Here is a 72089-nt window from a genome sequence, read left to right as displayed (position 1 = left end):
TTTGATCCTTCCATGAGAAATTTGGATGATTTCTCCATGATGAGTTATAGGTGTTTCCATAAGGTTCACCTAAGTAATTTACCTCTGCTATTGCAGGGTTCTCAGGATCATAAGCTTCTTCTTCATAAGAAGCCTCTTGAGTACTGTTGGATGCAGCTTGCATTCCATGCAGACTCTGAGAGATCATATTGACTTGCTGAGTCAATATTTTATTCTGAGCCAATATGGCATTCAGAGTATCAACTTCAAGAACTCCCTTCTTCATAGGCGTCCCATTACTCACCGGATTCCTTTCAGAAGTGTACATGAACTGGTTATTTGCAACCATGTCAATGAGTTCTTGAGCTTCTGCAGGCGTTTTCTTTAGGTGAATGGATCCACCTGCAGAAGTGTCCAGTGACATCTTTGATAGCTCAGATAAACCATCATAGAATATATCCAGGATGGTCCATTCTGAAAGCATGTCAGAAGGACACTTTTTGGTCAACTGTTTGTATCTTTCCCAAGCTTCATAGAGGGATTCACTTTCTTTCTGTCTGAAGGTTTGAACATCCACTCTAAGCTTGCTCAGCTTTTGAGGAGGAAAGAACTTGGCTAAGAAAGTCGTGACCAGCTTATCCCAAGAGTTCAGGCTGTCTTTGGGTTGAGAATCCAACCATATTCTAGCTCTGTCTCTTACAGCAAAAGGGAAAAGCATGAGCCTGTAGACTTCAGGATCTACTCCATTAGTCTTAACAGTATCACATATCTGCAAGAATTCAGTTAAGAACTGAAAAGGATCTTCAGATGGAAGTCCATGAAACTTGCAGTTCTACTGCATCAGAGAAACTAATTGAGGTTTCAGCTCAAAGTTGTTTGCTCCAATGGCAGGAATGGAGATGCTTCTTCCATGTAAATTGGAATTAGATGCAGTAAAGTCACCAAGCATTCTTCTTGCATTATTATTATTTTCGGCTGCCATCTCCTCTTCCTGTTCGAAAATTTCTGAAAGGTTATCTCTGGATTGTTGTAATTTAGCTTCTCTTAATTTTCTCTTCAGAGTCCTTTCAAGTTCTGGATCTGCTTCAACAAGAGTATTCTTGTCCTTGCTCCTGCTCATATGACAAAGAAGAGGGCACAAAAAAAAATAATAATAATATGGATCCTTTATACCACAGTATAGGTATCCCTTTGTGAGTAGAAGAAAAGAGGGAGACAAAGAATGTAATGTAATGGAAGAAACACAACTGTGAGGAGGGTAGAGATGTGAGATGAGATGTTAGTAGATGAATAAATAAATAGAATAAGATGGGAAAGGGAGAATTTTCGAAAATAATTTTTAAAAAAGAGTTAGTGATTTTCGAAAATGGTTTTTAAAAATTATTAGTATTTTTTCGAAATTTTTTTTTTAAATTAAAAATAAAAATAAGAATAATTAGTTAATTAAAAAGAAATTTTTGAAAAAGAGGGAAGATATTTTTGAAAATTAGAGAGAGAGAGTTAGTTAGGTAGTTTTGAAAAAGTTAAGAAACAAACAAAAAGTTAGTTAGTTAGTTGAAACAAATTTTGAAAAGATAAGAAGTTAGGAAGTTAGAAAAGATATTTTGAAAAGATATTTTTGAAAAAGATAAGATAAGAAGATATTTTTGAAAAGATATGATTGAAATTAGTTTTGAAAAAGATTTGATTTTTAAAATCTCAATTAATGACTTGATTCATAAGAAATCACAAGATATGATTCTAGAACTTAAAGTTTGAATCTTTCTTAACAAGCAAGTAACAAACTTCAAATTTTTGAATCAAAACATTAATTGATTATGTTATTTTCGAAAATTTGGTATAAAAATAAGAAAAAGATTTTTGAAAAATATTTTTGGAATTTTCGAAAATAACTAAGAGTTTTGAAAAAGATTTGATTTTTGAAAAAGATTTTGAAAAAGATAAGATTTTCAAATTGAAAACTTGATTTGACTCATGAGAAACAATTTGATTTTAAAATTTTTTGAAAAAGTCAATCCAATTTTCGAATTTGATGAGAGAAAAAGGAAAAGATATTTTTTTGATTTTTCAAATTTTTATGAAAAACATGAAAATTATGCAATGCATGAAATTTTTAGATCAAAACAATGAATGCATGCATGAATGATATGAATGTCAAGATGAACACCAAGAACACTTTGAATGTCAAGATGAACATCAAGAACATATTTTTGAAAAATTTTTAATGCAAAGAAAACATGCAAGACACCAAACTTAGAATTCTTTAATGCTTAGACACTAAGAATTTAAGAATGCATATGATAAACATGAAAAGACACAAAACAAAAAATCATCAAGATCAAACAAGAAGACTTACCAAGAACAACTTGAAGATCATGAAAAACACCATGAATGCATGAGAATTTTCGAAAAATGCAAGATGCACATGCAATTGACACCAAACTTATGATATGACTCAAGACTCAAACAAGAAACACAAAAAAATGTTTTTGATTTTTATGATTTTCTAATTTTTTTGGATTTTTTTCGAAAACAGATGAGAAATTTTTGAAATATTTTTTGAAAAATTTTTGAAAAGAAAACAAAAAGAAAATTACCTAATCTGAGCAACAAGATGAACCGTCAGTTGTTCAAACTCAAACAATCCCCGGCAACGGCGCCAAAAACTTGGTGCACAAAATTGTGATGTCCAGGCTCGAACAATCCTTGGCAACGTGAGCAACTTGGTACGCGTAATCGTGATTACACTTTAATTATGTAAAATTCATGGCTCTTTCTTTCCCTGGCAATGGCGCCAAGAACATGGTGCCAATACCATGGTTCACAACTTCGATACAACTAACCAGCAAGTGCACTGGGTCGTCCAAGTAATACCTTACGTGAGTAAGGGTCGAATCCCACGGAGATTGTTGGTATGAAGCAAGCTATGGTCACCTTGCAAATCTCAGTTAGGCAGATATAAATTGATAATGGTGTTTACGAATAATAATTAATAGAATAGGGATAGAAATACTTATGTAAATCATTGGTGAGAATTTTAGATAAGCGAATGGAGATGCTTTCGTTCCTCTGAACCTCTGCTTTCCTGCTATCTTCATCCAATCAGTCTTACTCCTTTCCATGGCTGGCTTTATGCAAGGGCATCACCGTTGTCAGTGGCTACATCCCCTCCTCTCAGTGAAAAATATGCTCACATTCTCTGTCACAGCACGGCTAATCATCTGTCGGTTCTCGATCATGCTGGAATAGGATTCACCCTCCTTTTGCGTCTGTCACTAACGCCCAGCACTCGCGAGTTTGAAGCTTGTCACAGTCATCCAATCAATGAATCCTACTCGGAATACCACAGACAAGGTTTAGACTTTCTGGATTCTCTTGAATGCCGCCATCATTCTAGCTTACGCCACGAAGATTCTGGTTAGGAGATCTAAGAGATATTCATTCTAGCTTATTTCATGTAGAACAGAAGTGTTTGTCAGGCACGTGTTCATAGGGGAGAATGGTGATGAGCGTCACACATAATCATCACCTTCATCACGTTCTTGGGTGTGAATGGATATCTTAGAAGCGAAATAAGATGAATTGAATAGAAAACAGTAGTACTTTGCATTAATCTTTGAGGAACAGCAGAGCTCCACACCTTAATCTATGGAGTGTAGAAACTCTACCGTTAAAAATACATAAGTGAAGGTCCAGGCATGGCCGAGATGGCCAGCCCCCTAAAACGTGATCAATAGTCTCCTAAGATGAACAATGGATTAAAACTGAGACCAAAGATGGTCAAAAAGACGTCTAATACAATAGTAAGAGGTCCTATTTATAATAAACTAGCTACTAGGGTTTACATGAGTAAGTAATTGATGCATAAATCCACTTCCGGGGCCCACTTGGTGTGTGTTTGGGCTCATCTTGAGTGTTGCACGTGTAGAGGTCCTTCTTGGAGTTGAACGCCAGCTTTTGTGCCAGTTTGGGCGTTCAACTCTGGTTTTGGCTCCTTTTCTGGCGCTGGACGCCAGATTTGGGTAGAAAGCTGACGTTGAACGCCAGTTTACGTCGTCTATTCTTGGCCAAAGTATAAACTATTATATATTGATGGAAAGCCCTGGATGTCTACTTTCCAACGCAATTCGAAGCGCGCCATTTCGAGTTTTGTAGTTCCAGAAAATCCACTTTGAGTGCAGGGAGGTCAGAATCCAACAACATCAGCAGTCCTTCTTCAACCTCTGAATCTGATTTCTGCTCAAGTCCCTCAATTTCAGTCAGAAAATACCTGAAATCACAGAAAAACACACAAACTCATAGTAAAGTGCAGAAATGTGAATTTAACATAAAAACTAATGAAAACATCCCTAAAAGTAACTAGATCCTACTAAAAACATACTAAAAACAATGTCAAAAAGCGTATAAATTATCTGCTCATCAAAGCTTCAACCTTTTTTCAAAACGAAAAGAAAAGATCAAAACTTTGTACATAAAGAGAGCATGCAAGAGTAAAGCGCAAAGGAGGGCAACAAATAAAACGCATAAAATAAAAAAGGCGTGCAGAAAAAGTACCAACCTGCGGAAGAAGATAAGCGAGCAAGCAGCAAGCCACGAACAAATCTTCACTAAAGATAATGGAAACTCCAAAAATCTAAGAAAGGAACAATTTTGGAATGCTGGGGTAGTCAAAGGACGAACGAAAGGAAACCTCTCTTCACTGAGCAAATGAAATGGATAAAAGCAAGAAACTGAAAACCAAGGTCTAAGGCTTTTCAATTTCAAAATAAAAGTGAGGGAATGGAACGGCAAAACAGAATAAAATCCCAATCAATAGGCATTAAAAGCGCGTGCGTATTCCCAAGGAAGTAAAAACACAACAATAAAAAGCGAAAGCAAAACGCTTCGCATTAAAGCAAAAACAACGCCAGACTCACACAAGGAGGAGCAAATCAAAATCAACCAAGTCAAATGCTCGAGCACGACTTCCCTAAAGGATCGAAGCTGGGAAGCACGACCTCATGGGACGATCGAAGCTCGAGCAGGGGCACTATTTATACAGCGGTTCGAGTTCCAAGGCCGAGTCGGAGGATGACAAAGGGACCGACCTCATGAAAGGTTGGCCCATTGCTGACCTCTTCGCTAAAGAGCTCGGACAAATGCACTGAGGCCCAAGAAGGCCCAGAGACAAGGAACCGCCGACCACTAGAAGGCGGTTGACCCAAAGATATGATCTCATCCCTAAAAGATAAGATAAGATAACAACTTATCTCAAAGGAAGATCATCAAGCATTACTATAAATACACTGGAGCACCCAGGTATAATTCATACTCCAATTCTACAAAAAACCTGCTTAAAGCCCATGCTAACTTAAGCATCGGAGTCTCTTGAAGGTACCACCACCCTCTGGTGACCAAGGATCAGCAGCACCTCAAGATCCAGCAAGTCGGACACAACTGCTCCGACCACGCCAGAAGCTCTCATCCGAAATCGACTTTTTGTTTCAAGTAACCCTCGAAACAGTTATGTTTTGCATGCCTAAACCCGTTAATTAATCATGTTAGGAGCAATAAACCGATTTTTTTTTTCAACGCAGATTTAATTACAGGAATTGAAAATATTTCAGGGGTGTGAATGTAATTTGATAGGGTATTTTTTAGTCGAAAACATCGGGCACGGCGATGGATGAAGGGAGACAGCAAATTGGCATTGATGGATGCGATAAATGGTGAGGATGAGCAACTGCGTTTCCATTTGAGTGCCTTGCTCCTTCTATAACTTTTTGTGGTATTCAAGGTGGATCATCCATTATGACCTTCAGCAACAACTCCGATCCATTGCTTCACCTCACCTTCGATCAGGGCCCTATCTCTGCTTCTTAAGTTTCATGAATGGTATTTTTCTCATCTGAAAACTGGACCGATCATCGAACCGTTTTAGCTATTGATTTACTGGTTTATTAGTTCAACCGATTTAATTGTGGTTCAATCGAAAAAACTATTTTATATTAAAATAATAAATAAATTATAAATAAACACTAAAAATAAAAATAGGACAAAAATAATTTTCTATTATTCCACAAGGCCTATTGATACTGAAAAAGTATTTACCCTTATGATTATCAATTTGTCATTTAGTTTGTTACTAATCGAAATTTAAGAAAACGCTCCACTGTTCCTCCCTACATTGCCTTAACACAAATCCTAAAATACACAATGCTCTCTTAATTCCAAATTAAACTTGAAAAGTTCAAAATCACACCATGTATTCAAAAGATAAATAAATAAATAAGATAATCATATTCTGCTACACATAGAAGCCTGAACAGGAGTGATTAAAATAAACATTAATATCAAAGTGGTGGTTTACAATCCTAGACTACATACAGCCATCAAATACTGCTAAAATTGACATCAGGATGTGTAGCATCATGTAATTCACTCAAGTAAATCCGATTGGAGAAAATTTGAAAGTTGAAACCAATAAAAAAATGTATAGTACAACATAATGCTTCTCAATGTAGCTAAACTAATACAAAAAAGTCACACAGTTTAGCAAATCATTATTGCAAGACAGTCTTCTGAATAGGTACTCTTATTCCCATTCTTCCCAGCAACCACTAATGTTGAGCATTCAGGACTTGGCAACAACATTGAAAGGGAATATGACAGTAACAGTTTCTTGTAAGTAAGGGAATCATACATGCCACAAAAATTTCCCATAAGGATAATGGAAAAATTACCTTCAAGATATGAGAAGAATCCCCCTTGCTAGACCAGTTTAGTAGTGATCAAGTATATATCACTTCATCATTAAATAATGGTATTAGTTACTAATACAATCTATTAAAACTTTTTGGTAAAGGAACCATCAACTCCTACAAAGGAATCAAGTTGAATCTCTTCTACAATAGCTTTCTACAGGCAGGGACAAAAATAACAAATTTGAAAGGTGAAGGAGTTTCTGGTCGGGAGGGTTGAGGAGGAGGGACTAAAAACTAACAGAAAGAAAATATATAATAATAATTAACCACCTGAAACAGACTTACTTATTATCAGAAGACAAATCATTAGACATGAACAATTCTCAGCAAAAAAATTTCAAGTAGTGAACAAAAAGAAATCCAACATGCACTATCCTTCTTTAATTTATTAGACAAAAACAGAAAAATAGAAAAACAAAGAAATTCACCTATTGACGAAGAATAGCAAAACAGAAAAACAGTTGAACCAGAGCTAGTCAATAATAAAATAATCACTCAATAAAAAATTAAAATCACAAAACATTCAAATTTTTAATAATCACTCGATTATTTTTTAGCAAAGAACAAAGAACAAAGAATGACAAAAAAAATAAAGTCATTGCCTTCGTTCTAAGAAGTCTGAGCAGAAGGGCAAAAGCGCGACCGAGACGGAGACCAGGCGACGAGCACAACGATGAAAGGCGGCAAAAGCGCGGCTGAGCAAACAAAGAGAAGACGGCAGACAGTGAATTCAAGGAAGAAGTTGCGATTGGTGAACGAGGAGAGGGGTTGGAGACTCGAGCTCGATGCCCAGATGAAGACGGTGGTGTTGAGCGCGACGGATGCCGGCAGAAGAGCGACGGTGGGGAGGCTACCGCTAGGGTTTCTTTTTTGTTTTGGATTTTGGGGGAAATTGATTGAATTAAATTATTGAAGACTCGAAGACTTGAGGAGTGAGCTGCGTCCCGGTTCGGTTCGACCGGCCGGTTTCCTGCCAGTTCAACAGTTTATAAGCAGTTTTCTTTCTGGCAGTTTTAGATGTAGAACCAGACCGTAAAGATGTTCGGTTCATGGTTGGACCGGTTCGACAGACCAGTCTAGTCCGGTTTTTAAAACCATGATTTTTCTTTTTGAATTGAGTAAAGTGAGAATTAGGTCCTTGAAGATTTCGACTTTAGACTAATTAGTCCCTAAAGAAAAAAAAAAGTACCAATTTGGTCCTCCAGAATAGCAAATAGTGGACACATGATGTCCTTCTATCAATTCATCAGCTAAAACTTAACGATGATACTTATATGTACTGTTAATTATTTTAACATGTCTATCTTTCATAACAATTTTTGAAACAAAACTTCACTTGTTTTGATAGGATTTGTGATAAATAGAGAGCAATTAATAAAGGGTATATAAAAACTCAAAAGATAATAAATGTTTCATTGACTAAAACTACATCGTTTTTCTGTTCATGTAACAATAACGAGATATGCACTACTGTAAATAATGCAAATAATGAAATACATAGATAATTTGGTTTCGTTTTGCACTATTTATTAACAGAAAGATATATATGTCCGCCGTTTGTTATCTTAGAGGACCTAATTGATACTTTTTTTAAAAGACTAATTAATTTAAGGTCAACATCTTTAAAAATCTAATTGTCACTTTACTCTTTTAAATTTTAATTTTTAACTTCTCTTATTAGTTTCCTATTTATTGACTATTTCTTTTTTTTTTATGTAACTCCGAAAAAAAAAAAAAAAACTAAGCACCTTTAAGAGAGAATACCCTCCGTCATTAGCATATTTACCATCTCTCAACTTTTTCAAACGCGTTCCAATACTTGTTGGTCAAATTATAAATGTTAAATTAAATATAATAATTTTGAGGTATTATCTCCCTAAACGTTGCTCATCATAGGTGAGTTAAATCAGTGAATTGTCCGTATAGATTTAATAACTATGCCACTAACACATGGTAAGAGTGGTAGGTGGAGCCTTTGACAATGCAGGTTGAAAAAGCATGTGCGTAAATGTTATTGGGGTTACAATAATCCAATGAGGAGCTCCATTATGTACCCTAGCTACAATTCAGCTGCCATTCCTATTATATTATTAAAACTAGAGAATGAATTTGCATTTCTTGATTTCTAGTTGACACAGTTAAAGATTGGATTTAAATTTTAGGAAAATTTGAGTTTGACTTTTGTTGTGGACGTGAATTACTTTAGTAGGAGATTCAAACAAAGTTTTTTAAATATTTAAAAATTTTATAATTATATTATGATAATCTTGGTAAGATAACCGGTTTGAATATTCTATTTGTTGGAACTCCAAATCTGTCATATTTCTCACACTTTATAAACACATGGCATGTTATCAATTTGGTGAGGTGCCATGCATTCTGTTTGTGATTGACAGCTCATCACGTGAACACAAATGGTCAAGGGAAACCTAATCTAACCACACGTTGCCATCTTGGCTTCTTATTACGTAGCGCATCTTACTAGTACCTAGAAACAAACTGATTATGGGATCATATAATTTGATATCATAGGAGGAAATCTAGTTCATATAAGAGTGCTTTTTTTTCTCAATCAAAAAATTTAATTAGAAATATAAATTTAATTTTGCTACAATATAAATAATTTTATACCTGTATCTAATTATATTGTTTGTACCTGAATAAGCTTAAGTACTTTATAAAAATCTAAGATTTCGATATCGATTGTTTATAGATTATGCTGAGAGGATAACTTACAATGACACTCCAAAACTTAAGTCAGTTGAGTGCAGGGACGGATCTAAGGAGGGCGAGTGGAGGCCTCGGCCCCCAACTTTTAAAAAAAAAAAAGATTAATAGTAATAAGTTATTAAGTATAATTTAATTTTTTAAAAATTTATTTAGTATTTAGTCTAATATAAATAAAAGTCTAGCATAACCTAAATATTAATGATTTCTAATATCTAAAAAGGTAAGTAATAATATTAAAAATCTGAAAAGATATTATTACTAATATTTTTTAATTAAATAAAATTTTTCAAATTCCATAAAGTAGATTTTTTTTCCTTCTTGTGAGCATCCTTCTTGATTCATTTGCTATTAATTCTCTCTGTTTTAACTATTACAACTGAGAGATCTTTTTTAGCGATGAATTATTGTGAAGAATAACTCATAAACAAAATGAAAGGTTAATTTCTTACTAATTGTCTTTTAATTATATTGAAAAGAAAATTGTTGAAAAATTTGACACAAATTCTATTATCGATACATTTTGTGATACGAAAAATCGACCACTTTGTTAATAAAAAATACATACATATTTTTTGTACTTTAAAATATATTCTCTATCGATATATTTTTGTAATACATCTTACATTATATAATTTTTTGTATAATTTTTTAATATTATATATGTTATTGGCCCCTCCAGAATAGTATTTCTGGATCCATCCCTGGTTGAGTGCTTAGTAGATATATCCTTACCTACCTTGAAACCTCCATTTTATATATTTCATAAGTATTCATTGAACATTTATTGTCTCAAATTGATGTCTATATTATTTGTTTTCTGTTTTCCTGATTTGGCGTTATTTACGTTGTCCATGGTTCTCGCATGATGTCGATAACGCCTGATTTGGAGTAGACGGATTCTCGTTATCCGTAGTTGTCCAGAACAATGACCCAACTTGAATTTTTTGACTTTGCAATTTGTTAAGTATGCCCATGTTTTATGGACCGGGCCCATTTTTTGGTTTTTTTTTTTGGACTTTTTTAGCGCCAAAACTCTTTTCAAACGGAAATTGTTCAGTTTCTTAAACTGTTTTGTTCTCCCTTGGTTTTTCGAACCGTCACCTCTCTCTCTCTCTCTCTCTCTCTCTCTCTCTCTCTCTCTCTCTCTCTCTCTCTCTCTCTCTCTCTCTCTCTCTCTCTCTCTCTCTCCATCAATCAATCAATTAATGAAGCATTAACCCTTTAATGAAAAGAGCAAGTTTCACTTCCCTTTGCTTCGTTTTTCATTTCAAACTTGTTTCTGAAGAACCGCTTTTCATCTTCTGAAAAGGAAAGCCTCCTCTTCAGTTGCCAGGGGTTCTTTTTGGGTGCTTCGAGACTTCCTTCCTCCTTCTTGTGGTTGTTATTCTTGTCAAGCAAACTTTGTTTCCTTCATTCTTCTTACTCTCTTCCTTGCTGTGTGTTTTATGAAAATGATGAAATTAAAACTGTGAAATGATGAAAATTTATGTAATCGTCCTTAGTACATTTGTTTTTGCTTCGTTGTTTGGTATTCTTTTGTTGCTTATTGTTTCGGAGATTTAGTAATCAGATTACTTTAGTTGGAGTACCACTGCTTAGCTCTTATTTTTTCCCCTTTTGAGGCATGGATAATTCATAGGATTCTTATTTGTGGATTTTGTGATAGTTTTAGGATAGAGAATCCTTTTTTATAGGAAAGAAAAAGAAAATTTTCTTTCGTGACATAGTAGTGGTGGTGCCCCTGTAGGTATTCCAAGATGCCGAGGAAAAAGGTGGTTGCCTCTCGAGAGCGTGTTGGGAAGTCGTCCTCTAGGCCAGCTCCACGTCCTCCGCAGCGTGCAGGTCAATTTGTTGACCCGTATTCATGGGTTTTCGAGGAAGTAAGATCCACTCCTTCTACTATCATCGAAGATGAGCTTGAAGCTATACGAGTGGCTGGAGTCATTTTTAATTATGATGTAGGGAATGTATACGTGCTTTCTATTCTCCATCGAGATGATCATGTTTGTCACTTTAATCATCATGCAAGCTCTCGACCCGATTGGCTATGGATGTATGAGACGTTGTTTACGCGTCTTGGAGTTCGCCTTCCATTTTCTAGCTTCCAACGAGATATTCTAGGCTATACTGGTTGTGCGCCATTGCAGCTGTACCCCAACACTTAGGCTATCATCTAAGGCTTCGAATTGTTGTGTTCGTTCTTAGGGCTGACCGCTTCTTATAGGGTATTTTTCTAATCTTTTACGTTAACTATGCCTTTTAGCTCCCAGGGTCGCAGATTTATCTCTTTCCAAGATATCCCAAATAGGAGGATCTTTACTCTCTTTTTGGAGTCTTATCATGGTTTTAAAGAGAAGTTTTTTACGATCGAGAGGGAAGAGGGAACCAAACCTTTTTTCATGACTTTAGAAGATGAAAAACGGTTAACTTATATTGAAATTTTCATGTGTCGTCGCCCAAGATTCAATTGCAAGGTGTCAACACTTCTGAGTTTGCAAGTATCCAAATGCTTTTGGAACTTTGGGGTGAAAACCCCATCTCTCTCTGGAATTTTTTGGCTGATGAGCATACTGCTTGGAATGCCATTGGTAAATGCTTTGTTGTGTATTTTTTTGCTTTACTGATCTATTATCTTTGCTACCTGTGGATCCGACGAGCTTGCTTTGTTTCCTTATAGTTAATATGGTTAGCGGCTTGGAGGCTATTATAACAATGAAGAGGAGGTTGACTTCTGATGCTAACATCGCTCCGAACCCAGGTAGTGGTGATCGGATTTTCTCCTCTGCTACATTGAGTAATATTCCCCTCCACCAAAAGTCACCTCCTGAGCTAGTCCCAAGGGTTCACGATGTTGAAGATGTTTCACCTCCTCCTTCTCCCACCAAGAAAAAACAAAGAAGAGGTAAGAGCCTGGTAGCCGAAATTTCCTCTCCAACTTCCTTTGGTTGTATTTTAGAAAAAGAGTTTCAGGCTCCTATCTTTTGACTAAAAAAAAAGTCGGGTTTGGCTAAACTTTCTCTGGAAGAAAATTTTCCTCGGGTTCACTGCTACGTACATTAGATATGCCGAGAAGGAGATAGCCATCTTCTGATCTGAGGTATTTGAGCAAGAAAAGGAACTAAAAGAGGAGAGATTGGAGGCTAAAACCCCAAGTAGATCTGTAAAAGTTCTTAAAGAAGAAAAATAGAGTTTGCAATCCAAAGTGAAGTCACATGAACATGCGAAGCTGACTTTTGATGCTAGGGAGGAGAAATATAAGAAACAAGTTTCCGAAAGGCCAAATAGACTGCTGTGGATGGAGCCTTTGACATTGAGAAGAATATGTTGGAACAAATCAAACTTATAGCCCCCGACTTGGACGTCTCCAAGGTTGGGGTCTTTAAAAAAGTGGTGGATGGAAAGATAGTTGATATAATATAATTTTCTTTTGTAGGATTTCCTAAGTGTAACTTATTAGTTGAACTTCCTTAGATGATATTTTACTTATGTTTGCCTTTCTTTAGTGACTTTAATATTTGTATTTTGTCACTTTGTGCTATTTGAATGCTTTGCCGTTTCCTCGGTTACAATTTGAGCATTTTTCTATTTATCGTTTTCTCGGTTACTATTTTAAGCGCTTCTCAATGTCTATTAGCTTTATACTAAGCTAATTTTTCGGACAAACTAAATAAAAAATTAAGATAAAAATTAAGTAGTTTTCAATAATTTGAGTCTATCATAAATTGTTTTCATACAACAAATTCATATTGATGCCTCATTAAAAATCTATATTGATATGAAAAGAGTGCCTCTTATTCTAGAAATACTTATAAGAAGATTTTTGAAAAATAACTTTCCCTAAGGGTAGTACCTCTTCATGTGAATTGCATTCCATGATCTCGGGACCTTGGTGCCATCCAAACTCTCCAACTTATAAGCCCCTTTTTCCAAATTTTTCTTGATTCTGTAAGGTTCCTTCCATGTTGGGGCTAACTTTTCCCGAGTTCTCGGTGCCCCAGCATCAGCTTATCTTAACACTAGGTCCCCAGCTTGAAAACTTCTAGGTTTTACCTTGGTGTTGTACTTTTTGGCAATACGTTGTTCCAACGCTTGTTCTACTAGGTTGGCTATAGATCTTACCTCGTCAATAAGATCCAGCTCAACATGATTCTCAGCATTACCGAGAAGGAGCCTTGGGCTGGGTTCGGCAATTTCGACAGGTATCACGGCTTCCTCCCCGTAGGTAAGTCGAAAAGGCATCTCACCTGTGGTGGATTGGGGAGTAGTGTGATAGGACCACAACACTGACCATAACTCGTCAGACCACAACCTTGAAAAGTTATCTAACTTTTTTTCAACCCTTTTAGGATTATTTTGTTCGCAGTTTCAACCTGTCCATTTGCCTTGGGAGGTGCTCTACCAAGACAAACACCTGTCAAATTCCCAAGCCATTAAAAAATTGTTGGAACTTAGTGTCTTCAAATTGAGCCCCATTGTCAGTCACAATTACCTCGGTATCATGAAAACAAGTTCCTGGGGTAGAGCTTGATGAAGGTTGCCATGGATTTGGCATTTTTGGCATTTTTTAACATATTCTATTGCATCCTTCATGATAGTGGGCCAGTAGTATCTGGCTTTTATGATTTTCTGAGCCAATGACTTGCCTTCCATGTGGTATCCACAACATCCTTCGTGTACCTCCTGCAACACATAATTAATTTGCTGAAGTTTTAGGCATTTAAGTAGGGGTTGTGAGATGCCCCTTTTATACAATTAGCCATTGATCATTGTGTATTTTGCTGATTTCAAACGAAGTTTCTTGGCCTTTTTGGGATTATTGGGAAGGATCTCGTGGTCTAAGTACATGCATATGGGATCTAACCAAGAGGGGTGGCGTCAGATGGTAACATCGTGACATCAAAAAGCCTACGGATGGCTCTGAGAGTACTTCCTAAATTAAACTCCTATTCCCATTACCTAGCTCAGTACTGGCTAACATCGACAGCACATCAGCTCGGGTATTTTGCTACTGAGGTACATGCTTAATACAATTTTTTTTTAATTTGGAATTTCATTTTGTACCTTCTTCAAATATAACTACAGCAATGGATCTCACGCTTGATATTCGCCATTAACTCGGGAGGTTATGATCTGGGAATCATTGTTGTTGAGTTTGGAAAACTTGAATCTAATTGAAATGATGATCAAATATTATTAAAATATAAATTAGGAAATTATTAATGTTTAAACAATTAAATTACCTCCAATTGTTTGGTTGATGTTTTTGTTAGTGTGTGATACAAGAGGATTTATACCGGTTCGAAATTCCACAAAATAATTTCGTTGTTAGTATAGTCCAAACCAATAGTCAATCCTCAAATCAAATTAAATTTGGTTGTCACAAAGAACAAACCCCAAATAAGAATTAACCGAAGTATTTAGACTCCGAGTCGTCTCACGAGGATAGCAATGAAGTGGTCAATTATTGGCTATGAGAAAGCAAGGGGGGTTTGATTAATAAGAGGGTGATAAACCCATATTTTATGATATATTTTGTGCTTAATCTGAGTGATTTATTCAATCCTTCACCCACTTATTCATATTATTTGCATGGTTTTACTTTCCCTTCCTTATTATGTGATGTAGGTGAAAAACATGTTTCCTATGCTTAAAAATAATTATTTTGATTACCCTTTATTTCTATTCGATGCCGTGATTAGTGTGTTGAGTAGTTTCAGATCTTCTAAGGCAGGAATGACTTAAAGGATGGAAAGGAAACATACAAAATTGGAAGGAAAGCACAAAACAGAGTTTTTGAAGAAACTGGCAGCCACGCGATCGCATGGGCGACGCGGCCCATGCCAGCGCGAAAAGGCATTGACGCGGCCACATGACTGACGCAACCGCGCGCCTCGAGCGAAACACATATGACGCGGTCGCATGACTGACGCGACCGCGTGACAAGAAAAACTCTGAATGACGCGACCGCGTGACCCACGCGGACGCGTGACAGAGGCCACGCACCAGAAATTGCAGAAAATGCTCATAGCGAATTCTGAAGCCCTTTTTGGCCCAAATCCAAGTCCAGAAGGCATAGACCAGAGGTTATGAAGTGGGAGAATGCATCCATTCAAAGAGAGTCTCCACTTTAGTTAGTTTTCATGATTTAGATTTTATTTAGAGAGAGGTTCTCCACTCTCTCTCCTCTTTTTAGGATTAGGATTTAGAATTAGGATTTTATTCGCTTTCAGGATTATCTCTTTATCAGGTTCAAATTCCCTTTTATTTACTTTTGCAATTTAATTTATGAATCCTTCCATGTTACAGATTACTCTTTTGAATTAATGTTATTTGAGGTATTTCAGTTTAATCTTGCTTTATTTTATTTACATTATTGTTATTCCCATCTGAAGACATTTTTATTCCAGTAGATTTACTTTTCTCCTTTTGGTCTTGGTTAAGAAATTAGTAACTCAGGAGTTATCAAACTCAAACATGATTGATAATTTTTATATTTGTTAATTAAATTGAACTTCAATAATCCCAATCTTTTCTTAGGAAATAAATAGGATTCGAAGATCAAACCAATTAATCCCTTAACCTTCCTTTATCTTAGTAAAGGTTAACAAAGTGGAATTAAGATACAATTTTCATCATCATTGATAAGGTAACTAGGATAGGACCTCCAATTTCTCATACCTTGCCAAAAATTTATTTACAGTCATTTATTTATTTTACTTGCCATTTAAATTACTTGTTCTTCATTTACTTTAATTGCTAATTAAACCATTCGTTCCTCATTCTCAAAACCCCAATTTACAACTTCCATAACCAATAATAAGAACATACTTCCTTGCAGTTCCTTGAGAAGACGACCCGAGGTTTGAATACTTCGGTTATCAATTTATTTAGGGGTTTGTTACTTGTGACAACCAAAACGTTTGTACGAAGGGATTTTTGTTGGTTTAGAGACTATATCTACAACGCGACTGTTTTTATAAAATTCTTTACTGGCAAAAATCTTAACGTCAAAGGGCAATAAAATAAATGGCAAGAAAAGTAAATCAAACAAGCAATTAAAAGAAGCAAGATAAGGGACTCTTGGCTAAGACTTAGGTAATTGAGATCATTATCCTTGTCACAATTCAAACATTGATAATTATGCAGAACCGAGCTCATTAGGTCTACTCACTAAAGCCTTAAGTACGTAATGTCCACTCCTAGGCTTGGAGTACGTCAAATGGCTAGATCAACATCAATCCATAAGTCCCAACCTAGCTACTAATTGACTTAGTAGTAGGCTAGAGTCAATGGTTATCAAATTGATCCCCAAGGGTTCTAAAATTACCAATTCAACAAAGCCCAAGGACTTAAGATCACCCAATCCCCTTAGTCTAGGCCAAGGGTCAAGAGAACTACTCAAAAACTATAGGAAGTATTATATCAAACACCTAATGTGCAATAAAAGTAAACATCACAAAATGCTAAAATTAAGGAGAACCATAACTATCATAAGCAAGAACTCAACAATAGCAAGCAAGATCAACATAAAAGAAACATAGAAACATGAAATTTGCATTAAAAAAAATTTTGACTCCACAATGTTCATCATCACAAAAGGAAGCAAAATGAGAAATTAACATTACAAGTAAGAAAATCAAGATGTAGAAGTGAGAAATTGTAAAAGAACCAAGATGAAAGCAAGGAATTAAACATGGATCCAAGATATTTTTACCTAATCCTAACCTAATTCTAGAGAGAAGAGGGAGCTTCTCTCTCTAGAAAACTAACTAAAGGCTCATGTTGACTAACTAATTGCTCCCCCTTTGCTTGGACTTTAATTCTGCATGAAATACACTCAGAAATAAGTTGGACTTGGGCCTGGGCGGCTCAAAAATCGCCCCCAGCATTTTGCCTTTAAGTGGGTCACGTGCTAGTATCGGCGCGTAAGCGCCATGTGTGCGTGCGCGTTGATTGGCTGTTTCTTCATCCGCGCGGACTCAGCATGTACGCGTGCGCGTCTCTATGAAAAATCACTTCTGCGCGTGCGCGACTTGTGCGCGTGCGCGCCCATTGATGCATTCCCAATCTTTTGTTTCTTCATGCATTCTCCACTTTGTATGCTTTTCTCCTCATTCCTTCTATCCAATACTTTCTTTATGAACCTGAAATCACTCAACGAACACATCAAGGCATCGAATAGAATTAAAGTGAATTAAAATCACCAATTTAAGGGCCTAAAAAGCATGTTTTTATACTTAAGCACAATTCAAGGGAGAATTACAAAACCATGCTATTTCATTGAATAAATGTGGGAAAAGGTGATAAAATCCCCTAAAATAAGCACAAGATAAACCACGAAATCGGGGTTTATCAGTGTGAAGGAAGAATAAATTAATTTCCTATTTGGCCAAAAAGCTAGAATAGCCCAATTTGATCAATAAATTAATTTAGCCTTGTGCAAAATTAAATCATCAAAGTAGCTGAACCTTAAGATTGAGACAAGCCCAAATCACAAGCCCATGGACTAATATTGGCAAAGAAAAGAAAAAGAAGGAAGTGGCCCAAGGACTTTAAGCATACTACGGTTACCTACTCCCATGGACTAATGGATTTCAAATTTTAACTCAATTAAGTTCATGCCTTGGTAACAGGAAGTTAAAATTCAATTTGATTAATTCAGATTGAAAGATCCATACATTACTCTATGCATTGGTAACTGGAAGTAAGAATTCAGTTGGGTTTAATTCTATTTATTGCTTCCAAAGTCTTTTCTCTCTTCTCTCTCCTTTCTATTTGCATTTGGTCATATCATTAGTCAGAAAAAAAGATGGAAGAAAGAAGAAGTTATCAGAAGAAAAAGAAAAAGTGACAGAGAAGCCTATGGAAGAAAGGATATGAAGAAGGAAGATCTGAAGTAAGGCATGGCAAGATTTTTGCCATTGAAGGCAAGATTTGAAGAAGTTGCTTAGTTGAACCGGTTTCAACCTTGGAAGCTTCCCCTTCTATATTAAGGGTGAACGGCCAAGGGTTGAGATCAAGGAGAGAAAGTGAAAGCACAGAGTTCTCATAGCTACCCAAGCTTCCAGAGTTCTTCTCTTTCAATGTTGTTCATTTTTTTTTCTTTTTCTCAGTATTGTCTGTCTGAGTCTCATGGTGAAAAAGGCAAACATAGTGAGGTTTGTAAGAAAAAGCCAGTGAGAGAAAAAAGGCAATGATCAATATTAGAGAAAAAGCCATAGATGTCTCAAAGTTTCTTTGTACATCTGTATGTTGTATTTCATGATCCTGTGGGAATTTTCTTGCAAGTTGGGTTTGCACTTTGCGGTTGAAAGCTTGGTTTGAGTCCAAGTCAAGTTCAGATTAGGGTTAAAATCTGGATTTGTCCCAGATAGGAATGGGTAGTTCTTAGGAAAGAATTGGTGTTTAAAATCTTGAAAAAGGGATAGCGAAATTCCATCATTATTGTGATGGAGACTGGATGTTGGCCATATTGCACCTAGTAGCTGAACTAGGATATATCTGGTGTTCATTCTTCTTTTCTACTCCTTTCTCTGTTTTTGTTCATCAGGAGACAAAAACAAAAATATCTCTCGACTCAGCACGGGAGAAAATAAAAGTGTCTCTCAACCCGTCATGAGACAAAAAGCTGAAATATCTCCTGAAGTTCTTTGAAAAATCAGAAATTAATATTCAGCAAAAAGGGGCTAAGATTCAACCCCCTTGTCTTAGCCACTGATTACCATCAATTGGTATCAGAGCTTGGTCTCAAACAGATCAAGCTTTGCAACTTGGAGAAAATATCCTGATGACAGTTAATAGTGGCTCAAATCTGGTGGCCTATACTCTGACAGAAGGGCAGTCAAGCAACAGACTCCCATTCCTCAATGGAAAAAACTACAGCTACTGGAAAGAAACAATGAAGATTTTTGTTCAGTCTGTAGATTACAGGCTTTGGAAGATAATCCTGGAAGGTCCACAATTTCTAACCACCACTGGAGCTAATGGAGTGGTTGTTCCCAAAGCTGAGGCCGATTGGAATGAAGATGACAGAAAGAAAATAGAGCTCAACGCTAAAGCTATCAACTTACTCAACTGTGCGGTCAGCTTCGAGGAATATTGATGGGTATCACGATGCACAACAGCAAAGGAAATCTGAGACAAGCTTCAAGTCATTCATGAAGGCACAACCCAACTCAAAAGATCCAGAATAGATATGCTGAACAGAGGCTACGAAATTTTCTCAATGAAGGAAGGAGAAACAATTGATGAAATCTTTGAAAGATTTAACATTATCATCACTGGCTTGGATGCTATGGGAATCAGATATCCAGAATCTGTGCTTGTGAGGAGAATATTGAGATGTCTCACTAAAGAGTGAAAAACCAAAGCTATAATAATAGCTGAGAGTAGTGGTATTGATGAGATGACCTATGATAATCTGAGAGAAAACTTACTTGCTATTGAAAACACTTATTTAAAGAGAAATATAAAAAAGAAAGAAGTTGCTCTCAAATCAGTCACTGAATCTCTAGATGATGAATCCAGTGATAATTTATCTGACGATGACTTTGTTTTATTTGCTAAGAAATTCAGAAAAATGGTGAAGCTGAAGGAACGGAACAAAGGAGGCAGTTCAAGAAAACCAAAGACGGACCTGAGGAAAGTGATCTGCTACAACTGTAAAAAAACTGGACACTTCAAGTTTGATTGTCCAAAAATGAAGAAGGAGGACAAACCGAAAAGAGAAAAGAGGAAAGGACTCATGCCATCATAGGAAGACCTGGAGAATGATTCGGATGAAGAAAAAGAAACTGAAACCAAGTCCCAAACTTGTCTCATGGCCGACATAGTAAATGAGGTAATATTTCCTAAACCATCAACTGAAGACCTTCATCTTATGATAGATCATCTCATTGAAAAAATCAGATGCTTCTTAGATGAAAACTATGATCTTGAATCTCAAGTTACCATTCTAAAAGTAGAAAATAGTTTTCTCAAAGATAAATTAAGAAAAACTAAAACTGTTGTTGATCTTATTGAAGAAAACAAGCGGTTGAAAGCTAAACTTAAGAGCTGTGAATATCATCATTCTGTGATTGCAAATCTAAATTATTTTGAGGAAAATGAGTGGCTGCATAAAGAGGTAAAAATACTTAAAGAAGACTTAGCCAGCTTTGCTCAAAGTTCTGAAAAGTTAAATCAACTCTTGGCTAGTCAAAAACCTCTTTATGATAAAATTGGTTTGGGTTTTTACAAATCTAAAAAATTTATTGAAAAACCTTCTTTTACCAACATGGCATCCTCTTCGGATGACATAAGGTTTCAAAACCCAACAAGCTTTAAAAAACAGCAACACAAAATTTTGTAGATTATGCAATCGGAATGGACATTTTCCCATTCAATGCTTCATAAGTGAAAGAATGATTGGTGACAAAGTTTACAAGATTGTTTGTAACTATAATAGTTTGGGGCAAAGAAGATGGTTTGACATCAAAGGATCCAAAAAGATTTGGATACCTAAGGTCACTTAAGCTTGTTTTGTAGGTTTGTCTAGCATCCAAGAGAAAAGACAACATGTGGTATATGGATAGTGGGTGCTCTAGGCATATGACCGGAAAGACAACATTCTTCATCAAGCTTGATGAGTATGATGGAGGCTTTGTTACTTTTGGTGACAATGGAAAAGAAAAAATAGTGGCCATAGGTAAAGTGGGTAAGAACTACTCTTCTTTTATTAATGATGTTTTGCTTGTTGACGGATTAAAGCACAATCTACTAAGCATTAGCCAATTGTGTGATCTTGGATATTTGGTTATTTTTAGAAACTTGGATTGCTTGGTTATTTGTGAAAAATCCGGTGATATTTTGTTTGAATAAAAAAGATGCAATAATGTGTATGGATTACCTCTAGAGGATTTAAAGGATAAAAAAGTAACTTGTTTTACTTCTCTTGAATCTGAAAAATGGCTTTGGCATAAGAAATTGGGATATGCAAGCATGTACCAAATTTCTAAGCTTGTTAAAAAGAATTTAGTTAGAGGAATTCTAAATATTAAATTTGATAAAGATATTACTTGTGATGCTTGTCAACTAGGCAAACAAGTAAGATCATCTTTTAAATCCAAAGATGGAATTTTTACTAAAAGATCATTGGAAATGTTACATATTGATATTTTTGGTCCTACTAGAACACAAAGTTTGGGAGGAAAACATTATGGTTTGGTAGTGGTGGATGATTACTTTAGATTTGGTTGGGTTCTTTTCTTAGCTCACAAAAATGATGTGTTCTATGCTTTTTCCTCTTTTTGCAAAAAGATCCAAAATGAAAAAGATTTAAAAATTGCCCACTTGAGAAGTGATCATGGAAAGGAGTTTGAAAATCAAGATTTTGAAAACTTTTGTGATGAACTTGGAATAGCACATAACTTTTCATGCCCAAGAACACCTCAACAAAATGAGGTTGTTGAAAGAAGGAATAGAAGCCTTCAAGAAATGACTAGGGCACCTTTGTGAAAATGATGTTCCAAAGTTTTTATGGGCTGAAGTTGTAAACACAGCTTGTTATATTTTAAATAGAACCATCATTAGAAAATGTTTAAAGAAAACTCCATATGAGCTTTGGAAAGGAACCCCACCTAATCTTAAGTATTTCCATGTCTTTGGATTCAAATGTTTTGTTCTTAACAATAAAGAAAATCTTGGAAAATTTGATCTAAAATCTTATGAAGGAATGTTTGTTGGATACTCCACCACTAGCAAAGCGTTTAGAGTTTACCTCAAAGAACATAGAACAATTGAGGAATCCATACATGTATCTTTTTGTGATTCTAAATCTATTCCAAGTGCTGTGTTTGATGATGATGCAGGTAATGAAACTGTTGTGAACCATCAAGCCAATCAAGAAAATCCCAAATCTGTCCCAGCTGTTGAATCTGTCTATCCAGAAACTTCTCTTCAGAATGGAGGAGACATTTCTGTTTTGTCTCCTGAACAAGCCATAGAATCCAGAACAGAGCTGCCAACTGAAACTAGTCAAAGAAAAACCATTCCTCAAAGGCCACGTGAATGAAAATTTTTTAAGGGTTACCCTCATAAATTCATCATTGGTGATCCTTCACAAGGCATAACCACTAGATCCTCAAGCAATAACTAAATGGAACCAAGCAATGCTGCCTTCTTGTCCCAATTGGAACCTATCAATGTGAAGCAAGCTCTTGAAGACCCCTCATGGGTTGAAACCATGAAAAAAGAGCTATCCCAATTTGAAAAGAATGAGGTTTGGACCCTTGTACCAAATTGGTAAAAAGGTAACCGGTACAAAATGGATATTCAAAAATAAATTGGGTGAGGATGGTAGTGTGGTATGTAACAAGGCTAGACTAGTGGCCCAAGGTTACGACCAAAAGGAAGGCATTGACTTTGACGAGTCATTTGCCCCGGTAGCTAGAATGGAAGCAATTTGGTTGCTTCTTGCCTATGCTGCCCATAAGGGTTTTAAAATGTTTCAAATGGATGTCAAATGTTCTTTTCTTAATGGCTTTATAGATAGGGAAGTATTTATGGCTCAACCCCCTGGTTTTGAAAGCAAAGAGTTTCCAAATCATGTTTTTAAACTCTCAAAGGCTCTTTATGGCCTTAGGCAAGCTCCAAGAGCTTGGTATGAAAGGCTAAGTGCCTTCTTGTTAGAAAACAATTTTCAAAGGGGTACCACCGATATTACTTTGTTTATAAAAGAGTCTAATGATGATATCTTGCTTGTTCAAGTTTATGTGGATGACATTGTGTTTGGTTCGGCCAATGAATCCTTGTGTGAAGAGTTTGGAAAACTTATGACTAGTGAGTTTGAAATGAGTTTGATGGGAGAATTAACTTTCTTTCTTGGTCTTCAAATCAAACAAACTCCTAGTGGTATTTTTATTCACCAAGGTAAATATGCCAAAGAGTTAATCAAGAAATTTGATCTTGAAAATTCCAAACTAATGGGAACTCCTATGCATCCAAACACTAAACTTGGCAAAGATGAAAATGGGAAAGATGTGGATGAAACAAAGTATAAAGGAATGATATGATCTCTCATGTATCTTACATCCTCTGGACCGGATATTGTTCAAAGTGTGGGTGTATGCTCTAGATTTCAATCTCACCCAAAGGAATCCCATCTTTCGGCCATTAAAAGAATCATTAGATAAATTAAAGGCACATGTGATCTTGGCTTGTGGTATCCAAAATCTAATGAATTTTGTGCAGTAGGATTTTGTGATGCATATTATGTGGGAGACCGAGTGAATAGGAGAAGCACTTCTGGAATGTGTTGCTTCCTTGGAAGCTCACTCAACATGTGGTCTAGCAAGAAATAAGCCACGGTTGCTTTATCCATGACTGAAGCCAAATATATCTCTGCGGCTGCTTGTTGCTCTCAACTTTTATGGCTTAAAACTCAATTGGAAGATTATAAATTGAAAATCAATAGTATACCTTTGTTTTGTGATAATATAAGTGCAATAAACATTTTAAAAAATCCTGTACTACTACACTCTAGAACAAAGCACATTGAAGTGAGATATCATTTTATTAGGGAACATGTGCAAAAGGGTACTATTGATATCCAATTTGTGAAATCCGAAGAGCAACTTGCTGACATTTTCACTAAACCTCTGTGTGAAGATAGATTTTGTTCATTGAGAAACAGTTTAGGGATAATGGATTTAAGTTCTATTGAATAATTGATTTGTTTTATGCTTTTGTTTGTTTTTGTCTCGTAGGCAGCAGGGAAACAAATTTGGGCAAGTGATGAACTCTTCAAAGGAAGACTTGTATAAAGCCCAGAAAATTTATGGATTAAAAATGAAGAGTTGTGTCCTATTGCCCAGCATGCTGTAACCACCTTTTGGGTCTATGTAAGACAAACTTTGTTCACATGATATGAGCTCATTATCTTTAAATCATAAAACTCTTTTAATCTTTGAAATTAATTTTTCAACATGCCATCACTTTACTCCATTTCAAGTCATGTCAGTTTTAATCTTTTGTCATTCTTCATGGCTTGTATTTTTAGTTTTAATGTTTTTAAAAATTCAAATTAATTTTTGAAAACCGTTTTCATTAATGATTTTGCTTTAAAAGAGAAGGTTTATTCCTAACATTAATGACAGTTCTTTTACTCCTAAAAAAGGGATCATATCAGAGAAGGTAGCTATTTGTGACACCCTTGTTCTTTATGTTGTTTTGAACTCCATTCCCATATCTTTAGCTTACTTTATGATTCGTCATATGCGGGACTGTGTGAAAAGTGATAAAAGGAATAACTTGCCATATGGTATATTTTTGACTTGCTTGATTGAGCATTTTAATGTTGATTTGAGTAATGAGCCTGTTGAGAATAAATTGTCCACAATCAAAGATGATGGTGTACCGCAACATGCTAAAGGTAAAGATGTTCTCTTGGAGTTTGCTACCATGTCCAAGCAAATGGTAAAATCCAGCAAAGAAGCTAGAAAGCTTGCATTGCAAAATGAAATGCTTAGCTTAAGTATCATGAAAGGGTAAACTTGCTCTTAAAGTATTTGGATTCCATTGATGAGGACATGGCTCATTCCGAGAAAGAAGATGATGTTCTAGAATCTGATGCTGAGTCTTCTGATGCCTAAGATTTGGTCCCTAATGTGTCTGCTGCTGAACACTTTTATTTTGTTATCTTTGAACTTATTTTCAGTTGAACTATTGACTGTAATTAATTACTTTGATACTATTTATGTTTTAAATATTATGGACTGCATTGCTTTTCTATATTTTGTTTGCAGGACGTCCCTCCTTGATGACAAAAGGGAGAGAAAAAGATTGAAAATAGGGCTGAATTAAAATTGAAATTGGGGCTGCTGGTTGCTTTGTTTTATTATTTTTGTATGTTCTGTTTTATTATTTTGCTCTGTTTGTGCTCTGTTTTGAATCTTTATTTTTGAGCACTCTGTATTAATGGATTAATATCAACTTGAGCCTTGATTATTTTGATGAATGTGTTTGCTCAAGTATAAACATTTTTCTTGATAAAATATAGCTCTGTTATTAAAGGTTCCATGTTTTGAAATTTTTATCGTTTTGGAACTTTTAGAGCATGCATACAAGTGTTGCTTCCTTGAATATTTTTTGGTAACTAGGCACACATTAAGGGGGAGAACATTGAACAAAAGAAAGGGGGAGAAAACGTAAAAATCTTCAAAGGGAAGTTTTCTAATCCTAATCCTTTCAATTCAGTTTTAATAATGTTTGTCATCAAGGGGGAGATTGTTGAGTTTGAAAAACTTGAATCTAATTGAAATGATGATCAAACATCATTAAAATATAAATTAGAAAATTATTAATGTTTAAACAATTAAATTACCTCCAATTGTTTGGTCGATATTTTTGTTAGTGTGCAGGAAGAATAAATTAATTTCCTATTGGGCCAAAAAGCTAGAACAGCCCAATTTGATCAATAAATTAATTTAGCCTTGTGCAAATTAAATCATCAAAGTAGCTGAACCTTAAGATTGAGACAAGCCCAAATCACAAGCCCATGGACTAATATTGACAAAGCAAAAGAAAAAGAAGGAAGTGGCCCAAGGACATTAAGCATGCTACGGTTACCTACTCCTATGGACTAATGGATTTCAAATTTTAACTCAATTAAGTTCATGCCTTGGTAACAGGAAGTTAAAATTTAATTTGATTAATTCACGTTGAAAGATCCATATGTTACTCTATGCATTGGTAACTGGAACTAAGAATTTAATTGGGTTTAATTCCATTTATTACTTCCAAAGTCTTTTCTCTCTTATCTCTCCTCTCTCTTTGCATTTGGTCATATCATTAGTCAGAAAAGAAGATGGAAGAAAGAAAAAGTTATCAGAAGAAAAAGAAAAAGTGACAGAGAAGCCTATGGAAGAAAGGCTATGAAGAAGGAAGATCTGAAGTAAGGCATGGCAAGATTTTTGCCGTTGAAGGCAGGATTTGAAGAAGAGCTTCAAGATCTTCGAAGTAAAAAATAGAAGCAATCCACCTCTGTCAGAGAAGAAGATCTCAGTTGCAAAAGCTCACTTCCATTTTTGTTCATCAAAGAAAGAAGGTAGCCACCGAGCTATACGTAGGAAGAAGAAAAAATGGAAAGCAAGGAGCTGTGTTGGGTCAGAAGATCATCAAGGGTCCGAACCCTTTCTTGGAGCCAAAGACAAGATCAAGGGTTCAGATTGAAGGAGTTTAATGAAAAGGGTTGAGAGAGGTACATGCATGTTGGTTTTTGGTTTTCCCTCTCTCTTCTCTTCGTCCGAACCGAAGCTATTTTTTGGTTGGAGAAGAAGTTGCTTGGTTGAACCGGTTTCAACCTTGGAAGCTTCCCCTTCTATATTAAGGGTGAACGGCCAAGGGTTGAGATCAAGGAGATAAAGTGAAAGCACAGAGTTCTCATAGCTACCCAAGCTTCCTTAGTTCTTCTCCTTCAATGTTGTTCATTTTTTTTCTTTTTTCTTAGTATTGTCTGTCTGAGTCTCATGGTGAAAAAGGCAAACATGGTGAGGTTTGTAAGAAAAAGCCAGTGAGAGAAAAAGGGCAGTGATCAATATTAGAGAAAAAGACATAGATGTCTCAGAGTTTCTTTGTACATCTGTATATTGTGTTTCATGATCCTGTGGGGATTCCCTTGGAAGTTGGATTAGCACTTTGCGATTGAAAGCTTGGTTTGAGTCCAAGTCAAGTTTAGATTAGGGTTAGAATCTGGATTTGTCCCAAATAGGAATGGGTAGTTCCTAGGGAAGAATTGGTGTTTGTAATCTTGAAAAAGAGATAGTGATATTCCATCATTATTGTGATGGAGACTGAATGTAGGCCACATTGCACCTAGTGACTGAACTAGGATATATCTGTTGTTCATTCTTCTTTTCTACTCCTTTCTCTGTTTTTGTTCATCAGGAGACAAAAACAAAAATATCTCTCGACTCGGCACGAGACAAAACAAAAGCGTCTCTCAACTCGTCACGAGACAAAAAGCAGAAATATCTCCTAAAGTTCTTTGAAAAATCAGAAATTAATATTCATCAAAAAGGGGCTAAGATTCAACCCCCCTTCTCTTAGCCATTGATTACCATCAACTGTATACAGTCAGCTCGGTTGCTTTGACTTCAGCTGTCAATACCAAACCTGCAATTAAAGCCTCATATTCAGCCTGATTGTTTGAGAGATCGAAAAATCGAACTTAATAGATGCTTCGATGACCACTTCTTCTCCCCGAGTTAAGATGATTCCCACACCCCCGTACTGTGTCTGGGATGTCCCATCAACATGTAGTTCCCAAATCGGTAGCTTGGAAGAAGAATAGGTCATCTCGGCCAGAAATCCACCATTTTGTGTGCTTTAATAGTTGATCGTGGCTCATATTTTATGTCAAACTGCGAAAACTCTATCGCCCAGCCCATCATTTGTCCTGCCAAATTCACCTTTTGCAGAACTTTTTTAATTAGCTGGGTCAGTTCGAATGATTATCATATGACTTTGGAAATACTGCCGTAAATGGTGTGCCAATATTAGTACTAAAAAAGCAAGTTTTTTTCAACTTGAGTATCTCAGTTCAAGACCCTGAAGGACCCTACTAATGAAATACACAGGTCGTTGTTGCTTATTGTCATCCTCAATCACTAAAGTTGAAGCCATAGATTTATCAGTGATAGATAAATATAGGTATAACGGTTTTTCAAGTTTTGGCTTTGCAAGGACAGAAGGAGAAGATAATAAAGTTTTGAAGTGCAAAAATGATTTTTCACACTCCTCCATCCACTCAAAAGTTACTCCCTTCTTCATTAATTTAAAGAAAGGTTTCACCTTTTCGGTCAAGGTTCCGAGAAACCTTGACAAGGCGGCTAACCGACCTATCAACCTTTGTATCTCTTTAAGGTTTTGAGGGCTTGACATATTCAATTTGGCTTTAATACCTCTTTGAGTCACCATAAATCCGAGAAAATTTCCTCTCCAAGCTCCAAACCACACTTTATCGGGTGTAACCTCATGTTATAAAGTCGAATGTTACTGAAGGTCTCTCGCAGATCAGCTATGAGGCCACGATCCGACTTGGTTTTTATCATCATCTCATCTATGTAGACCTTGATGTTCCTTCTGATCTTCTCCTTAAACACTTTAGCCATCAATCTTTGATAAGTGGCTCCTGTATTTTTTAAACCAAAAGGCATCTTAGTATAACAATAAATTTCTTTTGGGGTTATGAAAGTAGTCTTATTCTCATTAGGCCGATGCATCGAGATTTGGTTATATCTACTATATGTATCCAAGAAACTTCGAATCCAATAACCTGATGAAGAGTCAATCATGTTATCAATGTTGGGTAGAGAAAAACGGTCCTTTGGACAGGCTTTGTTCAAATTAGTGTAATCAACACACATCTGCCATTTTTCATTGGACTTTTTTACTATTACAACGTTGGATAACCAAGTTGAGTACGTAAGCTCTCTAATAAAGGCAGCGTACAGTCCTTGTACTTGTCTCTTGACCTCGTTAGACCGGTCTTGAAACGTCTTACGACGTCGCTGCAAAACTGGTTTGTATGAGAGATCAATAACAAGTTGGTGGGACATGAACGCAGAGTCAATCTCCGGCATATCGAAAGGTTCCCAAGCAAACAAATCGACATTACCTTTTAAAAACTCTTACAGTTCCGACTTCAAGGGATAAGGTAGGTCTTTGTTAACGAAAGTGTATTTTTCAGCTTCATACCCGATTTGGAATTTCTTCAGATTATCATCAAGTTCTGGCTTTCGTTTTTCTTTAACTCGGGAGTCCAAGTCAACCAGAAACACCCTTGTGGACTCCTTGGCCTTATCCCTCAAATTTAGACTCACAGTATTGCCTTTGATAGCAGCTACCCAATCTCCTCGAATCGTAGCTACACGACCTTCTACCGTTATGTACTTTATAACAAAGAACTTGGTAGAAATAAAGGCACAAAGATCATTGAATGTCTTTCGTCTAAGGATCACGTTATTAAATCGTCGAATCTTCAGAACTACAAACTGCCTGTATGACCCGAGCTTCCGATCCTTCTCCAATTGTGAACAAAAAGTCAATAGCTCCGTTAGGTTTAATGTAGTGATCTCTCAACCCCACTACTCTGGGTAGATGGGTTTGAGATGCTGATCATTAAGTCCCAAGGCATTGAATGCATTCCTAAACAACAAATTTAAGTCTACCCTAATATCTATCAATATTTTTCTTACAATCCCGTTTCCCAACCTAGCCGTGATTACTAGGGGCTCGTCATCCTCCATTTTCGTGTACTGTTAATCTTCGGCAGTGAATTGAACGGTTGGAAAACTTTGTATTTTTTCAGTATTTTGGAGCTAGTAGATTTGACATCCTTCTTGATTGCATTTTTGGTTTTTTCTAAACCGTTCCTCCCTACCCCCACATTCACTACCACTCTTGCAGTGGCATCTTGGTTTTCGCCAATTTTAGCACTTCTGGGGTTCCTTGCTTCTCGATCCTCGTCATCATTTGTCATCGAGGCGGCCTAATGTGTGGGACGATTTTCGAAAGTTTTCTATCCTGGATGGCCTACTCCAAAGCATCCTTTAAGTCTATGCAATCTTCCATCCTATGACCATAAGATTTGTGGTAATCACAGTATTGTGATTTGTTCAATGAAGTTTTTGGTCGTATCTATCTAGCTTTGGGTAATATACCCGATGTGATACTTGTTGATAAACTTCTGCTAGTGATGCCACTAATGGTGTATATGTGAAAATTTTTCCTACACGAGGAACTACTGCTCTTAAGGTATTCTGTCCCGAGTTTTCAGCCTTATTAGATAAGGGAAGTGGATTCTTTTGTTTTGTTGAGACCACTGTCAAACCATCCTCGTCCCTCATGTACTCCAGGGCAATTTGATGGATTTTCTCCATAGAATTTATGTCTTTTGTAGTAAGGTGTCTTCTAAAGTCTCCTTTAAGCAAGTCTGCTATAAGACAGAGACAAGCAACCTCAGAAGTTCGGGTATTGACTTCCAAAAGAACTTTGTTGAACCTATCTAAGTAATCCCAGATGCTCTCCTCGGTCCTCTGTTCTATGCCAAGCAAAGAGATTGGGTGCTTAGCTTAGGTTCTCCTAGTTGTGAAATGAGCAAGGAATTTGATTTTGATACCGTGAAATGAGGAGAGTCTGACGGCAGGTGTTAAACCAGGCCATTATAGGCCCTAAGAGTGTAACTGGAAAGGCTTTACATCTTATGGCATCTCCCACCCCTTCTAGGTTCATTCTAGCTTCGAAAGCATCTATGTGCTCCTGAGGATCAGACTTCCCTTCATACTTCAGATCCGTTGGTTTGTCGAAGTTCTTGGACAATCTGACTTGCAAAGCATGCGACATGAACGATGTTTGCCCCATAATCATGTGCTCTCGAGAACCGCTATGTCGCCTAGGGCTTGGACTCCTTTTTGGAGTTTGTTTCCTTTTGGATTGGGCGGACTGGGAATTAGATCTCCCTCGTCTATCACGATCGTCACATTCATCCCTATGACGATGAGATCTTCTACAAGTTTGCGGGTAACCGTCATCATGCTGATAACCTCGGGTCCTTTCCGAGGACACTCTTTTTCGACTATGCAACCAATCTCTAGCCGTACGATTGCGAGACCGGGACCTGCAGGACTGCAAGCATTCTTCTAGCCTATGTTCTAGCTCCTTCATCTTATTCTGCATTTCCTGCATCTTATGACACATCTCTTGCATTGCGTTGTCGTAATCCTGTAGTCCCAAGCCAACGATGCGGCGTTCTCCTGTGCCATTTTCAAACCCTGGAAAAACTTGGTGTTCGTCAGTAGAATTGAGATCAGTTTCATGACCATTCTTATGAAGTGTCTCTTTATGTGGAGTGTTTGGGTTAATGGTTAATTGGATCTTATATTCAGCCATGGTGGTAAGAAAATTTCGAAATCCCTACAGATGGTGCCAAATGTTCATACTTAAATTGGGTTACATATTTATGAGAATTCGAAATCCCGATATCGATTGTTTACAAACCAAGCCGGGAGGGCAACCTGCAATAAGACTCCAAATCTTAAGTCAGTTGAGTGCTTAGTAGATATATCCTTACCTGCCTTGAAGCCCCCATTTTATATATTTTATAGGTATTTGTTGAACATGTATTGCCTCAGGCTGAAGTTTGTATCGTTTGTTTTTTGTTTTCCTGATTTGGCATAACTTATGTTATGCATGTTTCTCGCATGATGTCATAAAACCCTCGAAACTAAGGTTTTTCAATAATTACTTTGGTTTGGATAAAGTTTATCATCACCACAACCTCCTAGGTATGGTCATGAGGATTTAGGAGACTCGAGAAAGGACTAATCATTTGCAGATCATTCATAATTGAGAAATTACATCGTGACAAGAAGATGCGGGAATCCGACCTTTCAGATTTTACATCTGCTACTGCTGGAGTGACAGCTGATGGCTGTTGGTTACGACTACCACCAAAAAACTCCAATTCAGTAACGCCTGATTTGGGGTAGACGAATTCTCGTTATTTATAATTATTCATAGTTGTTCAGAACACATATAATGTTATATTAATAGAAATAATTATTTTTTTTATTAACTGTATTAATAGTTATCTAAAAAAAATAAATATAATTAAATGATTCGATAAATATTTTATATTGTCAATATATCAAGGGCAAAATATTTGCATATGAAAATCAACATGACAAGATTATGTAGAATTATCGCACCAAAGAATTTGCTAGCGTAAAACTCTGGAATTATTCCAAAATCATCTCAAACCCATCAATTCCAAGTTCAGAGATTTACAATGGGAACAAGCAGAGTTACTGTTAACCTACCCAAATTGCAGGCTAATGACATTTCAAGACACATGCCCATTTTTCAAGCAGTCTCTAAAACACTGATACAGTACAGACACAAAAGGGAATCAAGGAGGAAGAAGGGGGAAAAAATATATAATAAAGTTATATAACAAACAAAGAGCATTGGTCCACTGATTCATGTGAGGCTTCTTAGAATGATCTTGGCTTTGCCACAATGGTGGAATGCTTGAGTATGTGCAAACTAAACTGTCCTCCTTTCTCAGTAGTGTCCAACTTGGTCTGCCCCGGCGGCGGCAAGAGCTCGAAGTTTTGGACCAAACGCCCCAAAGTGATTCCGAGAATTGGCAATGCAAGGATGATTCCAGGGCAGCTCCTTCTTCCAACACCAAAGGGAAGATACCTAAAGACATTGCCATGGGATTCTATTAATATGCACCGTCAATGTAATAAAATTTTATACAGACAATCAATCATGTATTGTTATCAGTGACTTGTACCTGAAGTCATTGCCGTTGGCCTCAACATGCTTCTCCTCCTGAAGGAACCTCTCGGGCCTAAACTCCTCTGGGTTCTTCCAGTTGGCGGGGTTATTTGCGAGCCACCATGCGTTGACCAAGATCTTGCTCTCTGCCGGGATGTCATAGCCACCGAGCTTGGCGTCGTGGAGGTTCATGTGTGGGACGAGGAGTGGGATCGCCATGCGGAGACGAAGGGTTTCCTTGATCACTGCTTGGAGGTAAGGGAGTTTTTGCAAATCTGGCTCTGTTACTTGGTGGCCTGGTCCAAGGACTGTGTCAATTTCATCCCTAACATTCTTCTGAATCTCTGGGTGGTTCACTAGCTCAGCAATTCCCCATTCAATCGACCATAAAGTTGTCTCAATTGCTGTTAACAAAACACGTTACATTAGGGAAAAAAAAAATCAACTATAGTATATACTTAAAAAATAGTATTTGAATTTATTTAATTTGTCAAGTGAAATTAATTTGACGCACAACTTATTGACTATTGGATGCGTTGGTGAAACCATTAGGTATGACATACAATTCATTAATAATTAATTAACTTAAAGTGGGATAGTTAAGTAAAGGTATCTTATGAACGTTAGGTTGATTTTTCATGGATTCCAAAAACTATACACTTAAATGACATAATATGCTATAAGTATACTTAAATATTAAATAAAATAAAAAGTTATATATATTTTATAGAATTTTTTTAAAAAGATCTATTAAGATAATAAATCGTTTATTAAAATTGGAAGTAGGAAAACATTGGTTTCATTTCACTACTCTAGATGAATCTCAATCTACAACATCCTAGTTCACTTCACAATACTATGCTCTTCACCCTTCAAAATAAAATAAAATAAAAAATACTAACACCACCTTCTAGCCACCTACCCCTCAACTCGATCAGAAATATTTTATTGCTTACTTTTCTTATCTTACATTATAATTAATCTAAACCAACTTGTGCAACTTGGTGGTGGTAGGTCCAAGGCACCATTCAAATTTGGTTTATATGTCACCTACTACCACATTAAGACAACTAAACTCTTTGGATTTGTGAAAACTTAACGTGGCTGAATCTTTTAAATTATGCAATAAGGTAACTGAATCAGTCCTCCTGCAATTTTTATATCCTTATGGCAATATAAATACGAGTAAATAAATTGCAAAATTACTGATCCACTAGCTCTAATAAAAGTCAAAACAGAGTGTATTATGTTTTGTAAAATAATATTGCAGAGTTGGTGGACCAATAATTTAAAAAGTCATAACTTATCAAAAGTTGTGAATGGAATGATAATGATAGAATCTTTTATTTTTTATTTATAAAGGTTTAGTTCAAAGATATAAAAGCACGAGTTCTCAGACAACAAAATATAATTAATAATTATGGCCAGGGATGAGTGCACCACACAGTTGAAGCATTCACCTACCCCGCTTTGTATTCAATGTTTTTTGTTTTAAAGTTTGTATAAGTAATTATGAATTCAACTATTGCATATATCTACGTGTTCCTTTTTCCTCCGTTGATAAAATGTGGCAATGGAAGAAGTAAACACATTATGAGTTTTGATAGTGACATAATTTAATAAAAATAACATCTTATCTCAGACTGCATTGAAAATATGGCATAAAAAAATTCACGTCGTGAGAATTATTAGGAAGACAAAATTATAATTAATGATTAAAAAAATGAAGAAGCAGCATGTTATTAGGAGTTACCAGCAACGTTAATGTTCTCGACAATGTAAAGGACGTTGTCTTCGTTGATTTCGCCCTTTTTCTGGGCATCCAAAATGTGATCGATGGCGCATTTCAGTTCCCCGTTATCTGAACTCCTTGTGCTTCCAAGCTTCCTGTTTTCATACAAATTTAATTTAATTTTAATTTAATTAATTAATTAACAACATATGACTTGCGTATAACAAATAACTTCTAACCAATTACTACATTAATAATTAAATTACCTATAACTCACGGCTCTATGTATCTATGTTTTCTTTTTTCAATTGACAGTTTAGTCTACGCATACCGATAGTTACACTCTACTTTCTGGAAAAAAATAATAAACATTTGTTTCTTTTATCTTTTATTTAAAAGCAATGCAAAAATTATATAACCTTGATTTGTTGAAATATTTTTTGGAAAAATCTAGGGGACCAGCAGTTTTGTTGAATTTTGGCCAGCATGTAACCAGCAGAGAAAGGTGAGTCATTGGATGAAATCTCACACCAATCTCACACCATTAGATCATCATTGATGGCTATTTGATGGCTACCAATCACAAAAGTTGCTGGTCCCCTAGCATTGCTCATATTTTTTAAAAGTAGTAATTAAAATTATTAAGACTCCCAGCCACTCTTGTTATAATAAACAAAATGCAAATGATACAAAATCCAAAACGACCAAACCAAAGTTGAATAACGGTAGAAAAGGAGTACAACACAAAAGCAAAAGAGCTTTTCGCCTTTTTCCCTTCGTCGTTCTAGGATCAATTTATCATGTCTTAATTCAAGAAGTCATGTGAAAGTGTAAATAAAAGTCACAAAAGGTAACATAGTAAAGTAGATTTCTGAGTTGTCCTATACTCCATTGTTGAGGTATCTATCTATGGGACCCCATATTTTTCAATATTGAATAAATGGTTTTGAGTATATGATATGGCACTTTTATACTCACAAATAGTATCACGATCAAGATTAGATTGGTCAAAAAATGTACACTAGATCGCAGCTCAGCTACGCACTTTAACACCACAAATTAAGGTTATCTCAAGTTCAATCATTATGCCCTGCTACTATTGCGGTCGCTGATAAGTAAATTGCTACATATACAAATTTATATTTGAATATTCGATCTTTTATTTAAAGAAATGAATGAGTTAATTACTGAACCGATAAATTTGTTTTTAGAATTAATTTAAACTAATGGCAAAAGGAAAATTAAATAAAAGAAAAGAGATGGAGATGAGAGCACTTACTTCCTCTCATCAACAAAAAAGTCTTTGAAGAGCTTCAACCTGGTTTCCTTAACCTCCTTGCAGATCTTCAAGTAACCTCTCAAGAAAGGCCTCAAGATAGGAATGAAATCACCATAGTTATACTCAAAGCTCTGAGCAAGCCTACTCCTCTCACCATTAAGTGCCTTAAGCTTCTGAAACAATGGATCCTCTTCATTCTCAAACCTCCTGTCAAACATTATCCTGTACATGTTGTTGTACATCATCAGCTGCAGCCTCCTCCTCAGCACTATCCCGGACGTCGCGGCTTCTGGATTCTTCTTAACATCCTCCACCACGCTGGCCGCCTCCGCTTCCCAACCGGGACGGTACTGCTGTACCACCTTGTTCGTGAAGAACGGCACCGTCATGATCCTCCTCATCTTCCTCCAATGCTCACCGTAAACGGTGAACACCATATCCTACCAATATATAAATATTTTTTTTAGATAAAAAACATCAAACACTTTACCAGCACTTTTACTCTTCAATTCAATTTATTTAGTCTAAAAATTTAATAATAAATTTTTAATTCACATTTTTAAACATTACTGACTAAAGTCAAAAACAATAAAAAAAATAATATGCAAAAGATCCTCTTTAAAATTAGCCATTTATATAAAAAAGTATTTATTGATTGGAATTTAATTACCTGGCCCTTTCCAGTGAAGATGTCGAAGACGACGTTACGGGTGCGGGAACCGAATTCGACGCCCTGAGTGTGGAGAACCTCCTTGGCGAGGTCAGGGGAAGAAACAACGACAAGGTTGCGCTGCCCCATGCGGAGGAGGAAGATGTCGCCGAATTTCTTGGCGAGATCGGTGAGGTTGCGGTGGTTGAGGTCATCGCCGACCTGGAGCCAGTTACCGAAGATGGGAACAGGAAAGGGTCCCGGCGGAAGCTTGAATTTGCGGCCGCGGAGGGTGGAGATAACGACGGCAAGAATTGTAGCGACGAATAGGCCGACCAGAGTCTTCTCCAGGAGGAGGAGATCCATGGTTGGAGAGTTTTTATGGAATTTGGAAATGGTGTGTTTGGCGGTTATTATTTGGTAATGGAGAAATGTTTGTGTGGGTTTAGGGGGTTATATAGGAGAAGAAGAGTGTTAGTGAAATAGTTGGAGAGTAAGGTTGGGGTTAGGTGGAGCTTGTGGTCATCGCCATGTACTCAATATGTTGTGGAGACAGACTACTTGTTCTGAATTTTGTGTCCTAATAAATATAAACAATTTTATGTATACATAAAAATCCGATTATGCTATATGGCTAACTCATTTTAGTAACAAATTTAATTAAATTAGTTTAATAATTTAAAAATTTTTGTTTTAGAGAAAAATATATAAAATGATTAATTTAATATCTAATTATTAAATGAATATTAAGTGAATAATATTTTTTAATATTTACCTTATACTTAAATTAATTAATACGTTTGACTCCTAACATTTTTTATTAATTATTCCTCTATTAGAAAAAACTATTGAATAATTTTATAATTTTTTTAATAGCAAATCATGTATCTTTGGAATTTTTTTTATTAAAACAAGTTTTGTACGGATGGAGTTTGACGTTTGCAAAGATTATTAAGCACGATTTTGCAATAAATTATCTCTCCTGTACCCAATCATAATCGCCTGATAAAATAATAGATGAATAAAGATTAAGAAAAAATAATGATTAATTATTAAAATAAGTTAGTTTTTAAAAGTTTCATGTTTACATAATATATATGTATTAAAGATTCAATTTTTTATATTATTTTTCTGTGATAAAAAAGTTTTATACAAATATTAAATTATAAATTAGCAAATCACTAAATATATAAATCAGATTTAATTATTATATAAAACTTAGTACATTCAAAATTAAACTAATACATTAATAACTTAATCTTTTAATACTTTAATAAAAAAGAAAATTAATATTTTGAATATTAACAAAAAAATAATAAAATATCCTGACTCGTCATTCTAATGATTTTTTTAATTTTTAAATAAAAAAGTTTTAAATTCTTACCTGTTAATATTTTTAAAAATAATATATATTTAAATTTTTATTTATTTAAATATTAAAAAATAATTAAAAAAGGAATTAAAACTCGTGATCGTTACTCATTTAACAAATATTTTTGTTCAAATTGGTGGAATAGGAACGTTTTATATAACACATTGTGATTGTGAGCATTAGTAAATAGTAATTGAGTTAGGAGGGGAAGTATGTGTCTATGTGATGTCATAAGATGATGGAAAAGTGTGGACGGTGTTCGGTGTTCGGTGTTCGGTGTAAGATGAGTCTGACTTTGTTGTTTGTGTTAGGAATTGAAGAGAAGACAGAGTCACGGAGAGCGCAACCCATCGTGTGCTTTATTTTGGTTGTGGTGGTAGGTGAGCACTCAGATGAAGGGGTTGGTGGGATGTGCGAAACTTTTGAACGTACCATAAGAAAATGATTTTAATGTTTTTCTTATATCACTAAACTAAAGGACAAATTGTTATTTTTTTTTTCCTATATTTGTAGATATACATGTAGTTATTTATCTTTTATCATTAAAAAATAAGATACATAAATTCACATAAATCTCCATGTATATGTCCCAATAAAAAGATTTATTTATCTGATTTTTTTCAACTACTAGAAACATATGAAAATTAATATTAAGAATATATTTGTTTTGAGTTAATTTTAATGTACTGATAACGCAAAACGTTTTATCCAATCGTCTAATCACGGAAATTTTTTTTTTTGTTATACTAGATAACCAATGATTTTTTTGAACAACATGAACAACGGGTTTTAAAATTAACTAAATTTAAGTAAAACACATTACATTCCAAATTATTCACCTAAATCTTAATATTAAAATAACTATTTGCACACCTAATGAATTGAACATCCGATATATCTATTGTTCACATTGTTTAATATTTTCATTGTCTACCTATACTCTTTTTTTTTTTAATAAACTTTTTATATAGTTAATATAAAAATAATTATTTTAACTAATATGATATTATGTAATTAGATGTATGTATAAAATTTATACTAATAGTGTATTAAAATTATTTTTTTTTATTTTTTATTATTAAAAACAGAATTTGCATATCAGCACATACAGGTTTAGGGTTTAAGAAGTGTCACTAGAATATATGATAATGTTATTTATATATAGTCAAAATTTTGGGGTAAAAATCAATAAATCTATTAAAAGCTTTTTTAATAATCTTTTTATAGTAATTACCTTAACTTGTTAGCAAAATTCGAAAAGTATTAAACTTTCGTGTAAGGTCATACTTATATACAGAGATTTTAAGTTTTTATTTTAATATTTGTCACATATTGCTTTTTAAGTTTTGACCAAAAATAAAAATGAAATAAATGCACTTTTTTAATTTGACTTCTTAAGTCTTAACTAGCAGTATTTTTTGACGTACCTTAATTAGAACTTAGGAAATATGTGAGTGATAGGCTTGGGTGAAAGGTTCAAAATTTGTGGATGGTTTGTTGCGTCTCACGGCTTATACTGAATAATGAGATACCTGTAAGCCTCAAGCCTGTTACCACTATGTGACCTCCCTCCTCCACAGCTGTTAGGTAAATTCCTCTCCTTCACTTTTTTTTTTTTTCCGGATTTTAATTTTTTTTTTTCAAATTTTAAGAATATGTTTCCACCAGGTCCCACCCTAATTAGCCATCCACTCTAGATTTAGGGTTTTGTTTTCCCTATAATTTTTGTTTACATTATTATATTAAATTACACATAACGAAATTAATTTTAATTTTTTTTTCTTTAGATTTAATTTTGATAGATGATTTAAATTGAGTAACATTGAGCTATTGACAGGGATTTAAAATTTTTTAAGGTATTTTAGTTTATATTTTTTTATTATTTATTTATAGAATTTAATTAATATGTGTCCTAAGAGCACATGATAAATTATTATTAACAAAAAAACTTTAAATATTTTTATTTAATAAATATAAAATAAATATAGTCACAAAAAAAATATAAAATAAATATATTAAAAACTTAAATTTATTGAGTTTAAGCTTTTATTGGGCCAGACGCGTATTAAATTTTAAGTATTAGATCTAGGGCAGAACAAGTATCATTAAGATAATAGGCAGTAATAGTTAAATAGAACTTCAAAATTGCTTATCACAAGTTGGGACCAGGTTGAGATGATTGATATCGGTTGAAGATTTCAAAATAAAATCTTAATGTCAACTAATAATAAAGAAAGAAAGTGATAATTTATACTACGAAATTGCTTACTATAATAACAAAAATATTTGTACGATAATAGAAAATATATATAACTACTATAATAATGATCTAAATATAACTATTTACTCGGCTGTTTCTACTGATTGTTTGACATGGATTTAAAACATCAAAATCTAAATTTATATTTAAATTTATTAGATAAGTCATAAGTGTTCCATAAGTATTTATTAAAAAATTATAATAAAAATAATTGTTGAACCATGCATTTTCATAATGTAAAATGTTTGGTAACTAAATAAAATCAGTCAAAAACAGCCATAACTTGACTTATTTAATATTTATTAATTGTTGCGACAATTAATAAATGTTAAATAAGTCAAATTCTGACTGTTTTTTTTTTTTTTCCTAGCATTACCCTTTCATAATTTTCAGTAAAAATATTATTCTATAAATTTTGTTACTTAAATGTCTAGAATAATTTAATAAAAAAATGTTGCTAAAAAATGTCCTTAACAAAACGTCTTATTAAATCATCTAAAGGATTTAAATATCATAATATATTTGACTAGCTAGTTCTGCTTACCTTGATTTATCAATTTCAATCATGTGACGCAATTCATGTTATTAAATATTAATACATCATTGAGTATATATTATATATGACAGCAAGGTGAAGAGAATATGAATGGTGAAAAAGATATCCAAGATGCAAAGATAGATGTTGTCTTCTGACTTCTAAGCAAGAAGATCCATAAAAGAAGAGTCAAGGAGGCTAGGGATTATTTTTGTACTCTAGCTGCCAAGTATGAGGAAGATCAAAAGAAGATTGACAATGATGAATAAATAAAATGTGGGACGCTGTCTGGCCAAGCTTGCAAAAACAGAACATTTTTTGGGGACGAATATTTAGAGTAATATGATAATAAGATTTTTGAAAAATTTTGTAGTGAGTTTATAATTTTTAAAAAGAAACAAAATATTGCGGTTCTTTTCTTTTTTTTTTTTTGAAGATTTTATGATGGAAAAGTAATAAAATAAGTTTCTAACGATGGACATGTATATTTATTTTTTTCATGTATTTCATCCGGATGTAGGTTAAAAAATATTACTCAGTTCAGAATACGTTTGAAATTTTTCGTTTTGTAAAAAAAAGCCCGAGTGTTTGATTTTGATGTGATAATTTTTTAAATTTTATAAAAAAAAAAATCAGAGTGACCGATATCAATATTACAAAAAATAATTTATGAATGGAAGTAATAAAGGAGATATGCAACTATATTGTGATTTGGCGTGTATTTTACAGATGTGGATCTGTTGAAGTTCAGTAACCTGCAAAACGCATATTACGTTTTACCAAACCAAAAATCAAAAAGTTGAATCACCTACAAAACGCAAGATACTTTTTGCATGAATAAAAAATCAAAAAGCTGCAACAACCTGCAAAACGCAGCATCCGATTGGCAGAGAAGCAGATCGAAGACTCGAAATGTGTTCCTGTTCCCTGCATGCAAACCGAACTTGCTTTGTTGACCATCTTCGAAGTCCAAAAACGAAAGCTGCGTTTGGCAGCTGGCTAGGCCAAAACGTAGGTTGCGTTTGGCAGTCTTTCTAGTTGTATGCACGCCACGTGTTGGAGAAGAGTGTTGAGGGGGTGTTTAAAACGCAGATTGCAACGAGAGGGGGTATTATTAAAGAGTGAAGAGTGTTGTGTGAAGGTTGTGTAAAGAGGGGTTTGGAAGGGTGTGAGGAAGCTTGTGGGAGGAAGAAAAAGAGTTGAAAGCTTAAGTTCATTTGGTTCTTAAACAAAAAATGGTCTGTGATTTTACTAGATCTGAAGATCACATTATTGAATACTTGGATCATCCTCAATGGGTAAATAATTTTTTTAAAAATTTTATGATAAATAAATTTATTTATTTGAATTTTGTTTATTTATCTTTCAACAAGTATTATGATACTTAAGTCTGATGAAGAAAAATTGTTATCATGAGTAGTGTAATAATAAAATACTGTGTAGGATAATAATAATAAATTATTAATATTTTTTAATAATAAATAAATAATATTGTTTAATAATAATAATAAATCGTTATTTTTTTGTAATGATAAATAAATAATGTTTAAATCTTTATTATTATTATTATTATTATTATTATTATTATTATTATTAGTCATTATAAAATACTGTATAATAATAATTATTATTTTTTAATAATAAATAATAAATAAATATTTATGATTTTTTATTAATTTATTATTATTTTTTAAGATAATAATAATAATATTGTTTAATTATTGTTACTATTTTTTTGAATAAATTATTAATTGATATTATTTAGAATTTAATAATTATCATTTTTTTTGCAGGCTATTAGGAGTTATCCAGAAAATTCGATCCGTCAGATACCTTTAAACACTAGCAAGAAATATGCTTTACCATAATTTTATAATTATATTTTATTTTTGTAAAATATAATTTGAAATTTTTTGTTGTAAAGTCCCACATCGGTTGGGGAAGAGAACGAAGCATGCTTTATAAGAGTGTGTACCTCTCCCTAGCATGACGCGTTTTGATGAGTGAGGCCTTGTGTGTCAAAGCGGACAATATCGTGCTAGCGGGTAGTTTGAGCTGTTACAATCAGCTAGGCGATGTTGGTATTCCACTTACGCGATGGTATTGTTTATTATTATTATTATTATTATTATTATTATTATTAATTTGTTATTCTTATTGTTATTATTATTCTGTTTTTGTTTAGGTGGAGTCATTGGCGCCGACATACAAGATATATACGGAGGCTTACTGTGCATTTTAGGTGAGGACTCGATAAAATGGGAGTTGACGATGTAAGTTGTAACCATCAATGTCCAATGTTTTTATTTAGAAGAATAACTTTTCTAATTGGCCTCTTGGTAACTAATGTGCAGTTTATATGGCAGCCGTATATGGGAGTGGGGGTTCCCGATGACCTTGCTGCCCAGTTGGTTATGTGCTCCACCCAGTCGCCGCTATTGTCATTCGAGTGCATAGAATGGCACCCGACAGATCGGGTTAGACGACAGTGTAATCGTGCCCATGGTGCACGTGTGCTTGCTATTGTATCTCCTGATCTCCCAACATGCTTTCTTTCTAATCAAGCTAGCTCGGATAAACTAATCGCACCCTGCACCATACCCCTTGCATTTCGCATAGAATGTCTGCGGCTCAGACTCATACACAGTGTAATCAACTCCTCTAGAGATAGTGTAGCTTTTGATTGCAGATATCACCGACTCTCTCGAACCAAATTCCATTCCGACACTAAACTCGTCATCTTCCACCGCAGCGTTGCCTTCACCTACGACATGCGCACCACCATCAGTCAGACAAGGCAAATAAAATAAACACTATAGGAAACTTGAGTTAATAATCATAACATACCATATTCGCATACTCAGAAAATTTCGGGACATGCATGGCTTCGAGATCTAGAGTCCGCATAAAAGACGGAACACCAAACGGGTGCTAGCTAACAATCGCATCCGCTTCATTTTGCACCTCTAGATTGCCTGCAAAGTCTCCGTCATCATTTTCATCATCGACTTCATAGTTGGCTTCGAACTCCTCTTCACTGTCATTATTATCTTCTTCCCAATCTATATCCCCGAGCTCATCAACATTGACCTCCTCGCCGACCGCGCCTAACCCTAACTGCTGTTCAAACTCAACGTACAGCTATCGGTACGTGAAATCGGATTTGTTGATAAATACACAACATCTGCTTCATACTGGCATCGTCAGTGATGGGCATTATTTGAAACTGTATCAGCCCACCAAATACTTGCACATAATTTCTGTAGAAAAGATTGCTCACCCTTTTCAAAATGTGGCTTTGAATGTTACTACAAAGTCCATTTTGCAACTCGATAAAACTCATGGTACATGGAATAGCAAATGACAACGGACATTCACAAACAAAAGTCACTCCTTCATGTGTGTTTGGTATAACCTCACCGTTATAATACACTCGCAAATTTGCAATATTTTCCATAACTTCAACCTCACCTAATCCAACTTTTTTGACACACCTAACTGCCAAACAAAATGTATAACTATCAGATATGTGCAACAAAGAAGAATAGGAGGAGTAGAAGTGGAATGAGGCATTTTGAACGAGTGTTGCTTCGTATTTATAGGTAGGCCTCTCGAATAAAATATATTTTTTAAACAAAACGCAACCTGCGTTTTATGTTTTCCGAAAAAAAAAAATCGGACATTTTCAAAACGCAACCTGCGTTTTGGGTCTTCCAAAAATAAAGTTGGCGCAAAAAGTAAAACGCATCCTGCGTTTTGTTATCTAAAAAAAATTAAAAAATGCCCATCACTAAATGCAAGCTGCGTTTGGGCTTCAATGAAATAAAAAAAAAAGGATAAGTACTTTTTTCGCCCCCAAGGTCTGGGGTCAAAATCAAAATCGTCCCTGACCTTTTTTTGTTATTAAAATCATCATCAACGTTACAAAACGTTATAAAATCATCCTTTTCTACTTCCATTTTTTTACCAAATTACCCTTTATTATTAAAAAATTATAAAATAAAATAATTATAAAATAAATAAAAAAAGAAGAAAAGGGGGTGGGGACTGAGAAAGGGGGGAGTCCGCGAGAAAAAAGGGAGGGGGAAGGAGGGGGAGAGAAGGAAATTGGAGGAGAAGGGGCCGCGCTCCACGCCGTCCGATCGCACCGCCGCGCTCAGCCCGATACGTGCCCCGCCGCGCCTCGCCGCCAGATCTGCGCCTCACACCGTCACCCATGGAGCCACGAGCCGGTCGCCCCCGCTTCGCCGCCGCACCACACCGCACCACCCCACCACCGCTTCTTCTTCTTCTTCTTCTTCTTTTTCTTCTTCTTCTTCTTCTGTGAACTGAATTTGTTGTGGAATATTATTGTTGTTGAAATTTTGGTGAAATCTGTGGACTGAATTTTTTGTAAAATTTGTTGTGCATGGGGGGAGGGGAGGAGGCAGTGAGGGGTGGGGGGTTACGGTGAGGGGGTGGGTGAGGGGGAGGCAGTGAGTGGGTGAGGGGGTGAGGGGGTGGGTGAGGGGGAGGCAGTGAGGGGTGGGGGGGTTACGGTGAGGAGGTGAGGGGTGAGGGGGTTGGTGAGGGGGAGGCAGTGAGGGGTGGGGGGTTACGGTGAGGAGGTGAGGGGTGGGGGGTGAGGGGCTGAGGGTGGGGGGCTACCGGAGTGGGGTGAGGGAGTGGTGTTTGTGTTTGTGTTTGTGTCTGTGGTGGTGGTGGTGGTGGTGGTGGTGGTGGTGGTGGTGGTGGCGGTGGCGGTGGTGGTAATGTTGGTGGCAGTTGAGGTGGTGGGGGTGAGGAAGGTGAAGAGGAGAATGATGATGATGAGGGTATTTTGGTCCAAAAATTCGAGAAAGGATGATTTTAAAGCGTTTTTGAACGTTGGGGATGATTTTAATAAAAAAAAAAGGTTAGGGACGATTTTGATTTTGACCCCAAACCTTGGGGACGAAAAAAGTACTTATCCCTAAAAAAAATTAAAAAGCTCTCAACAATCAAAATGCACCTTGCGTTTGTTTGAATATGCTGAACAAAAAAAATTAAAAAATAAAGGAGAAAGTAAAGCGCAGGTTGCGTTTTGTGCTGACACCATAGCAGTGAATATTTTGTCCATTAGTCCATTTCAATGCACTACACCAATATGTTTTTCATAAGAAAAAAAATGAGCCTTAATATTATGCATTTTTTAATTTTATAATAAATAAATCAAATGGTCAAATTTAAACAAATCCAAAAATCAGATTTTTTTTTTGTGACTATCCAAAATTCAGGTTGAACTACTTTGAAATCGCTTGTGTGATTTTTCTTCATATGCAAGTCGGTCTATATAGTTGTTTTTATTTTTGAAGTATAAATATGAATATCAAACATGATACGATAAAAGACGCGCAAATATATTAATTTTAATTTTTTGTTAGATATGAAGATATTACATATATATAAAATATAAAGTATTTAAAAAAAATTGTGATAACTTTTGTTTTTTATATTAAAATACAACCTAATGTTATTAAATATTTGTAATGTTTTTTAATTGTATAAAATATTTAAAATAATTTTGTTTTAACAAATAATAATATATGTTATTTCAAAAGTCATTTCAAAAATATAGGTTAAGAATAAATTTGAATACGTCGACACCTAATAGTATTTAGATGTATTCTATTATGTTCGGAGAAGTACTTTTTAATTTTTAAGAAAAAAGATAAATAGGTTTTTGATTATTTAGATTTTTGACAAATACATTCTTGACGAAATTTAAATATGAAAAAATTTTTTACTTTCACAAACGGAAGACAATTTCATCCTTCCGTCCATTTACCTCTTACAAATCAAATGAAACTAGCTGACTTGATTGTAACGTTGTCTAGGTGTCCATTACAGTACCAAGCTAAAAGGAGGCTAAAGTTTTCAGGACAAAAAGATCCCCTGTGGCAACAATCGTTATCATTTCGAAGATTAAAAATTTTTCAGATTTACTGGTGAAGTTATTTGAGGGTTTAGGATATCTTAGCTACAAGGCAATATATTGAAAATTTCATCCCTACGAACCCTGAACTTGCTTGCATTTGCCGCCACAAGCGCATCCGGTAACCATGGTGGTCCAAGACACAACATTCCTACAAGGCATCTCATCAAAAACCCTTATGGCCCCATCAAAATCACCGCACCTAACATACCCAGCAAGCATAGTATTCCAGGTAACAACATTTTTCTGATTCATTTCATCAAACACGTAACATGCTTTTTTAACACTCCCGCACACCGCATAGAAATTCACCCAACTTGTCTCCACAAACACATTGTAGTAATATCCTTTTACCAAAACCTTGCAATGCACCTGCTCCTTTTCTCCAACCAACCCACCACGTGCACATGCACTAAGAAGGAACGAGATCAAGCTTTGACCCAGAGGCCACCATGCAATTGTAGCACTCCACAAATTTGAAAGGAGTTGCTGGAGTTCGGGCATCGGCCTTGATGATCTGGTTCCAGTGGGTGGTGGTAGGTTTATGGAGGGTGGAGAAGAGGGTATGGGCATGGTGGATGTGGCCATAGAAGACGTATAAAGAAAGGAGCTTGAAGAAGAAGTTGTTCTTGTGAGAGAGGGAGTTAAAGATTAGTTGGGTGTGGGTTTGGAGGAGAATGTTGAGGTTATTGCATCGTTGCAAAATGTAGAACACGTGCTGCTGAAATCAATATATTAACTTTTCTCGAAACGATAACGTTTGTTGTCATTAGGGATCTTTTTGTCCTACAAATTTTAGTTTCCTTCTAGCATAGCACCATAACGGATACTTGGACAACGTTACAACCAGGTCAGTTAGTTCCGTTTGATTTGTGAGAGACAAATGAATGAAATGATAAAATTGTCTTCCATTTATAAAAGTCGGGGATCTTTTGTATTTAAATTTCGTCAAAGATGTATTTGTTAAAAATTTTAAAAGTCATGATCTATTTATTCTTTTTCCTAATTTTTATTAAGACATAGTTAAACACAGAAAACATGCATATCGAACGAATATCAAATTTGTATCGTATTTGAAATATATCTGACATACGGACATAATAACTCAATGAAACTTCTGTGCTTCATACTATTTTACACCACTCTCTTCTACAAGTGTGCATTTTTCTCTTCCTTCTACCATATAAAAATTACTTTTAGCTGAGTATGTTAAGGACTTATAAATTCTCTAATGTTTCTAGAATACATTTGAGATATTTATTTTCTAAAAACTTAAGTTTATTTAAAATTGGTTAAAAATTTATTTAATATTATATATATGTTATCTAAAATTAAAGTATAAACAGTTTATATTAAAATTATTGTTTATGTATATACATACCTATTAAGTTTAACAAAATATATACTCTATAAAAATTAAAAATTAATTATTATGTATTTATATAAGTCTATACATATTAATTTATATATTATTTAAATTAAATAATCATTTACTAAAATAATTAAACTTATTTATAATAGCATAATAACATTTTTTTATAATTAACTTTTATATATATATATATATATATATATATATATCATGATTATAAATTTAAAGATGATAAAAAAAAGACGAGTGAAAATTATTAATGAAATTCACACTTTAATTTAATAAATAAAATTTAGTGGGTAACTAAATATGATTTTTTTTTACGTGGAGATAACATTGTTGTTAAAACTATTTTATGAATTCTGTTATAAATAAAATAAAACAAATACAATCTTACCCAAATTTTCTAAAATAAATGTGGTTACAATTTTATCTAACTTTTTATCATAGTCTCGAACTTTAATATTGAAATTTTGTAGTGATTTTTCTACTTTAATCTGAATTAAAGTACACTTTACCATCACCTTCACCTTTTCAATAGATATTGACATTCACGTCACCTCATATGGCCAATCCTACAGCAGTACTAGCTTTTTTCTATAAATTTCAGCCAGATCCTGCAACACCGCAAATCATTAAAATGTTAATTTGGCTTAGCACGGTTAGATAAATAGTAAATTTCTTTAATTCGTATATACTATTTATATTTAGTTCTCCTTTGAGGTGTATTTTTTACTAAGTGTATATTATTCTATCGTAAGTTTGCACCAGATAATAATACCTGTACAAAAAATCTTATCCGAATTATAACACCGGATAGCCTAGCTACAAGAAGATTTTCCAAGAGGTTAGAGATAGATGGTTTGACAAGTGGGTAGTAAGTTAGTTATTTAATATTAGTTACATTTCATTCATAATTTTATGACATCAGCTTTTGACCATATATTATTTTAATTGTGTAGGAGAAATTTACATGGGATGAGGCCTATGCATAACCAGATGATAAATATCTTCTTCCACCGCATGACGAAGCATCTTCAGCAGATGTTAGTGCGTGGACGTGCGAATGAAGAGGGAGCACCTGATGTAATGGTTTTTACCCGACATTAAGAAGACCCTGTATGTGTAGGATAGGGATGGGGGTTTCAAACATCGTCAGGCCATGAATAGGGACAACAGGGCGTCGAGGTACACAGGGGTTCGATCACGATTATGAAGACAAAGGACAAAATGGTATAACTTCTTTAAATATCTTAGCTAGTTTATCTTTATTTCTTTAATTAATTGTCACTTGTTTTAATATGCTTATCTAATATGTGTAGACAAAGTCACTGCAGCATCCTATTTCGATGTCGAAGGTCTTCAAGCAAACTCATACACTTAAGGAGAAGAATGAGAGGTTTGTTAATTAGCGGTCTACGGACTTTTATGTAAGTAATAAACATTTTATAAAATTTAATAACATATTATGATATCACCTCTTATATTGACATTGACATTTAATGTGTTAGGATTTATACACTCAGAACTTAGAGGTCGCGACATAGTAATCTCAGTAGACGCAAATGATGGCAACTCCACGAGCGCATCTGTGGGGATCCTGAAGCCGTATGGCGCCAGACTACATTCGAGCCGCAGAAGAACAATATCTTTGGAGTAAAGTCGTTATTCACCAGCAATCTGTGCACATCCACCTTCAAGGCTTACTCTACCTTGGTTACTGGTGGACGAAATTGTGATCACATTAATGTAGTACTCTTTGTTATTGTATGGAATCATTATTATGGCTCTTTACTATGTGTGGACACAACTCCGTTCAACTAACCAGCAAGTGTACTGGGTCGTCCAAGTAATAAACCTTACGTGAGTAAGGGTCGATCCCACAGAGATTGTTGGCTTGAAGCAAGCTATGGTCACCTTGCAAATCTCAGTCAGGCGGATTTAAACATGATATTTTATTAGATTAAAATAAACAATAAAAGGGATAGAGATACTTATGTAGATTCATTGGCAGGGATTTCAGATAAGCGAATGGAGATGCTTTTCGTTCCTCTGAACCTCTGCTTTCCTGCTATCTTCATCCAATCAGTCTTACTCCTTTCCATGGCTGGCTGTATGCAAGGGCATCACCGTTGTCAGTGGCTACATCCCCTCCTCTCAGTGAATCATATGCTCACGCACCCTGTCACGGCACGGCTATTCATCTGTCGGTTCTCGATCATGCTGGAATAGGATTCACCCTCCTTTTGCGTCTGTCACTAACGCCCAACAATCGCGAGTTTGAAGCTCGTCACAGTCATTCAATCATTGAATTCTACTCAGAATACCACAGACAAGGTTTAGACCTTCCGGATTCTCTTGAATGCCGCCATCATTCTAGCGTACGCCACGAAGATTCTGGTTAGGAGATATAAGAGATACTCATTCTAGCTTAATTCATGTAGAACAGAAGTGTTTGTCAGGCACGCGTTCATAAGGGGGAAGGATGATGAGCGTCACACATAATCATCACCTTCATCACGTTCTTGGGTGCGAATGGATATCTTAGAAGAGAAATAAGAAGAATTGAATAGAAAACAGTAGTACTTTGCATTAATCTTTGAGGAACAGCAGAGCTCCACACCTTAATCTATGGAGTGTAGAAACTCTACCGTTAAAAATACATAAGTGAAAAGTCCAGGCATGGCCGAGAGGCCAGCCTCTCTTATCTAAGAACCAGGCGTCCAAAGATGTCTAATACAATAGTAAGAGGTCCTATTTATAATAAACTAGTCACTAGGGTTTACATGCGTAAGTAATTGATGCATAAATCCACTTCCTGGGCCCACTTGGTGTGTGTTTGGGCTGAGCCTGAGTGTTGCACATGCAGAGGCCATTTGTGGAGTTGAACGCCAGTTTCTGTGCCAGTTTGGGCATTCAACTCTGGTTTTGGATCCTTTTCTGGCGCTGGACGCCAGATTTGGGTAGAAAGCTGGCGTTGAATGCCAGTTTACGTCGTCAATTCTTGGCCAAAGTATAGACTATTATATATTTCTGGAAAGCCCTGGATGTCTACTTTCCAACGCAATTGGAAGCGCGCCATTTCGAGTTCTGTAGCTCCAGAAAATCCACTTTGAGTGCAGGGAGGTCAGAATCCAACAGCATCAGCAGTCCTTTTTCAACCTCTGAATCTGATTTCTGCTCAAGTCCCTCAATTTCAGCTAGAAAATACCTGAAATCACAGAAAAACACACAAACTCATAGTAAAGTCCAGAAATGTGAATTTAACACAAAATCTATTAAAAACATCCCTAAATGTAACTAGATCCTACTAAAAACATACTAAAAACAATGCCAAAAAGCGTATAAATTATCCGCTCATCACAACACCAAACTTAAATTGTTGCTTGTCCCCAAGCAACTGAAAATCAAAATAGGATAAAAAGAATAGAATATACTATAAATTCCAAACTATCAATGAAACAGAGCTTCAATCATATGAGCGGGACTTATAGCTTTTTGCCTCTTGAATAGTTTTGGCATCTCACTTTATCCATTGAGGTTCAGAATGATTGGCATCTATAGGAACTTCAGATTTTGAATAGTGTTATTGACTCTCCTAGTTCAGTATGATGATTCTTGAACACAGCTTCTTTATGAGTCTTGGCCGTGGCCCTAAGCACTTTGTTTTCCAGTATTACCACCGGATACATAAATGCCACAGACACATAATTGGGTGAACCTTTTCAGATTGTGACTCAGCTTTTGCTAGAGTCCCCAATTAGAGGTGTCCAGGGTTCTTAAGCACACTCTTCTTTTACTTTGGACCTTGACTTTAACCGCTCAGTCTCAAGTTTTCACTTGACACCTACACGCCACAAGCACATGGTTAGGGACAGCTTGGTTTAGCCGCTTAGACCGGGATTTTATTCCTTTAGGCCCTCCTATCCACTGATGCTCAAAGCCTTGGGATCCTTTTTATTTGCCCTTGCCTTTTGGTTTTAAGGGTTATTGGCTTTTTCTGCTTGCTTTTTCTTTTTCTTTCTTTTTTTTTTTCTAAATTTTTTTTTTCGCCTATATTTATTTATTTATTTATTTATTTTTTTTCTGCAAGCTTTGTTCTTTGCTGCTTTTTCTTGCTTCAAGAATCATTTTTATGATTTTTCAGATTATCAAATAACATGTCTCCTAGTCATCATTCTTTCAAGAGCCAACATATTTAACATTCTTAAACAACAACTTCAAAAGACATATGCACTGTTCAAGCATACATTCAGAAAACAAAAAGCATTGTCACCACATCAATATAATTAAACTAAGTTCAAAGATAAATTCGAAACTCATGTACTTCTTGTTCTTTTGAATTAAAACATTTTTCATTTAAGAGAGGTGATGGATTCATAGGACATTCATATCTTTAAGACAGAGTTACTAACTACTAATGATCATGTAATGAAGACACAAACACAGATAAGCACATAGAAAACGAAAAAAAACAGAGAAAGTAAGAACAAGGAATGAGTCTACCTTGGTGATGTCCTTGAGCTCTTCTATGTCTCTTCCTTGTCTTTGCTGCTCCTCCTTCATTGCTTTTAGATCTTCTCTGATTTCATGAAGGATGATGGAGTGCTCTTGATGTTCCACCCTTAGTTGCTTCCAATAATTGTGTGGAAGAAGATGTATCCCCTGAGGTATCTCAGGGATCTCTTGATTTACAGTCAAATGTTCTACCACTGAGCTATAGACCCTTGATGGAGCTTTTGTCTTCCCTTTCCTTCTTTCTAGAGGCTTCTCTGGCCTTAGGTGCCATCAATGGTTATGGAAAAAAAAACAAAAAAGCTATGCTTTTTACCACACCAAACTTAGAATGTTGCTCGCCCTCGAGCAAAAGAAGAAAGACTGAAGAATAAGAAGAAGATATGGAGGAGATAAAGTGGGGATCCTGCGGGGTCCACAGATCCTGAGGTGTCAAGGCATTTACATCCCTGCACCAATTTAGGCATGCAAAATGCCTTTGCACACAACTCTGGGCGTTCAGCGCCAGGTTGGTGCCCATTTTGGGCGTTCAACGCCCCTTTGCTGCCATTTCTGGCGTTGAACGCCAGAACCATGCTTGTTCTGGGCGTTCAGCGCCAGGATGCTCCCATTCTGGGCGTTCAGCGCCAGAACTATGCTCTGTTCTGGCGTTTGAACGCCAGACAGATGCTCCTCCAGGGTGTGATTTTTCTTCTGCTGTTTTTGATTCCGTTTTCAATTTTTATATTTATTTTGTGACTCCACATGATCATGAACCTAAGAAAACATGAAAAATAAGAATTAGATAAACATTGGGTTGCCTCCCAACAAGCGCTTCTTTAATGTCAATCGCTTGACAGTGAGCTCTCATGGAGCCTCACAGATGTGCAGAGCTTTGTTGAGACTCTCCAACACCAAACTTAGAGTTTGGATATGGGAGTTCAACACCAAACTTAGAGTTTGGTTGTGGCCTCCCAACACCAAACTTAGAGTTTGACTGTGGGGGCTCTGGTTGACTCTGCTTGGAGAGAAGCTTTTTCTGCTTCCTCTCCATGGTTGCAGAGGGAGATCCTTGAATTTTAAACACAAGGGAGTCCTCATTCCATTGAAGGACTATTTCACCTCTGTCAACATCAATCACAGCTCTTGCTGTGGCCAGGAAAGGTCTTCCTAGGATGATGGATTCATCCTCTTTCTTTCCAGTATCCAGGACTATGAAATCAGCAGGGATGTAAAGGCCCTCAACTTTTACCAATACATCTTCTACGTGTCCATAAGCCTGTCTTCTTGATCTGTCTGCCATCTCTAGTGAGATTTTAGCAGCTTGCACCCCATAGATTCCCAGTTTCTCTATTACAGAGAGGGGCATGAGGTTTATACCTGAACCAAGGTCACACAGAGCTTTGAAGATCATGGTGCCTATGGTACAAGGTAATATGAACTTTCCAGGATCCTGTCTCTTCTGAGGCAATGTCAGTTGATCCAGATCACTTAGTTCATTGATGAACAAGGGAGGTTCAACTTCCCAAGTATCAATGCCAAATAATTTGGCATTCAGCTTCATGATTACACCAAGAAACTTGGCAGTTTGCTCTTCAGTAACATCCTCGTTCTCTTCAGAAGAGGAATACTCATCAGAGCTCATGAAGGGCATAAGGAGGTTCAATGGAATCTCTATGGTCTCTAGATGAGCCTCAGAGTCCCTTGGTTCCTCAGAGGGAAGCTCCTTATTGACCACTGGACGTCTCAGGAGGTCTTCCTCCTTGGGATTCACGTCCTCTCCTCTCCTCACAGGTTCGGCCATGGCGCTTATGTCAATGGCCTTGCACTCTCCTTTTGGATTCTCTTCTGTATTGCTTGGGAGAGTACTAGGAGGGATTTCAGTGATCCTTTTACTCAGCTGGCCCACTTGTGCTTCCAGATTTCTAATGGAAGATCTTGTTTCATTCATGAAACTTACAGTGGCCTTGGATAGATCAGAGACTAGATTTGCTAAATTAGAAGCATTTTGTTCAGAGTTCTCTGTCTGTTGCTGAGTTGATGATGGAAAAGGTTTACTATTGCTAAACCTGTTTCTTCCACCATTATTAAAGCCTTGTTGAGGCTTTTGATCCTTCCATGAGAAATTTGGATGATTTCTCCATGTTGAGTTATAGGTGTTTCCATAAGGTTCACCTAAGTAATTTACCTCTGCTATTGCAGGGTTCTCAGGATCATAGGCTTCTTCTTCAAAAGATGCCTCTTGAGTATTGTTGGATGCAGCTTGCATTCCATGCAGACTCTGAGAAATCATATTGACTTGCTGAGTCAATATTTTGTTCTGAGCCAATATGGCATTCAGAGTATCAACTTCAAGAACTCCCTTCTTCATAGGCGTCCCATTACTCACAGGATTCCTTTCAGAAGTGTACATGAACTGGTTATTAGCAACCATGTCAATGAGTTCTTGAGCTTCTGCAGGCGTTTTCTTTAGGTGAATGGATCCACCTGCAGAAGTGTCCAGTGACATCTTTGATAGCTCAGACAGACCATCATAGAATATATCCAGGATGGTCCATTCTGAAAGCATGTCAGAAGGACACTTTTTGGTCAACTGTTTGTATCTTTCCCAAGCTTCATAGAGAGATTCACCTTCTTTCTGTCTGAAGGTTTGAACATCAGCTCTAAGCTTGCTCAGCTTTTGAGGAGGAAAGTACTTGGCTAAGAAAGCCGTGACCAGCTTATCCCAAGAGTTCAGGCTGTCTTTGGGTTGAGAATCCAACCATAATCTAGCTCTGTCTCTTACAGCAAAAGGGAAAAGCATGAGCCTGTAGACTTCAGGATTTACTCCATTAGTCTTAACAGTATCACATATCTGCAAGAATTCAGTTAAGAACTGAAAAGGATCTTCAGATGGAAGTCCATGAAACTTGCAGTTCTGCTGCATCAGAGAAACTAATTGAGGTTTCAGCTCAAAGTTGTTTGCTCCAATGGCAGGAATGGAGATGCTTCTTCCATGTAAATTGGAATTAGGTGCAGTAAAGTCACCAAGCATCCTCCTTTCATTATTATTATTTTCGCCTGCCATCTCCTCTGCCTGTTCAAAAATTTCTGAAAGGTTATCTCTGGATTGTTGTATTTTAGCTTCTCTTAATTTTCTCTTCAGAGTTCTTTCAGGTTCTGGATCTGCTTCCACAAGAGTGTTCTTATCCTTGCTCCTGCTCATATGACAAGGAAGAATGGCCAGAAAAATGATAATAATAATAATAATAGAGATCCTGTATACCACAGTATGGGGATCCCTTTGTAAGTAGAAGAAGAGGGGGAGATAAAGGATGTGATGTAAAGGAAGAAACACAACTGTGAGGATTGGAATGTGAGATGAGATGTTAGGACATGAATGAATAATTAGAATGAGATGGGGGAGGAATAATTTTCGAAAATTATTTTGAAAAAGAGTTAGTGATTTTTGAAAATTGGTTTTTAAAAATTAGTTAGTATTTTTCGAAAATTTTTGGATTCAAAAATAAAAAATAAATATAATTAGTTAATTAAAAAGAAATTTTTTAAAAAAGGGAGAGATATTTTCGAAAATTAGAGAGAGAGAGAGTTAGTTAGGTAGTTTTGAAAAAGTTAAGAAACAAACAAAAAGTTAGTTAGTTAGTTGAAACAAATTTTGAAAAGATAAGAAGTTAGGAAGTTAGAAAAGATATTTTGAGAAGATATTTTTGAAAAAGATAAGATAAGAAGATATTTTTGAAAAGATATGATTGAAGTTAGTTTTGAAAAAGATTTGATTTTTAAAATCTCAATTAATGACTTGGTTCATAAGAAATCACAAGATATGATTCTAGAACTTAAAGTTTGAATCTTTCTTAACAAGCAAGTAACAAACTTCAAATTTTAGCGTACGCCACGAAGATTCTGGTTAGGAGATCTAAGAGATACTCATTCTAGCTTAATTCATGTAGAACAGAAGTGTTTGTCAGGCACGCGTTCATAAGGGGGAAGGATGATGAGCGTCACACATAATCATCACCTTCATCACGTTCTTGGGTGCGAATGGATATCTTAGAAGAGAAATAAGAAGAATTGAATAGAAAACAGTAGTACTTTGCATTAATCTTTGAGGAACAGCAGAGCTCCACACCTTAATCTATGGAGTGTAGAAACTCTACCGTTAAAAATACATAAGTGAAAGGTCCAGGCATGGCCGAGAGGCCAGCCCCTCTGATCTAAGAACCAGGCGTCCAAAGATGTCTAATACAATAGTAAGAGGTCCTATTTATAATAAACTAGTCACTAGGGTTTACATGCGTAAGTAATTGATGCATAAATCCACTTCCTGGGCCCACTTGGTGTGTGTTTGGGCTGAGCCTGAGTGTTGCACGTGCAGAGGCCATTTGTGGAGTTGAACGCCAGTTTCTGTGCCAGTTTGGGCGTTCAACTCTGGTTTTGGATCCTTTTCTGGCGCTGGACGCCAGATTTGGGTAGAAAGCTGGCGTTGAACGCCAGTTTACGTCGTCAATTCTTGGCCAAAGTATGGACTATTATATATTGCTGGAAAGCCCTGGATGTCTACTTTCCAACGCAATTGGAAGCGCGCCATTTCGAGTTCTGTAGCTCCAGAAAATCCACTTTGAGTGCAGGGAGGTCAGAATCCAACAGCATCAGCAGTCCTTTTTCAACCTCTGAATCTGATTTCTGCTCAAGTCCCTCAATTTCAGCCAGAAAATACCTGAAATCACAGAAAAATACACAAACTCATAGTAAAGTCCAGAAATGTGAATTTAACACAAAATCTATTAAAAACATCCCTAAAAGTAACTAGATCCTACTAAAAACATACTAAAAACAATGCCAAAAAGCGTATAAATTATCCGCTCATCAGTTACTAACCCTGTAAATCTGCAAAACGTAAATTTGTGTGAACAGATCCATAGTCTAACCCTAAGCCTGCACGATTAGGAGCTGGAGTACATACAATGCATGCGGTAGCAGATGGCTGTCTACTATGAGTAGATGCATGCAGGGCCAATGATGTTGGAGACGACTCCTCCTCATCTGCAATTGTACCAGTCTAGACACCAGCATCCACAACGTCGCTGCATCAAAACCAGCATCGAGACTATTAGAAGGAGGAGGACGACGACGACGACGATTATAACTTATAAGGACTCATAGGGTTTAGTGGTTTCTTTTGTAGTTTCATATTATCATCCGTTATTTGATTGACGATATTACTTTATTCTGTTTTTAGCATTTGTTATTTTGGATTATATTATTTTTTTATCACAGATTTCGTGGAGTTTAGGGATATCTAGGGATGACAATGGATTCTTTTGGGGGCGTAGACCCCTCTTCCAACCCCGTTCTCATTTAGTAAAATGTCCCCTATCCCTGACCCATACCCATTTCCGTCACGGGTCTCTGTTCATTTCTTCTTGTGGGGAGGCAAAAATCCGTAGCTATCTATGAATATTAAGTTTTAATTTTTTTTCAAAAGAATTAAGAGCCATAATAAGATCTAAAAATTTAACATAATAACAGCGCATAAATTTTTAACATATAAATTTAAATAAAATAAATTAGAGTTAGTTACATAACTTATATATATAAAGACATTTAAGTAAATTTTTTTCGGGTCTTTGTGGGGCGGATACTTCAATCTCCATCACCTTCTTCGTTTATTTGCAGGAGAGAGTTTCCATTGCTATGAAATTTTGAGAGTTTTCGTTAGCCTTTTCGTCGTAAATAATTTCCACAAAGTGACAATAATGAAAAAAAAAATGCCACAAGAGATTCCCGCAGATAACGAAAAAGTCATTAATTAACTTTTACTTATTGTATCCTCCATTTAATATAGAAAAAGAAACTTAGAAGAGTAAAAAATTAATTGAGAGAGTTTCTAGATATATTTTTGTCATTTTATTGTTTATACTTTTAATAATATTTAATAATTGTCCCAATACTTATACAAAATTAAAGAGACACTTAAAATTTTAAAATAATTATTTCTTGTTCCCCAATCCCTTATCAAATTTATTATCGATTTAATTATTTTGCTAGTTCTTATAATTTTATTGAATTTTTAATTAAGTATTTATACTTTTTTTTTCTTTTCAGTTGAATCTCTATGTGATATTAGATTTTATAATTAAATTTCTATTAATAGTAAACATTAAAAAATGTCTATGTAATGTAAAATAACTGATTTACCCATATCCTCTTCCAATAAAAAGCAAAAAAACCATGGTACTCTCTTCTTAGATAGGGTTCACTTCCCCTACAACCCCCTCCACTTTCTCTACCAACAAGCTCTCTTTTTGCTATAGTAAATTTTTTTCATAATCAACATAATTTCATATACAAATTTTTTAATCGTAGCATAATCAATTAATTACAAACAAAAAACACATAATTATAACTCATCATCGTAATATGTTAGCACAAATTTTTTTTTTGCATAATCAGTGAGCAAAAGCAGAACTAATTCAAAAGCAGAAGTAAAAACAAAATGAATCAAAATAAGAAACAAAAGGAAGCAGAATCAAAAGCACCATGATGAGCGAAAAATTAATGTGCTCGAATATTGGCAAATGCACCAAATCTTTCAAGTATACCACGGTGAGTGAATATCATTTCCACGAGGATTAATGGATTGAGATAAGCAACGTCTAATTGAATCTCAATTTAAATCAATCAAACATTGGCAAAAGGATTGTGGATTTTGCAGAAAAGAAAGAACACATAAGAAGAGAATTGGGAGAAGGCTTAGAGAATTAAGAAGTAATCAATGAATAAGAATGTTGAAGGCTTTGAAGATATTTGATTCTTAGAAAGAATAGTGCTTGTATTTCTTACTTTAACTCATACAAAAATCTTTTCACAGCAAATCATTTATAATCAAATTTCAATCCCTTAATAATTTAATTTTTCTTAACTTAATTAATTACCAATCCCTTGGTCAACTAATTAGGAGAAGAGATGAATAACTGTTTCGATTTTAAACCACACAATATTCAAAAACTATCCCTAGTTGAATTATATGTCACGTATTCAAGAGTAGTTCTAAATAATTAAAGATTATGAGATGAGTTTCAAACTAAAACCGAAATTAAATTTTCCTAAAAAATAACAAAATCTAAGTCAGAATTAGAATATTTTCTAATACTTCTAACCATTAATGATGAAAAATAAAACTCAATCTTAAAAAAGTAAAAAAATATGAATTAAAATAAAGAAAACACTCACATTATAAATCCATAAACCAAACAAAACTCCTAACCTTCAACAATGGTGGTTTAGTTACTCATGATAATGAAGAAAACTAACGAGAAGAGAAAAAGATATACGTATGGTGATTCTAGATCCCTCCGGATGCCTCTCTCTTGTGAACCTTGTTCACTTATTTATATCCTAAGTTCTATCTAAAATTCAAATTCAAAAACTAAATCTTATCTTATCTTATCTTTAGGAGAAATAAGATAACTACCTACTCAAATTCAAATCAAATCTTAACAATAACTAAAATCAAATTTAGAATTAAATCCTAACAACCAAATCTTTATCTTTCTAGAAGGAATTAATGCCAACTAATCTCTTGAATCTTGAATTTTTCGAATGAGATTAAGGCTTCCCATGATTGCATATTGAAATTGGACCTTGGCAAGTGTTGCATCCTGGGAGTTTGGAGCTTTGGAGCGCTGAAGGTGCTTCTTCAAGTTTGGGCATTGGCCCATTTGTGCCTCCAGGGCCAAGGAATGTTGGGCGTTGGTGAAGGGCTATCGGGCATTGGTGAGTGGGTGTTGGGCGCCGGTGGTTGGACGCTGGACGCCCGTTGTGATGTTTTGGATGCTCAATTTTATTGTTTTGGGTCTGATTGGGACACCTTTGGAGTGTATTTGTATTTTTTTGTTGAAAAAGCTTTAATTCTTGATTACTTTGAGAACAAAAACTCCTAAAAACTCAATAATACTGAAACAACCCCAAATACTTGAATAGTTTTGAAATTCTACTAGAAAAAAATAAGAATTTTGATTAAAATCTAAGAAAACTAATGAAAAGAAAACTAAAAACTACTAAAGATGCCTAGGCATCATACCATAAGCAAGGAGAACCAGTTTAGAACCCAGAGTCAGCTAGCACCGACGATCGAATTTGAGATGGTGAGCAACAAAAGGTGAATCGGAGACGACGGACAACAAACGGGAGGGAGAAGCTTGTTGGCGACCTCCTCCAACGATGATGGCAGCACCGACGTCAGTGCATCACCCTCCACTGCTTCCCTCTTTTGCAACCTCCATTTCTCTCCTTCTCCTTCGCAACATGATTTCTTTTTTGCGGTCTCTCTCATTCTGTCTTTCTCTCTTCCATCATTCTGAATCTCTCTCTCTCCCCTTCCTCTCCCTCCCTCCGTGTCAGTGACAGGAACGAAGAACAACTACTGGTGACTATGACAGTGGCATCCTTTTCCTCTCTTCTTGCTTCTCCTTTCCACCGATGCCACCTTCTCTTCCTACTTTTTCTTCTTCCTCTCTTATTCCTTCTCTTCTCATCCCCTCTCTGTGAGTGTGAGAGAATATTGAGGGTACTTTTATAATTTAGGCTTTTTTGCTTTATGTGTGGTATATCGTTTTGTTTAACAGATATTCTATTAATTCTAATATTTTTGTCACGATAGAAATTTAATTACAAAATTTAATATAGTGGATAAATTCAATTTTAAAAAGTTATTTAAAACCTAATTAAAAATTCGTTGTAATAATACAGACCGACGAAATAATTAAACCTTTATTCTTCAATCTCTTTGTCTCTTCACTTCGACCACCTTAATTACAGGAGCTTTGCATAAAAATGTAGTGTCAACCAAAGTTAACTCTTCAATATCTAGACTCTATATTGATGGTCGTTACATAATATTATCGTCGTAAAAGATATTTATTACATTGGGAATTAAAACCTAAAATTTTATAAAAATATTTTTTGTTATAATTAGTTTTAGATTTTGCTATTATGTGTTTTAAAATAATAGGTTAAGCATATCATACAAAAAATATTTTAATGTTATTTATTATAAAAAATAAGTTTTTAATGTTTTCAATGCATAAAAATAATAAATAATATTAAAATATTTTTTTATTATATGTTTAACTTATGTTCTTAAAACATACGATAATAAAAACTTTTTTTTTTTTTGGGATATTGCAAATAGCTGACAGGACAGCGAAGATCTAGTCCTTGCATGTTGAACTAAAGTTTCCCAAGTAAACAAAACACCCACTCCAAATATAATTGATTTTTTAGTTTGCTATGGTGAGTGATCAATGTTGTGAATTTTATTATATGCAGACACTTTTGAAAGATGTGAATCTAAATTGGATCATGGACGAAACACAAGAAATTATTCCGTGCATTTGTGAAAGGTTCCAACAACAGTGATCAGAGTTGTGGGAAGTGAGAGACTAGATATGAAGCAATAGAAGGCCTAATAATGAAGGAAGAATGATAGTGAAAATTGAAAAATACTTTTCAGATTTAAAACATCTGTCCAAAAATAAAAATGGGGTTGTTATTTTAAAGTAATAAATCTCCATTATTTTTAATTTAATGATGATGATTGAATAGAAATTAGTTATATATATATAACGATATACAATTCTAAATATTACTAAATTTTATTTATTACTACCTTTTAATATTTATTATTTTGAAACGGAAAAATATAGAAAAATTAAAAATATATATATAAGAGTGGCAATTCCAATGATGAGTTGTAGAACATTTTGGAAGATTAATTAAATGAAAAGTAATAAAAGAGAAATCCAAAATGGAGATGTAAGTTGGTTCACCTACCACCAAAGAAATGGACAAATGATAAATGGCACACCTAACTCGAAGCCCAAAATCAAAGCCTTCACACATCCACGCCAACTCCCCCAACTCCAACACTAATTCAACCACACATATTCTAGCGCCCCATATTCAACTACGTCATGCCACATTTCAATTCTACCACATATCGGAAAACAATTTATAATATATATTTTTATGATGGTAATTGGTAAGCGATGGGAATGAATATTTTTTATTTTTTTTAATTAAAAATATAAAGTATCATTGTTAATCTTTTAACATTTTGTTTCTTATAATTTTTTTTCTTGGTCCTCCTCCTACTTATAAATATATGATGAAAAATTATATTTTAATTTTCAAAAGAAAAAAATTTGAGAAGATTTCGTATTTATTTAGATTGATTTTTGTCAAACTGAAATTTAACAAAAATAATTTTATAGAATTGATTTTAGGTATAAGTGAGTTTATGTTAATATGATTTATGTTTGATAATTTTATACCAAAATTGATTTTGATAAAATAAATATTATTTAAATAATATTAGTTAAAATTATTTTTACATAAATAATTATTAAAAAAAATATGATATTAAATTATAATATTATTTTTCTAAGCATATTTAATTTTTTTAATACTTTGTTTGGTGAATCTTTTATATAATATTTTTTAGTATTCTTTTTTAGTGTGTTATTATTATTATTATTATTATTATTATTATTATTATTATTATTATTATTATTATTATTATTATTATTATTTATGGTTAATTTTTTTGTTTAATTTATTCTATTTAATGAGATTAATAAATTATATTATAAAAAAATAAATTAATATACAAGAACCTCAATTATAAAAATATACAATGTTAAACTAAAAAAATTAACAAAAAATAAAAATAATAAATAAAAAAACATATAAAAAATTTATAAATAAAATAATAATATATATAAAAGATAGGATTAGTAGAAGGAAAATAAAAATTTAAAGTTAATTATTGAACAATAATTAATAAACACAAATTAAATTTTGTTGCTTTTTATAAACTTGAATTTAAATATAAAATCACATCTGTGTTTACCAAAAAAAAAAATACCAAACTAAAAATTACAACGTTCAAAAATTTAAACGTAATTTTTATCTTTCAAATACCAAAATAAACACACCCTGAAAGTAACTCATAACTTCCTTTTCCTTCTTTTTTATCAATAAGGATCTTGATATTAATAAAGCACTTTTATTTTTCAGTGTCCACATTAATAAAACACTTATTAAGCTAAATTTTTATTTTTCCTGTCCAATAATTACAATTGTAAGGACAAAAACTAAAAGCAGCAAAAAAGACAAAAAGCATAAGGGTAGCTATATATCAACATTATAATAAAAACTATAGATAATCATGAAAAGATAGTTATTCATTCAAGTGTTTAAATTAAAGGCAATCCAAATTTAAGGTCCGGCTTCTGCAATACTTGTTTAATAGCTTATTCCGTTCAGACCGTGATAGAGTGGCTCTAGAAATACTGTCGAGATGCTGTGATCAGTGCAAAGGCAAACTTTTCAAGTCTGGAGTAGCGTGTTTTGACGTTTTGAAAGACCTTACTTATAAAGTATATTGAAATTTGTATCTTTTGCTTGTCTTCTCGCATTGTCACTAGCGCTTCCTTTATTATGGATAAATAGAGATAAAATGTCTCTTTTGTTTTTAGTTTTGAGAGTATGGGGGATCCGTTAACACTCTTTTTAAAGTGTTAGAAAACTTCTGGCATTCGAGTTCCATTTAAAGTTTATACTCTTTTTTAAGAGTTTGAAAAAAGGGATAGCTTTCTGAGTCGAGACTTCGAGGAAGCATAAAAGGGTGGCGAGTTACCCGATCAATCTTTAGACATCATTGAGACTTGAGGGGCTGCTTATCTCGAGAATGGCCTTACACTTTTTCAGGTTTGCTTCTATTCTCCGTTGGGTAATTACGAGATCTAGGAACTTTCTGACTTCTATTCTAAAGGCGCACTTCGTCGGGTTAAAGGGCATCTGGTGCTTCTTCAAGGTGTCTAGTATGAGTTTGAGATCGTCAATCAGCTCTTCACTTGTTTGTCTCTTGGCTAGCATGTCATTAATATAGACCTCGAGTTTGGACCCAGAGAGGTCCTTAAAGATTTTGGTGACGAGACTTTGGTAGGTGGTCCCTGATAAACTCCAATTTTGTGGTCTATCTTGCGCTTAATTTAGGAGATTTTATCAACATTTTCCCACATTTATTCAATGAAATAGCATGGTTTTATAATTCTCCCTGATTTCGTGCTTAAGAGTGAAAACATGCTTTTTAGGCCTTTAAATTGCTAATTTTGATTCACCTTAATTCCATTCGATGCCTTGATGTATTTGTTGAGTGATCTTAGGTTCATAAAGCAAGTATTGGATAGAAGGAGTGAAGAGAAAAGCATACAACGTGGAGAATGCATGAAGAAATGAGCATTTGGAGAATTAAGGGCCACGCGCACGCGTACGCGTGAGAAGGAGATTTGCAAGCCACGCGCACGCGTCACCACGCGTACGCATGAGAAGGGATTTTGGCCATCGACGCGCACGCGTGACGTCAGGCACGTGACCCGCTTAAAGTGAATTCGCTGGGGGTGATTTCTGAACTTCCTAGACCCAAATCCAACTCGTTTCTGAGGCTATTTCATGCAAAATTGAGGATTGAGCAAAGGAGGGAGCAATTAGATGTAGAATAGCATCATGTAGTTTAGTTTATAGAGAGAGAAGCTCCCTCTTCTCTCTAGAATTAGGGTTCTTAGGGATATTTACATCTAGATCTAGGTTTTGATCCTTGCTTTCATCTAGTTTTTCTTTATGATTCCTTATTCCTACATCTTAATTCTCTTAGTTTGCAATGTTAATTTCTCTTTTATGCCTCCTTTTATGTTTATGAATGCTCATGTTGGATTTGGATCTCCTTTAATGCAATTTGATGTTGATGTTCTTTTATTGTTGATTTGAGTTATTTTTGTTGTTTCTTTGCAATTAGTAGTTGGTAGATTTACTATTCTTGCACTTTTACTATGTTTTCCTTTTATACCCACCAAGTGTTTGACAAAATACTTGGTTGGGCTTTAGAGTAGATTTTTTAGCATTCTTGGCTTGGAAAGAGAGATTAGGTGATCTTGAGTCATGAATACCCAACTTATGTTGGCGATCTAGAGTTGTTAGGTCTTATTTGATGTTCTCTCGTTGGAAGTTAATATATACCTCTTCCTAGTTTGAGTTGACTAAATAAGATAAGCTCTTGTTTACTATTGTGATATGATTAACTAGTCTTATTTGACGTTCTCTCGTGGGAAGTGATGGTTATACCTCTTCTTAGTTTGAGTTGACAAAATAAGATGAATTAATCATTGCATGACTAGGATAGAAAGCCTATATTCTCAATCCTTGCCATGAATGTCTCTCTTTATTAATTGTTTGCTTTATTATCCTTGCCATTTATTTTCTTGTCCCTTTCACCAAATCAAACCCCCCTTTGTTCACTCATAGCCAATAATTGAGCACTTCATTGCAATTCCTTGTTAGATGACCCGAGGTTTAAATACTTCGATTAAAATTTTATTGGGGTTTGTACTTATGACAACCAATCTTTTAAATTTGATTTGAGGATTGTTAGTTAGTTTGGAGCTATACTTACAACGAAGAAATCCTTTTCTATAAGAAGAATTCTAGACCGACAATAATTCTTGTCTATCAAATTTATGACGCCGTTGCTGGGGAGTTGCAATGTATTATGTTATTGGCTATTGTAAATATTGTGAGTATGCGTGTCTTTTGATTCTGTTAGTTTTTGTTAGTTTAGGACTTTGCTTTCTTTGTTTCTTATTAGTATTTATTTTTATTTTCTCTTGTCACTATGAATTCTCATCCTTTTGGCTATGAGTTTGGTTACAATCATGTTGTAGGGAATGAAAGCTTCAATGAGGAACCACATTATGGGAATAGACATCAAATTAGGGAGGAGCCACATGCGTATGGTCAATCTTCATGGCAACAACATCCTCCAATCTCTCATGGCTACAATCCACCCTATGATGTACCCAATTATGATCCAAACCCTCAACATCGTTATCAACCTCACTCACAAGCCCCCTACCACCATTCACCTCCATATGATCCTAGCTCATACATACCATACCAACCACCATATGAACCATACCTAGAACCACCACATTCCCAACACCAATACTCCCATGAACCACAAATTTCGTACACACCACCTCAAGACTTTCACCAATATAAACCACCTTTCAACTACAATACCATTTCCTCAAAAAATGAACCCTCTCTTCCCAAACCACCTCTCAACCATGCCTTCATGCTAGAACAAAGAGATCTTGAATCTCGTATCCTAAAGCAACAAGAGGAGGATGACAAGAAGCTCAAGGAGCTACAAGCCGTGATTGCTACCTTGGCAGAAGTTGTTAGCAACATGGTATCCTCCCACTTAAGCCTACACGATCAAAGCACTCCCATTGTTGAATATGGAGAAGCAACCAAAGAGCTTAGTGAGGGAGTGAACTTGAAGCTCCAAGGTGAAGAAGAGGAGTTGAAGCAAGAAGTGCAACAAGAGGAGGAGGTAGAGATTATCGGACAAGAGGAAGTAGTGGTTGAAGATTTAGGAGATGTTGAGTGCAAAGAGGAATCAAAAATTGAAGAGGGGCAGGCACCAAGTTCCCCTATCTATGATGAGTCCGCATCAACATATGATCCTTTTGAATTTGAGGAATCCTTCCCCATTGGACTTGGAATTGATGAGGGGGTAGACTTCACCAAACCTCCTATTTATGATTTGAGTGATGGGAAAGAGCTAGAAGACATTGGTGAAGAAGGATGTGAACTTGAGGAAACTTGGCAAGAGGAGGAGCATAAAGAACCTTGCCAAGTGGCGGAAGCCTCTAGAAGAGGATGGACGGGAGTGGAACGTGCCTTGTCAAGTTCATTGGGAACTCCTCCACCTAGGTTGGCATCTAATCCTTCATTTGAGTGGGTAAAGCTCATTACTCTTACCTTTATTTTCCCACTTGAATTTGGTTTGCTTGAGACAGATGGCCAACTTAGGGCGCTTTGTGGAATTAAGCGTAAGAGGAGGATGTTTAGTGGTTGACACCCCACCATGCTAACATCTTTTCATTTTTCTCTTTTGTACATATTGGTAAATTAGTTTAATTTCATGCTTTGTTTAGTTAGTTGAGTTTATTTGGGAGTTTAGTAGGTTAAATAAGGTTTTATAGTGTTTTGGTAGCTATTTGGAGGTTTGGAATGCTTGGTTTGGTGCAAGAACTTGGAAAAAATTTGAAAAGCAGAGCACCATGCCACGCGTACGCCTCACCCACGCGTACACGTGGATCCCAAATTCTCACCTCCCATACAAAAACCCGAGAGTTGTGCAGAGTTTTGGGCTGGATTTGCGCCTTTAGCACAAAACCCACCCACGCGTACGCGTGACCTACGCGTACGCGTCGCCTCTCTGAATAACCCACCACGCGTAATCGTGACCTACGCGTATGTGTCGTGCCCACCTTCTTTTCCTCTCTTCTTTCCATTTCTTTCCTTCTTCTCTCTTCTCTTCTTTCTTTCCCTCCTTTAACCATCATCCAACACTAACATACACTATCAACCATTAGTTAGTTTGTTAGTTATTTAGTTAGTTTAATTTTTGTTTAATTTTTTGTTTCTCATTACAAGTGTTGGATCATTAATTTTGTTTACTGTTTATTGCTGCTTAGATTAACTGATGCTATTTTAGCATAATTGTTTTGATTGTCATTGTTAGAGTCCCTTGTTGAGGTTATATTTAGTTACTTGGTTTTGAATTTTCATGTTGAACCTTTTTGAATACCAAGTACATGTTACATTGCCTTCAAGCTTCTAAATCTTTTGAACTGCATGTTTTGGCCACCATGCATTCATTATCCATTGTTAGGAAATAGTATATTATCAATGCATTTTTTTAGGTGGTGCTTGTTGATAATTGATCTTTAATTACATCATCTATTTCATGCATTGAGATTTGTGGGATTGTGAAATTGGATCGAAAGCTTACCTAGTGACATATTTTTGAGCTTTGTAAAAGCTTTGTGGACCATGCTTGCTATGTGATTGATCTTCACTTCTATCCTCTTTTCCCTAAGTTCCATAGCACCCATGTGTTCCACTCCTATGTCGCTAAGGTGTTGCAACAACTTCATTATGTGTCACTGATTGATGTATAAGTTCATATTCCATTTTGTTCATTAAGGTTACTTACACATCAACCAATGTCCATGCATTATCCAATTTCACAATGGCCTGATTAAATGCTTGAGTGCTTTTATGCTTCTCCACTACTTCTTTGGTTATCTTAACCTACAAGTCTTCTAGAGTATCTCAAGCACACTAGAATGAGTGAAGTGCACACCTCTTCTGTATAACTGTGGCATAGCTTTTAATTACCAGGGTGTGAATTCTAAACCGTATGCAATTTAGGACCCACACACCAATTTTCCTTAATGTCACACTAATTCACTCACTTAATTCTAGTGATCATTACCTCACTCCAACAATCTATGCTTCCTTGCTTGTTCATTCACTTGTCTTCTTATATCCTGTTTCCTATTTTCAGGATGATCTGTCATAAGCAAAAATGGAAGCAGAAAAAGAACACACAGCACCGGTTGACCTACCAGCTGAAGGTAGCAACTCAGAAAGTCGCCGTACCCCCTTACTCATCTTTGGATGCACTGAAGACGGTGCAAAATTTTAAGTATGGGGAGGTCGTCCGACCGATCGGCGTTTTGGGTGACAAATTTTTAATCCTAACACTTTTGCATTTCATTTTTAGGTATTTTTAGTTACATTTTCTTAACTTGCATATGTATATATTAAGCTTAGCCAAAATCATGATATTTTCTAAGGATTTTATCTATAGGGCATCCCAATTTATTGAAAAGAAAAAAATTTGAAAACTTGCTTGAATTACATATATTGTGGAACAGGATTTTTGAGCTAAGAACACAAGCAAGTGAGTTTTGAGCCTAATTGCGTGGTTACATCATATAACCACTCATTTTCCTTCTTGTGTGATTATTCTCTTTCTATGATTGTAATCTTTGATTTGTTTGATTCTATATGTCCATTATTTTGTGTATACATGCATTTTATGATTGAGACCATTGTTTCAAATAGCTCACTTACCCAAATAGCCTTACCTTTTTGTCAACCAATTTTGAGCTTATGCTTAACCCATTTGTTCTTAATTTTAGCACATTACAAGCCATAAAGCGAAAAACAATAAATGTCCCTTGTTTGGATCTTTGATTAGCTTAGGCTAGTGAGTGTGTTTATCATTCAAGATTGAGAGAATTGGGAACATTGACTGGGATAAAAGAATGCTTTTGTACTTTTGTCAAAATTTTGGGAATTGGGTACATACTCATGCATTAAATGTATAAACCATGTGCGTTGATGTTATTATATTATTTCAGTTTGAAAAAAAATGAGAAAAACAAGAAAAAGAAAAAAATATAGAAAAAGAAAAGAAAGAAAAAGAATGGCAATAAAAACGGGACAAAATGCCCCAAAGTGAAGTTCAATAAAAATTAATGCATATGGAATGTGAATTAAAGAGAATGCATGAGTGTGTAAAAAAGTGAAGAATGGGTAGTTAGGTTAGCTTTAAATTGTATAGGTTGTCATAGGTTAGGTGAGAAGTTTAGGTTGATCAAAGATTCAAATTTAAATCTCACTTAACCAAATACAACTCTACTTTGACCCTAACCCCATTACAACCTATGGGAAGTCCTCATGATATTTGTATGTATGCATAAAATAATTGTTGATTGTTAGATGAAAAACAAATCTTGAAAAGCATGATTAGGGGAGAATTGAGTGAATCAACGCTAAACACTTGAGTGACTAGAGCGGATACACATCCGGTGAGGGTTCGATTGCTCAATTACATGTTTTTACCCATGATCATCTTTCTTGCAAGTTTATAAAATCTTCCTAATAAGTTAATTCAATTGTGGGTTTCATGTGGTTGTTAATACCACTAGCCCTTGTACTTATACATGTATTCTTGAGAATTGATTTGTTTTGACTAAGTAGTTGCATTCATGTAGGTAGTTGTCTATAGGTAGTTTACATTGAATAAATGTGGATACCCTTTGTTTCTTTCTTCATTAAGTATGAGGACATGCTTGGTTTAAGTGTGGGGAGGTCTGATAAACCCCAATTTTGTGGTTTATCTTGTGCTTAATTTAGGGGATTTTATCACCCTTTTTCAACATTTATTCAATGAAATAGCATGGTTTTATAATTCTACCTGATTTTGTGCTTAAGAGTGAAAACATATTTTTTAGGCCTTTAAATTGCTAATTTTGATTCACCTTAAATCCATTCGATGCCTTGATGTGTTTGTTGAGTGATCTCAGGTTCATAAGGCAAGTATTGGATGGAAGGAGTGAAGAGAAAAGCATACAAAGTGGAGAATGCATGAAGAAATGAGCATTTGGAGAATTAAGGGCCACGCACACGCGTCATCCACGCATACGCGTGAGAAGGAGATTTGCAAGCCACGCGTACATGTGACGTCAGGCACGTGACCCACTTAAAGTGAATTCGTTGGGGGCAATTTCTGAGCTTCTCAGGCCCAAATCCAACTCGTTTCTGAGGATATTTCATGCAAAATTGAGGATTGAGCAAAGGGGGGGGGAGCAATTAGTTGTATGATAGCATCATATAATTTAGTTTCTAGAGAGAGAAGCTCCCTCTTCTCTCTAGAATTAGGGTTCTTAGGGATATTTGCATCTAGATCTAGGTTTTGATCCTTGCTTTCATCTAGTTTTTCTTTATGATTCCTTGTTCCTACATCTTAATTCTCTTAGTTTGCATTGTTAATTTCTCTTTTATGCCTCCTTTTATGTTTATGAATGCTCATGTTGGATTTGGATCTCCTTTAATGCAATTTGATGTTGATGTTCTTTTATTGTTGATTTGAGTTGTTTTTGTTGTTTCTTTGCAATTAGTAGTTGGTAGATTTACTATTCTTGCACTTTTACTATGTTTTCCTTTTATACCCACCAAGTGTTTGACAAAATTCTTGGTTGGGCTTTAGAGTAGATTTTTTAGCATTCTTGGCTTGGAAAGAGAAATTAGGTGATCTTGAGTCATGAATACCCAACTTATGTTGGCGATCTAGAGTTGTTAAGTCTTATTTGACATTCTCTCGTTGGAAGTTAATATATACCTCTTCCTAGTTTGAGTTGACTAAATAAGATAAGCTCTTGTTTATTATTGTGATATGATTAACTAGTCTTATTTGACGTTCTCTCGTGGGAAGTGATGGTTATACCTCTTCTTAGTTTGAGTTGACAAAATAAGATGAATTAATCATTGCATGACTAGGATAGAAAGTCTATATTCTCAATCCTTGCCATGAATGTCTCTCTTTATTAATTTTTTGCTTTATTATCCTTGCTATTTATTTTCTTGTCCCTTTCACCAAATCAACCCCCCCTTTGTTCACTCATAGCCAATAATTGAGCACTTCATTGCATTTCCTTGTGAGACGACCCGAGGTTTAAATACTTTGGTTAAAATTTCATTGGGGTTTGTACTTGTGACAACCAATCTTTTAAATTTGATTTGAGGATTGTTAATTGGTTTGGAGCTATACTTACAACGAAGAAATCCTTTTCTATAAGAGAAATTCTAGACTGACAATAATTCTTGCCTATCAGTCCCGGCGTTCTTTAACCCGAAGGGCATGACTGTGTAGAAGTACGTACCGTCGAGGGTTACAAACACGGTT

General features: G+C 35.2%; 1 protein-coding gene, 1 long non-coding RNA gene and 1 other non-coding gene across 3 annotated transcripts; 2 read left to right on the top strand and 1 right to left on the bottom strand.

The window, feature by feature from the left end:
* Positions 1 to 32204: 32204 nt before the first annotated feature.
* LOC112764966 (trans-cinnamate 4-monooxygenase) lies at positions 32205 to 37053 on the bottom strand. The gene is made up of 5 exons (XM_025810819.3): positions 36456 to 37053; positions 35786 to 36225; positions 34528 to 34661; positions 32791 to 33178; positions 32205 to 32693 (listed from the first exon to the last, which is right to left on the bottom strand). Exons 1-5 carry the CDS (start codon positions 36798 to 36800, stop codon positions 32483 to 32485), a joined length of 1518 nt encoding a protein of 505 aa, XP_025666604.1. The 5' UTR covers positions 36801 to 37053; the 3' UTR covers positions 32205 to 32482.
* A 17930-nt stretch (positions 37054 to 54983) lies between these two features.
* On the top strand, positions 54984 to 55091 carry LOC112768276 (small nucleolar RNA R71). Its single transcript, XR_003185712.1, has one exon. It is a non-coding gene; the product is annotated as a small nucleolar RNA R71 (small nucleolar RNA).
* An 8576-nt stretch (positions 55092 to 63667) lies between these two features.
* LOC140181112 (uncharacterized) lies at positions 63668 to 65239 on the top strand. Its single transcript, XR_011875773.1, has 2 exons — positions 63668 to 64192; positions 64257 to 65239. It is a non-coding gene; the product is annotated as an uncharacterized lncRNA (long non-coding RNA).
* The last annotated feature ends 6850 nt before the right edge of the window (positions 65240 to 72089 follow it).

The sequence above is a fragment of the Arachis hypogaea genome, chromosome 17 (assembly GCF_003086295.3).
Source record: "Arachis hypogaea cultivar Tifrunner chromosome 17, arahy.Tifrunner.gnm2.J5K5, whole genome shotgun sequence".
NCBI lineage: Eukaryota > Viridiplantae > Streptophyta > Magnoliopsida > Fabales > Fabaceae > Arachis > Arachis hypogaea.
This window is presented reverse-complemented; position numbering and strand designations above follow the sequence as displayed.

Bases quoted from the DNA above. Each gene is read 5' to 3' on its own strand.
- LOC112764966 (XM_025810819.3), bottom strand. From the start codon at position 36,800: ATGGATCTCCTCCTCCTGGAGAAGACTCTGGTCGGCCTATTCGTCGCT. The intron at 36,226-36,455 runs GTAATTAAATTC...ATATATTGGTAG, and splicing joins TCTTCACTGGAAAGGGCCAG to GATATGGTGTTCACCGTTTA. The intron at 34,662-35,785 runs GTAAGTGCTCTC...GTATGAAAACAG, and splicing joins TTTTTTGTTGATGAGAGGAA to GAAGCTTGGAAGCACAAGGA.